This window comes from Chelonoidis abingdonii, chromosome 2 (assembly GCF_003597395.2).
Source record: "Chelonoidis abingdonii isolate Lonesome George chromosome 2, CheloAbing_2.0, whole genome shotgun sequence".
NCBI classification, from domain to species: domain Eukaryota; kingdom Metazoa; phylum Chordata; order Testudines; family Testudinidae; genus Chelonoidis; species Chelonoidis abingdonii.
In genome coordinates, this window is record NC_133770.1 from 80,917,650 (window position 1) to 80,989,738 (window position 72,089).

At 44.1% G+C, this 72,089-nt stretch overlaps 2 protein-coding genes across 4 annotated transcripts in view; one reads left to right on the forward strand and one right to left on the reverse strand.

The window, feature by feature from the left end:
* Nucleotides 1-9,887: 9,887 nt before the first annotated feature.
* ABHD5 (abhydrolase domain containing 5, lysophosphatidic acid acyltransferase) lies at nucleotides 9,888-52,890 on the reverse strand. The gene is made up of 7 exons (XM_032784134.2): nucleotides 52,722-52,890; nucleotides 39,514-39,599; nucleotides 38,887-39,259; nucleotides 29,391-29,545; nucleotides 26,442-26,553; nucleotides 20,336-20,522; nucleotides 9,888-12,054 (listed from the first exon to the last, which is right to left on the reverse strand). The coding sequence occupies exons 1-7, from the start codon at nucleotides 52,859-52,861 to the stop codon at nucleotides 11,965-11,967; spliced, it is 1,143 nt and encodes a 380-aa protein (XP_032640025.2). The 5' UTR covers nucleotides 52,862-52,890; the 3' UTR covers nucleotides 9,888-11,964.
* A 12,473-nt stretch (nucleotides 52,891-65,363) lies between these two features.
* ANO10 (anoctamin 10) overlaps nucleotides 65,364-72,089 on the forward strand; it is a 284,686-nt gene continuing 277,960 nt past the window's right edge. The window contains exon 1 of one of the 3 annotated variants that reach the window (XM_032784131.2): nucleotides 65,364-65,446. The gene's annotated coding sequence lies outside the window, so the exon portion shown is untranslated. Of the gene's footprint in view, nucleotides 65,532-72,089 lie in introns of all 3 variants that reach the window. The other 2 variants (XM_032784130.2, XM_032784132.2) reach the window with 2 other exon arrangements.

Here is a 72,089-nt window from a genome sequence, read left to right on the forward strand (position 1 = left end):
GTTCTTTTGTGGGGTTTGCTTGCTACTCAGCTCAATGGGTTTAGAAGCACACAGAATCCGAGGTTTGGATCCAAACACAGCAGCCGGGTGAGTGTCCAGCAGGGGGAGTTTGAACAGCTCTGTGACAATACTAAAATCCCAAAAGAGATTTTAAGGCAAAAGTGAGAGATACTCTTTTCAGAGTAGGCTTGTCATATCAGGATGTGTGCGCTTTGGGGAGCTGTATATTGTGATCTACTTAATCTCAGTTTTAGTTTTCTAACAGCAGCAACTGATGTACATGCTAAATGAAATCAACATAGCAAAGGAATATTTTAAAGTTGAAAGCACATTGATTTTAGAAAAGCATCTAAATATCATGCCTCTACAAAAAAGTTAGATCCTCACCTTTCTCCATGGGTAACTTTACATACACTAAAGGAGAGGGGTGCAGAAATATAGCCCTTTATTGTAACACTGATTTTAAACATTTATTTGGGGAATATATATCTACCAGGCATTGCAGTTATGGTAACATAGCCCTTACCTCACAGTTCTCACCCTCTCCCCACTTTCAATAAAAGTTAAGTCTGGTTATTCCCTTGTACAGTAACTAGAGTTCTTTGAGATGTGTGATCACTATGTGTATTCCACTCAAGGTGAGCATAAGCTCCATGTGCCTGGGACAGGAAGAGTTTTCACTAGCCATGCCCATTGGTCCATGTATGACCCATTTTCCTTTTCATGCTCCAGACTGGGGCATACAGAGTGACCACCTCTCCAGGTCCTGCTCTATGAATAACCTTAGGATAGAGATCCAAAGCAGACATGAAGGAGGGCGCATAATGGACTACAGATAGGGTGGTGAGTCAAATAAAATGATCTGGTTGGTGGGATGTGGTCCCAGGCTACCAGTTGCCAATTCTTTTTTTTAATCCAGTGGACTGGGTCCCCCAGCTGTTGGGCTCCTGTGCAAGTGCACTAAGTACACATTGGTTAATCCAGGCTCAGCTATCCACGCATAGTTTTCAAAGTAGGCTGTTAAAGTGGAGTTAATTTATGCAAATCCAACCAGAATACTAAGTGTTGCATTAACAGTGGTGAGCCCAAAGTAGGTTGCAGCATGGTAAAGTTTGGGAACCACTGGCCTAAACTGAGGTCCCATAGTGGGGTGGGTTTTAGCACCGGAGGTAAGGTTCTGACAAGTCCCTTCAGAAACCTCATTACAGTTGGATGGGTGAAGACTGAATGGTTGTCCCCTGGAGTATGAAAGGTATTAGTTGCCAAAGGCACTTGCAAACAGCTGAGAGACAACTGTGATATTTTCAGAAAGAGGAGGTAGTCCAGAACTGTAGGGACCTCAGAATCCTCTGGGGAATAGCCAACAATGCTGACACCATAAAGAGAGCATGATTATTTCTAGGTTCCTTGTCCAAATACCAAGCTGCTAGACATATTTGCAGGGTTGGGATGGGGGATTGTGTTTCTGTCCTGATTCAGTACATCTGGTAAGAACTGAAGGTGGATGCACAGACATGAGGCCATCTGGAGAATACTGGTGAACCAGAACTGCCTTTGGTATGTGGGAGCCATAAGGATCACTGACACTTTGACTTGTTCAGTATTCCTCAGGACTTGCAGTAAGAGATCGACAGGTAAGAATGCTACAATAGCATCCCTAGTAATGCATCCCCTCTGGAGTTGTGGCCCCAGTTTACTTGGTGGTAGCAGATCAAATATTTCTTGTTCTCTTGAAGTGCAACGAGGTCCCACAACAGGAACACCTATTGTTGAAATGTACCACAGAATCATGTAGTTCCCAGTCATGGTGTCTAGCAAAGTGTCTTCTGAGTCTGCCTGTTAATGTGTTGTGTACCCTGGAAAGTGCACTGCTGAGAGAGATCTGGTGGAGGATACACCGACTCCAGAGATCGGCAGCTTCTGTGCAAAGAAGGATGGACCTTGCCCTTCCCTGTTTGTTGATATACTAAACTGCAAGAACCATTTGCAGGCTTCATGGACTGCTCACAGTTCAAGAAAGTTTATGTGTAACTTGGATTCCTGCTAGGTAGAGGTACCTGTTCTACATGTTTGACCGGATGGGGTCCCCAACCTAGCAGAGAGGTGTCTGTAATCAATCTTTTCATGGATGGGCGAAGGGATGAAGGGAACCCCTACACACACTGTTTTCATGTTTTCCCACCAGATTAGTGAAGTCAAAACTCTGGGGGAGCGAGACCAGCTTGTACAGACTTCGCTTGCTTGGCACATAGACTGTCCACAACCGCGCATCACATAAATAGATGAGGCCTAGGTGAATGAGACAGGATCACACTGCCATCTGAAGGCTCAGTCAAAGCTGAGTGATTAGATGATTCATAGCTTGGAATCTGTTCCGAAATAAGTATGTTTTGGCAATGATCAAATCCAAGGTCACTCCAATAAAGTCTATAATCTGTGTGCAAGCTAAACTGTGCTTTTCTTAGAGTCCTAATGATTGTAGGAGTTGGAATAAGGATAGGGGAACACTGATGTACCCTGACAGTGAAGGTGCATTGCCACCAGTGTTCCCTCTAATTTTTCCCTCCCATGTGCGGAATGAATTTTGTTAGGTGCATCAATATGGAGGTGATGTGAGACATCTTCATATGGTTCACATAACAAAAATCCACGTGGTGGGGGGTGGGGCTGAGGGGCTCAAAGTGTGTGTGTGGGGGGCTCAGGATTAGGGCAGAGGGTTAGGTGCAGGGGTGTGAGGGCTCCAGCTAGTGATGCGACCTCTGGACTGGGGCCAGGGATGAGGGGCTCAGGGCTAGGGCAGAGGATTGGGTGCAAGGGGGGGGAAGGGCTCTGGGGTGGGGCCAGGGATGAGGGGTTTGGGGTGCAGGAGGGTGCTCTGGGGCTACAGTGGGGAGCGAGGACTCTCCCTAGCGCTCTTTCCCCATAGCAGCACCTCTGCTGGGAAGCAGAGGTGCCTCTCCCCACCACGGGAGCTCTAGGGCTGGGGCTGCAGGATAGGTGCCCTTCCCCCGGGCCCAGCAGGTCTGGGTCCGGGGAAGAGTCATCCTGACTGCACCTGGGCCTGGGATGGGCCTCTCTGGCTGCGCATAGGTCCGGGCCGCTCCAGGGTCAGGCTGGGCCACACCGCACCACCCCACCCACACCTGGAACCAGCCTGTGCCACACTGCCTGAGCTGTGGCTGGGTCCAGGTTGCTCTGGGGTCGGACCGGGCCAGGCCTGGGGCCAGGCTGCTCCAACTAGACCACCCTGGCTGGTCTGGGTGCCCTGGCCATGGCAGGTCCAGGCAGCAGGCTGAGTTGGGGCCGGGGGAGAGGTGCCCTGGCCACGGCAGGTTGGGGGCCAGACTAGGTGGGCGCCTGGGGAGAGGTGCCTCTCCACCAGCCACGGAAGATCCCTGGGTGGGTTACCTGAGAGCCTGTGTAGTGCTAAATAGGCTCCTGCACGGCCATGTGGCTTACAGGGAACTTAGATTGCCACTACTGATAAAACCTTCATGAACCCTTTCAGTGCTGTCAAAAGGCCAAATGGGAGCACTCTGTATTTGTAATCGTCTATGACAGTGGTTTTCAACCTATGGTCCATGGACCCCAAGGGACCACAGACTATGTCTAAGGGGTCTGTGAAAGGTGACTATGAAAATAGAGTTTCAGATCCCAGAAAAGGCATTCAATTTTTCTGATCAATCAAAAGTATGTGAATATCCCCATCTACAGGTCAAACCCCGGAAGTGTTGTCATTACCATAGAAGCCCACAGTATAGTGCTCTTTCTCACACTGCATCAAATGCTGTGCTGAGCACATGCAGCATTTATAGTTGAATTCCCTTCAGTCAGTTTTCAGTCTAAGACTTCTATGGCAGGGGTCTGGATACCACAGCTTGAAATTCCAAAAGGGTCTGCCCCTGCATTCAAAATTATTCAGGGGTCCACAAATGAAAAAAAGGTTGAAAACCACTGGTCCAGGCCTAAAGTAAACTGGAAGAACCTCCTATGTGCAGGGTGGAGATCTATATGGAAATCAGCATTCTTCAAATCTAGACCTGTAAATCTTTGTTAGCAAGGGAATTATAGAAGGCAGTGTGATCTTTCTGAACCTCAGATGGCATATGAGACTGTTCAGCTGTCAGAGATCTAGCATGGGCTCCAACCTTCTTTCTTCTTTGAAATGAGGAAATATCTTGAGTTAAAACCTTTTCCCCTGTGTTGAGGTGGAGTGGGGAGTCTACTTCCTGTCTGGGCATCCTCTTGTGAGAAGGATCCCTGAAAAGGGATGGGGAAAGGGGCTTTGGAGTGGGAGGATGAAGAGAACTCTTGAACAACTAGTGGTGATAATTTCCATAATCCATCTGTCCATTATATGGTGCCATGCTGAGTGAAAGCGAGCTAAGCAGCTATCAAAAGGCTTGGGGAATCCTGTCCAGGTAGATTTGGGAGGACTAGTTTGTAGCTCCAAAAGGTCCCATCAGAAGGATTTCTTGACAAGAGACTGGGTGGCCATTCTGCCTCCTGTGCAGCATTATTTGGTGTTATCAAAGAGGCTCATAAGCCCTCTGATGGTAAAAGCATTGAGGAGCTGACCATTGTCTATACGACTGAAACTTATTTTCTCCATGGTGCTAGGGTATAGACCAGAGGTTGGCAACCTTTCAGAAGTGGTGTGCCGAGTCTTCATTTATTCACTCTAATTTAAGGTTTCACGTGCCAGTAATACATTTTAACGTTTTTAGGTCTCTTTCTATAAGTCTATAATAAATAACTAAATAAGGTTTTTAAAATGTTTAAGAAGCTTCATTTAAAATTAAATTAAAATACAGAGCCCCCCGAAGCAGTGGCCACGACCCAGACAGTGTGAGTGCCACTGAAAATCAGCTCGCGTGCTGCCTTCCGCATATGTACCATAGGTTGCCTACCCCTGGTATAGACACTTGAAAGTGGAGTATTGCTCTTGAGTCTTTGAGAGTATATAATGATTCATCTATTTTTTTAACTGAATAGGTTATTTTCCTCAAAAGGCATATATTCCACAGTTGATTGGACTTCCTTGGGCTATCTGGAGGATTGAAGCCACATCTCATGACTACAGATGTTGCCATCGAGGGGGAAGTTTTCTCTCACAAAGAGCTCTAGACATTTGGCCTCCTTATCCATGGTGTAGATATGGGTTGATGTTGTTTGTTCTTTTGTGATGGCCCTGCACTGCTAATGGGTTGGGAGTAGGGTGTGAGAAGAAGTATTCCACCCTTTTAAACGGTACAAAAGATTTTTTGTTCATTCTTTTCTCAGTGGGAGCTCAGTGGCTGGAGTGTGGCAGACCATCTTGGATGGTTCTAAGATGCTTCATGGATTGGCAACATCACTTTACTATGACACATGCTCTGGAGCATATCCAGTAATTTATCAGGGCCAATGGTATCCTACACTTCTTCCAGGGGGATCTGGAATGTGTCTGCAATGGTTCTTGGAAGACCCTAGAATTGTCTATAGTTATCAGATGGTGATGGTGAGGCTGGCATGACTACCTCATCTGATGAGGCTGCTGATATGCCGGTCTACACCAGTGGTGCTGCCTGGTCAGAGTGTTCCTCTGTGGGTTGAGTTTCTTCCCCACATGGGGGTGCATGCCTTGATACCTATGTGTCTGTCTGTCTGTATTCAGGATGTCTCATGTTTGGATCCCCGAGACCCCAGTAAGGCCATTGAGAGGATCAGAGGGGTGATGGGGTAATGCCCAGAGGGAAGGATACCACTGGTCTTGAGCTGTGCAGTTTCTCCTGTGAGAGTGGGAAGGTGCCCAAGAAATCTCAGAGCTTCTGATGGGAATGATTTCCACCTTGATAAGGTTGGTGAAGTTCTCCCACTGAGCCTGGGTTCATCAGAGTATGAGGCCTCTGGGTTGATGGATGGGCCATTGGCAAAGGAAGTGGTCTTACTCTGCCTCAGTTGGTAGACGGTACTAGTGAATGTCACACCGATGGTGTGGGGACCTCGCTGGCTAGGACCAGATTTTGGTGATTCTGGGCCAGCACAGATAGTAAAATCCTCCAGGATAATGTATTGACCCCTGTTGCTGGTAGAGAAATGGGGCATCTGTCCCTTCCTGGCACTGGCAGTGCCAGCTTTGGATGGACAGTGGTTCTCAGTATTGAGGACTCCTCCATGAGAGACAGTATTGAGTACTTTGGGTGTAGAAGGCATACACTTGCTTCTCTTCCTTGTTGGTGCCGAGGTCAGTCCCACTCCTTTGGTGGTCAATGGTCATGAGGCACTTTTGGATCTCAGAGCTGAGGAACTGGTTCCATGCCCCCAATCAACTCCTGATTCACCTGTACTGGGACATGGAGCCTCACCTGACTTAGAGTGAGTTTGAGAAGAAGTTATCTTCTTAGATGAGGATTTAAGATTTCTTGTGTTTGCTCTTGTGAGAGTGTTTACCCTTACCTTCCTCATGTCTGTTTGCTACAGTCCTTAACTCTGCTACTACAGAGCTGAAGACAACAGTGTTCGAAAGGGCACTGCTTGATGTATGGGGCGTGGGGGTGGGGCCTGAGGGGCTGGGATTGAATGATCCATCAGGAATAATTTAAGGAAAAGACTTGCTGATAATATGCTAGGAGGAGATGTGAGCTTCCCTGAGGCAATACAGATAAGTGTCATGGTTGTCACTGACTGTGAAGGCCAGGGGGAAGACCACACAGGTCTTGAATCCTGGGGCTCAAGCATACTAGAAACCCTGTAAAAGGGGTAGGGGAGTCAGGGGTAACTCCAGATCCCTTGGTTCTAAAATTAACACTAATCTACGGTGGTGTGCACAAGGCGGGTGAGGGAGCAAGCAGAGGCACAGAATTCCTCCAGCTCCATGGCCACAGCAGGGAAAAGCTCCTCTCACCTTGGGGCTGGGGCTGGGGCTGCAGCGGCGGCACAGTACATGCCCCTCCAAAGGTGGTCAAATTTAAATTCCTGCACATGCCCCTGCTAACCTATCAAACTTATCTAAAGACAGGTGAAACTACTTATAACTATTTACATTAGAAAACAAACCTAAAGCCGAAGAGGTTGCATCTCAGACCATGGGCAGTAGAAAGAAACTGCTATTTGAAACCATTCCCACATGTTATGAAGGTTAAAGAAACCAAAAGACTGTGGCTTAGCATGGCTGCCTGCAAGCCAAATTATGTTGCCCGCCAGCTGTGTGTGTGTGTGATCTCTCACACTAAACTGGCAGGCCCTCAATATAAGAGGCAAAATGCGACCTTGTAAAGCAAGCACATGTGCTATGTAACGTTAACAGCTTGGCTCACGGTGAAAGAGTCTACCCATTGTTCTCCTAAATGTCTTTTTAAAGACTACTTTTTTTTTTCCTCCTGCAGCTGCAAATGTTTCAATGCTCCCCGTATCATCTCCATCCCATAGGCTAGTGAAGATTAGAAGGCGAAAAAAACACACTCGCGACGAAATGTTCTCTGAGCTCATGCAGTCCTCTCTCACTGAAAGAGCCCAGCAGAATGTGTGGAGGCAACGTTAGAGTGCAGGAAAGCACAAAACGAATGCAAGGACAGGAGGGACACGCGAGAGGACAGGTGGCGGGAGCAAGAGGAGAGGTGGCAGGATCAAGATGATAGGTGGCGTCAGCATGATGAGAGGAGGCAGGAAGCAATGCTTAAGTTACTGGAAGATCAAACTGATATGCTCCGGCGTATGGTTGAGATGCAGGAAAGGCAGCAGGAGCACAGACTGCCGCTGCAGCCCTTGTGTAACCAACTGCCCTCCTCCCCAAGTTCCATAGCCTCCTCACCCAGATGCCCAAGAACTCAGTGGCGGGGGGATCAAGAACGGGGGGGGGGCTGCCTCCGGGCACCCAACCACTCCACCCCAGGGGACTGCCCAAGCAACAGAAAGCTGGCATTCAATAAATAAGTTTTGAAGGGCAGTGTGGCCTTGTCATTCCCTCCTCCCACCTCTCCCGGGCTACCCCCTCATTTATGTGAGGAATTAATAAAGAATGCATGAATTTGAAACAATGACTTTATTGCCTCTGCAAGCGGTGATCAGAGGGGGGAGGGGAGGGTTGTTGGCTTACAGGGAAGTAGAGTGAACCAAGGGGGCAGGTTTTCATCAAGGAGAAACAAACAGAACTTTCACACTGTAGCGTAGGCAGTCATGAAACTGGTTTTCAAAGCTTTTCTGCTGCACAAGTACTCTGCTGTGCTCTTCTAACCGCCCTGGTGTCTGGCTGCGCATAATCAGCAGCCAGGCAATTTGCCTCAACCCCCTACCCCACCATAAATGTTTCCCCCTTACTCTCACAGATAGGTGAGTCATGCCTCAGGTATTTAGCAGCCGATAGGTTGCTGCTACATACCTGAGGGATGACTCACCGCAGCACCCTAACAAGCAACCCTGGTTTGGCTGCAAGTTTGCCTCACATTATCTGTGGGACTTTTAAAAAAAAAAAAAAAATCAGGGTTATCAATTAGCTCTATTAAGAGTCATCTCATCGCAATATCAGTATTTCATTCTCCACTAGAGGGGTTTTCTATTTTTGCTCACCCTATGTCCTTGAGATTTATTAAGGGTCTGGGTAATCTTTTCCCCCAGGTTAAGGGTGCTACTCTGATTTGATCTCAGCCTGCTACTTGGATACTTTATTGGACATCTATTTGGGACCCTACTTGAAGAATTATTAGTGCCTCTTCAGAACACTGATCCACTCCATCCAGCACCCCATCTCCAATTGTGGCCAATCTCTGACACTTCAGTGGAAGGAGACGAAAAAAAGGCAGGTGTGTGTATAAATTCTTTCCTGACCCCTACTGAAACCCCACAGCACAAGGTTTTAGGAACAAATCTTGAACCAGAAGGGACCCTCAAGGCTATTATGCCTAGCCCCTACATCAGTGCCAGCAATCCTATCATACAATCCCATATATTTATCAAACTTTATCTTAAAACTAATTAGGTTGTTCATCCTTAAGTACTAATCTGATACAAGTCTTTTTAGCTTGTGAAACCTGACATGGATGAGACAAGAGTGGGCATGCCAAATTTTTACACTGCTTTATATAGAGAACTAGTATTGTAACAGGTAGTTTTTATATTGTGTAGGTTTTTCCCTACCCATGTTCCAATGGTTAATTCACCTCACTGTCAAAAATTATACCCTGGCAGCTGTAAGCAGTCTGTGCTAATTTTGATGCTATTACAGGAGAAAAGTCTGCGTTTGTCCCTGTGGCGCTTGTGCTACTTTAAAGCACTTATAAAAATAGCATAATCACTGTACAGTATCCCCACACAGCATACTTAAAGCTACTGCATAACCTCTATTCAAGATATTGAAGCAAAGTCTATTTTTGAAGGAGGTGAGCTTTACACTTTGTAAGGGGACAAGAGAGAAACTCATTACAAGTGTTTTAACTCCTAATCATCCAAAATATGAGCTTTCATAATCTAAAAAGCCTCTCTTTAAGGTTCATATTACAGTACTTTAATAGATTCTGTTGTACTGTCTCAACATGTGGTAAGATATTATCAGAATAGGATTACATTCAAAACTGCAGTAATCACTTTCGTGAGGAGGAGATCAAACATTTCCTTTCATTTAAGAACAAACACACACAAACAAAGGCACAGCCTTTGGCATAGCCAGAGTTCTGGAACCTTTCAGTTACCTGTTAACCTATACTCAAGTGTCCAGTTCAGCACCAAGTAATGCTAAGAAGATTGAGATGTGTAAAAAATTAACACATCCTTTACATTTTCCTTTTTACACATTTTTGGACATTTCAGCTCAATTTCTGTAATTAACCTCTGGAAATCAAAAGTAGTCATACAAGTATCTTTAGAAAAGCAACTGTCAATAGAAATATTCTTAGCAGAAACACACACAAACGTTTAATGCAATTTTTTTAATAGTGCAAAACTTACATAAACAGTGATTTTTACTAGCACAGTGAGTTGGAAAAACAAGGGCTATTTAGGGAAATTTTCATGTTTGGCATAAAACTTCTCCCCTTCCTTACATCCTTAGATGTGACAAACTGAAGCACCCTACATTAATGCTATCTGAAAGTATTAACAATTTGTTCCACCTTTAAATGTTAGAAAAGAGATACGTATATTTTGGTGTCATTTTCTGTACGTAATTGCAAATGTTCAGCTGAGTTCAGTTAATCAATGCAAATCAGACTAATAATTAAGGAAAAAACTATTCACTAACAAGGCATTCATTAACCAATCAGTCATGCTGCCATTTAATTTATGACCTATGTACAAAAATGTATGTGGTGTTCCATATCTCCATTTTGAACACCGAATTTTAGAAAATACTGTTCTGTTTTATATAAATCTGGATATGTTAATTAAAGATGCTATTTCATTTACTTAATTTATTGCAATTAAATAATTTAAATGTATAGTATTAAGTACCACCAGTCAAGGCAATCGCAAGGACTGTTTGATGTTCTCATAGCACCATGTAAGTAAACATCTCCTCGAGGAGAAAGACTGTGCTCTATTGGAATACAATCTATGAGAAGACTTGTTATATGTAATCATAATATGGAATGCAAAGCTATCCAGAAATTCTTTTTAAACCTTTAGAAGGTGATAACATTAAATATTTTATATAAAGAATCAAGATACTTTCAGTAGTTATTCCAACAATCAAATGGAAATCAATAGTTTTACGTAAACTTGCTTTAAAAAAAATAAAGGACCACATAATTTGGCTTTAAAGTGTCAGAGTACTTTGTTCAATGTGTTTTACTAAGCACTTGAAAACTAATGTCAAACTACAGTACACTTTTGTAAAAAACCAGAGAGTAGATTTGCTCCAATTGTGAAATACCGAATTGTTCAAAAACTGTAGAAGGAATTCCTAAAGCAAGCTACTGTTTATTCCAGTAATATCCCTTCCTATAAGGATGCTACTAAGATCCAATATTCTGTTGCATTTCCAATAGACTAGTTTCAATATTCAAAAAATATGTATTTGTGAGAAAATGGTAGGCTTAATATCGAAAGCGAAAGATCAGGATTAATCTTAGTCAGACAGTTATTTCCTGGTATTAATCAAAATGGGCATTTCTAAAACCATTAGATTTGGGCTGGCAACAGGCCTTGTGATAATTGTATCATCATAAAAGTAGGTTGCGCAACTAGCAGGCCACTTCTGTATTTCAAGCCATGGAATTCTACAGATAAAATATGTTCATGGAAGCATGAGTGTCAGCAACACCATTGTCTCTTAAAACTGAAGTCCCCTAGGAGATTAGACACATGAAAGAATGTCTTGTGAAGAATATAATAGAATCTAATAGGCAAAAAAGTACTGTAAGCATCAACGCACCTTATGCCCAATGACAAGCCGTGCTAATTATTTTGGCCCTGCCAACTGCCAAACACCCGCTTCATAACCTGTCACCATGCCAAAATACAATGTTAAAATATTGTACATAAAGTCTTGGGATTGAAAGAGAAGAAATATTTTAATTTCACATTCTTACTATGAATGCATTGGCCTACCAAGTACGAATGTTTATATAGTAACCAAGTCATATCTTTATACAGTATATTATTTATATAATGGCTGAGTATAGACATTCTTATGGTAGATTTAGAATGCAACATAATTTAAAGTGTTTGAAATTTTCCAAATTTCAATCAATTAAATTTTTTTTTTCAGTTTAAAAACTAGTTATTTATATTTTCACTATATCAGACAGGCAAACAACATCTCTAAATATTTAAAGACAAGTCTCAAAGTAAACTGTACAAGGTTTCCATTTAAAATATTCCCCACTCAAAAGGCACTAAGTGGTTTAAGTGTGCAGGTGACTTCTTGGAAGAAACTGTGTGCAAACAGAGCCTGCTTGACTAGCTCTGCAGTCTTCAAATTTTTGTAATGTTCTACAAAATATTGCTAGTAAACTGTACGTATGATCAGACTTTATCAAGAGCTGAATTCAGTCAGTCCACAGAATCACATATCTCTTTTACTTTCTGATTGAAGTCTTCAGGTTGATCAGCATACACATAATGACCAGCCCCAAGTATAGCCTGGGAGGAGGAAGTAGAAAGAGAAGTCAGAACAACAAGAATGACAACAAATCCTGAAACATTAGGACATGGGAAAGACATACATTAGGAAAAATAAAAATAAATATCCAAACCTTCACACATAATCATGAGTCTATTATGACATAGTGAGAAGGCCATACTGTCCCCCATGTCTGGTCATACTGCAAGTTCCTTTGGACACTCTGAACAAAAAACGCCAGGCCAGGATTTTCAAACAGGTTTTTACACCTAAATCAGAGATTTAATTTTCAAAAGGATTGAGATCAATGGGAGCTGGTAGGTGCTCATTACTTTTGAAAATCTCTAACACTTACTTAAGATGTCTAAATGTGGATGTAGAAGCTTATATAACTTTAGGTTCCTTTATTTTAAATCTTGGCACCAGCTCCTGTACATTACATTACTAGTGCTAATATTAAAATCAGACACATCTAACAAGTGTTAGAATGTGCATTAGATGAGCACATTGATTAAAAAACTGACAGCCTTATTGCATTCAGTCCATATTGATTCAGCTGAGACTGGCTTCCAGTATGAGGAGGTAACAAGCAACTGCAAAGGAGGTGTAAACTGAGGCGGGGGGAGATAGGAAGAAAGTTTGTTCTTTCTATTGAGGAACCATCATTACATAGGAATAAACAAAAGAAAAAAAAAAAAGAGTAAAACTACTGTTTATTCAATAACCTGCTTTATTGCCAACAAAGTTTAAGTGGAAGTGCAAAACAAACTTAACATGTAAACAAGCTTTACATGTGAAGCTTTCTACCAAAATGCAGCTCCATCTCTCCCCAAAAAATCTGACAGTGGTTCTTTGGCTCCTTCCCATCTAAACACTTACAGAATGTCTGAATGTTTTTCATCTCGTATGAAAGGCATGCTCCGGGAAAGACTGAAAGAGCACTACAATAGATTATTAAGAACTGACTGAGGGCTTTAATTGCTGAGGATTTTCTAGACTATGGCAACAGCTTGTTTGTCATTTCAACCCTCTAAATTAACTGCTATGATAATCAGGAAAAGTCAAGTCAGATGCTGAAAATCACATCTGCTAGCACTCTCCTGAATAGTTATATTTTTTTTTTTGTAAAATTATCTAAGGACCATTGCAACCACACCTGATACTTCTGTAATGTAGTTCTCTCCATGCCCAGACTGGTAAAGCAGCCTATTTTACAGTACTCTATGGGAAAGGCACCTGAACAATTTCCACTTAATTTTATATTGAAGCCATTATCCTCTTTTGAGCCTCTCTTCCCTGAGATTACAATTCACTTGCACTTCAGAGGGATAATTACTGTTTTGGAATTTCTAACTCTCTAGGAATCAAGACAAGTTATCTTAAGAGAAGAGAAATACTAGAAGCTACAGAAAGTCACAAAACAAAATTTAATTAGAAATAAAGAGATCTAGTTAGATATTAGAATAAGCACTGCTAGGGAGACAAATTTACCAAGAACGGGAATACTACCTACAGGGAGACATTGGAAGAAGCCTCTCTCTCACCCTAAAGGATGCCTTTCAGTGTCCCCATTTTTCTTTCTGTGTTGCATTTGCCTTTTATAACCCACCTCTTGGCTGACAAAATGTTAACCTGAATTAGAATAGGACATTAAATTAGTTTTCCTGTCCCTCAGAAAACCCAAACCAGATTGGTTATATCTGTTTGAATGACTCATGCATGTCCTACCCTTCTACTCCCCACTCCCTAACTGAACTTCTGTTATAGGAAGTCTGCTTGTTAAGCAATAACAGATATGTTTGCGAATAAAAATATATATTTCTCAAAAGTTGTCACCATTTCAGGAAGAGTAGAAATGCTCTATAGAAGGATTTGACTTTCCCTAATCCTTCTATACAGTACTGCGTGCTATTTATGAGTGAATTATAGAACCAGGAAATTAAGAGAAAAATCTCATCTTGTCCACACTCCCTTCTCCCTGTACCTACTTCTGATAAACGTGCATTATCATCTTTTGTTCAACTTAATAACCTACAACATAGTATGTCTGGAGCATGTTTGGGCAAGTTACTGGTCAGTCACATCCGGAAGACTACATAGCAGTAATACAATATCCAGCATATTCCAAGATCTGACCAACTCATAAAAGAAATTCATACATCCATATTCAACCATCACAGCTGTCTAGTATGATTCTGAATATGAATGGTAACAGTAAATTTCATTTAGTTCCTTAGAAAAGTGGCCAGTATGTGTGTAAATATTAATCTAGGATGTAAGCACACACATCTGAAAAGGAGTAGCTCTCCTCACATATATAAATAAAGCCACATTGGCTGGAAAGACAAAATTGAATATTTCTGCAATGATTCAAATGAAGGGACTTCTAAAACTTCAGCAGAAAACAGTTACCACTTATAAAAAATGTACACGCTACATAAAATGATTGGAAAAATTATCACATTGAAGAGTCCTTGATTAAGAGTATGTAAATTTAGACTAAGTATTTTTTCTTTACAAAATACATTTCATTAGAACACTATGGAGTTCATACTTTTTTAGACAGGAAAGATGACCTTATGGTTAAGTTCCTGGACTGGAAATAAGGAAGAAGTGTTGCTCAGTTCTGAATGCCACAACCAAACTTCCTTTTGACTTGAAACAAGTCACTTGCTCTCTGTTGAGCCCCAGTTCCCCGACATGAAAAAAATGGAGATAAAAAAAGAGTTAACCTTTCTGTAACTGTTTGTCTTTGAGATTCAAATGTAGGTCTGTATGTGCCCCAAGCACAGTTACTTGAAATTTTCCCCTTAGTGGTATCTGTTGAGTCGACTCTAACACCCTCTGGTATCAGGTGCTCATAGTGCTGGTATAAGGGGCCCTGCCAACCCTGCCCTCCTTCAGTTTCTTCTTGCCAACTGCCTCTCAAGAGGGGAGTGAGGGTAGGTTTTGGAATTGACATGTGCAACACATCTCGAACAACAACAGTTGCAGAAAAGTTAGTAACAGTTTTTTCTTCGAGTGCTTGCACATGTCCATTCCAATGTAGGTGACTCACAAACAGCTGTCCCATAGGTGGGTTTGGAGATCAAGTGCAGGCTGACTGTAACACAGTCCAGTCGAAACTGGCATCCACTCAAACCTGTTGTGTAATGACATAGTACATTGTGAAGGTATGAACTGATGACCAGGTTGCCATCTTGCAGATGTCCTGAATTGGAACATGTGCTAAAAAAAAAGCAGCAAAAGACGCTTGAGAACTTATAAAGTGAGCCATTCAGTTAGCTGGGGGCGAAATGTTTGTGAGGGTATAACATGCGTTGATACACTAAGTGATCCAGGATAAGATTCGCTGTGCAGAAATGGGGAGACCTTCCATCCTTTCTGCTATTGCTATGAACAGCTGAATGTATCTGCAGAATGGTTTGGTACTTCGTATTGTAGAAGGCCAGGGCACACCCAACATCTAATCAGTGGAGGCGCCGTTCCTCCCTGCTCTCATGTCATTTGGGGTAGAACACTGGCAGGAAAATTGTTTGACTCTCATGGAACTGTGATACAACTTTCAGGACGAATGATGGGTGCAGTGGCAGCTGGGCTGTGTCCTTAAAAAAGAGGGCTCTGAAGTGAGAGCTCATTTCTCTGAAACCCATCTGACTGAAGCAATGGTTAACAGGGAGGCTACTTTCCAAGAGAGGAGTAACGGTGAGAATGTTGCCAGTGGTTCAAATGGGGGTCCTGTGAGTTTTGACAGGACTAGGTTTAGGTCCCATTTGGGGGGGGCGGGATTCCTAACTTGGAGGAATACCATCTCCAGGCCTTTGAGGAACCAGACTACCATGTCATGGGAAAAGATAGAACAGTTGTCAATCGTGGAATGGAAGGCCGAGATGGCCGCTAGATGAACCTTTACTGTGGAAAAGGCTAGCCCTTGCTATCCTAGTGACTGCACGTAGTCTAGAATGAGATGCAGAGAGAACTGCAGAGCCAGGGCCTGTCACTGTGAACACTAGCTAGAGACCTCTTCCATTTTGACAGGTAAGCGGCTCTTGTGGAAGGCTTGCTACTGCTCATTAGGACCTTGCGGACTTGTCCATGGTAACAGGAACGCATCTCCAAGAGACCCCAGGCTGTGGCCCCTCAGGGAACAGAACTGATGGTATTTCCTGTTGGATCGGGTAGCAAATAGGTCTATAAGGGAATCCCCTGCCATCAGAAGATGTCCCTTACAATGTCTGGATGGAGAGACCATTCGTGGTGAGAGAAGAAAGACCAGGTGAGGCAATCTGCTAGCTGGTTCTGAGTCCCGGGAAGGTAGGATGCTTCTAGACTGTGGTGCAGAGTACCCATAGGCAGAATGCTTCCTGGTACGGGGGCAGGGGGAGGGAGAACGTGCACCACCCTACCTGTTTATGTAGAACAAAGCCATCGTATTGTCCGTGAAGACTGAAAGAGATTTGCCTTTCAAGGGAGGTAGAAACACCTGGCATGCTAGACATACTGCCTTGCATTCCCTGACACTGATGTGCAGGGAGAGCTCTTCTTGGGTCCATAGGCCTTGGGTTCTGATGTGTCTTAAGTGGGCTGCTCAACAGAGGGTTGACGTGTCACACTCCAGGGACAGGGATGGGCGAGGTCTTGAGAAGGGTACCCTGTGCATACCATGGGTGTCCAGTCAGCATCTGTCCAGTCATGAGATGAGGCTGGGACCGTGAGAACCGAGTCCAGGTGATGGTGAGAGAAGGAGTAGACCAGGGCTAGCCAGGCTTGCAGGGGTCTGAGTCTTAGCCTTGCGTGCTGCACACATATGTGCACAATGCCATGCGGTCCAGGAGACTCAGGCACTTTCGTACAGCCGTGATTGGATAGCTTTGGAAAGATCGCATCAGGGATGCAATCATGAGGAACCGGTCATTTGGAAGCAGAGCCCTCACTTGCACTGAGTCGACTTTTGCCCCTAGGAACTCTACCCTTTGGACCAGGATCAGGAAAGTTCAATAGAAGGCTCAATACATAGAAAGCTAATTGAAGGAGATGGATGTCGGCCTCTACTTGAGTTCTGGATCAGCCCTTGATCAGCCAGTTGTCCAGGTATGGAAACACGTGGATTTTCTATTGCCAGACATTTTGTGAAAAAACTTGCAAAAAGGAAGCACCATGAACTGGTAGTGACTTTGGTTCACTACAAATCTTAAGAAACGTCTGTGACCAGAGAAGATCGAATGTGGAAGTAAGCGTCCTTTAGATTGAAGGTGAAATACTAATTCCTGGTATCCGGTGAAGAAATGATGGAGGCCAAGGAGACCATGCAGAACTTCAGGTTCTTTAGAAATCGGTTGAGACTGTGCAGGTCTAAAATAGGTTTGAGACACCTCCACATGGCTTTTGGAATTAGGAAACAGTGGGAATAGAACCCTTTTCCTCTCAAGTGAGGGGGAACTTGTTCCACAGCTCCCACCCAAAGGATGGACTGGGCTTCTTGTTCCAACAGGAGCTCATGAGTAGGGTCCCTGAAGAGGGACAGAGAGGAGGGGTAGGAAGGTGGGGTGGACAGGAATTGGATGGTATAACCCAGTCCTATGGTGCTGAGAACCTATCCGATTGAAGTAATCTAGGTCCAGGCATCCAGGAAATAGGAAAGCTGGTTGGAAAACAGAGGAGGGGGTGCGGTGTAAGCTGGATCCAATGCAGAAGAGATTGTGATGTCAACCTCGATTGTCTCATCAAAAGTAATGGTTTGACAACCTGGGGTGCCTGGGGGCTGACTGAGTAGGGCCTGTTGAGGATGACTGGGGATGGGGCCTTCACCCAAACCCTCTGTTCCTTCTCTTCTGGTGGCCTTGACAGGCTGTTTGAGGGAAGTAACGTCTTGGCTGCTGCAGCCTCCTTTGCTTCCTTGCACCTGTTGGTATGCAGAGCCCTTGGGATTTCAAGGTCACATGGGAGTCCTTGAGGCCATGCAGCCTAGCATCCGTCTGCTCCAAGAAGAGCGATGATCCCTCAAATGGGAGGTCCTGGATGCTCTGGATGTACCTCCTGCGAGAGACCCGAGAATTGCAACCAGGAGTTCCTATGCATTGTCACCACAGTCACCCTCGATCTGGCTGTGGAGTCAGCAGCATCCAGGGCTGCTTGCAGGGAGGCCCGAGCTACAGTTTTCCCTTCCTCAATTAGGGAGGAAAACGCCTGTCGGGGGGAGAAGATCCTTAAATTTAATCAAGGATTTCCACATGTTGAAGCTGTAGTGCCCCAGCAGGATGTGCTGGCTTGCAATACAAAGTTGCAAATGGGTAAGCCTTGCACTCAAAGAGGTCTAGCTTTTTAGGTCCTAGCCTTTGGCACAGAGATCTGCTGTCCCTGGTGGTCTTGTTCATTGGGTGCCACAATCACCAATGATCCTGGGAGGGATGGGGGTGGAGAAGAGGAACTCACACCCCTTGGCCAAAACAAAGTATTTATGCTCTGAGCATTTCGCCATCAGTGGAAGGGAGGCAGGGGTTTGCCACAGGGCTTTAATAGAGTCCATGATGGCATAGTGTAGCAGCAGAACCACTCTGGATGGGCCCACTCGCAAAACAATATCCAGGAGGTCGTGTCTCACCTCTTTAACCACCTCTGTTTGGACTTCTAGGCTTGAGACTACCTGTTTGAGCAGGTGCTGATACACTTTATGGTCATCTGGAGGTGGAGAGACCCTGGTGCCACTGTGGCCTCACCCAGAGAAGAGGAGGAGGCTAAAGCCTGATAGGGAGCCTCAACTGGTCTCAGTGTCTGCAGAAGCTTGCAGGGCTTCCTCTTGGGGTTTGGTGCAGTGTTTGGTACCAGAGTATCTCTGCAGTACCAGGGTGCTCTAGCCTCCGAGATGACAGAATAAGAGCGTCTTGAAAGGTACTTTGAGGTGGGTGAAACTCAGAACAGTTCCAATAAGGCCACTGCGTGATAGCTGGGCCCCCTGGGTACGGTGGCCATGCACCCGGAGTCCCCAGTTAACTCAGTGCCATGATGCAGTGGGAATGGCCCAGGGAGCAGCAAGGTTAGCTGCTCTGGCAGGGTGAACACTTCTGCCTCTGAGTCTGCTGAGGACTAAGAGGTGTGCTGGGGAGACCAGGGCGGTGCCAAGCCACTGGGTGCCAGAGAAGGCTGCCTATGGGCCCTTGAGGCTCTCAGCGAGGGTTCCCCCTTGGACATCTGACATGGTTCTGGTTCAGGTGCTGGCGTCAATTCCCTGCTGCTTGGAGGCACTGACGGTTCCAAGTCTTGACCCTCCAGGGAGTCTAGTACTAGCAGAGTTAAAAGATCCCTTGCAGCTGTGAAGGCTTTGGAGGTCGATGGGACAGCAAGATATCCGGTACTGGTGGTACTGAGTGGGTGTCGTAGGACATGCCGATACTGGAACTGTGGGCACCTGGCGATGTGGCACCAGGGATGAAGAGAGACCCAGCACACGTCTCGCCCTTTCCGTCTCCTTTGTCCTTTTGCACCAGAGACCAGCTCTTCTCCTGGCACCAGCAAAGATGATCGGTGTTGAGGGACTTGTGTTGATGGAGAAACACCCTGCACTGAGACAGGTGCTCAGTGCCGAGTCTCAGTGTGGCTCTGAATCTGTTCTTAAGCTGCCTCCATAAGAAAGACCTTCAAAAAAGCAGTCTTTCTGGATCCGGGGCTTGAACTCTTTACAAATTTGGTAATGGTCTTTCCTACGAGCTACCCCTAAGCACGTCAGACAGCTCGAGTGCGGGCCGCTCAAAGGCACAGACTTCCTGCATGATGCACAAGGCTTAAACCCCAGTGACCGAGGCATGCCTCAGCACTGGGACAAATGACAACTCTGCTATCTAAGAGCAGAGATGTTCAATCTATGTAAAACCTAACTACTAAAAACTATGAGCACTAAAAGGTTAAGAAAGAGAGGAGATTGCCTAAGCAATGAGAGGTTTCAGCAACCGTCACGGGCGGTAAGAAGGAACTGAAGCAGGGTAGGGCCCCTTATCCTGGTGCTATGAGTGTGCGACACCAGAGGGTGCTAGAGCTGACCCAACAGATACCACTAAGGTAAAAATTTCCGGTAACTTTGCTTGGGGCGTGTACACACCTACATTGGAATGAACATGTGCAAGCACTTGAAGAATACTTATTTTCTCCTACTCTTTTTCTGGTATAGAAATCAGATCAGATATCCTATCCAGAGTTTTACATTGTAAGACTACCATTCCAGGGCTGGCACCAAATAGGACAAAGAATGGATACAATCTACACAAACCCATAAAAAGGAAAAAACAAGGGCTAGAAAAATTCACTTACTATTGTCTTTACATATGAATCTGGTCGCAGAGACTGGATGGTACTACCAGAATTGCCATCTATACAAGAACGTGCTCCATAAATCACAGTGATAGGAATATCTTGATGCATGTGAGCGATCCGCTGTAACATTGGTCTTTTTGCCCATCCATAAGGAACAGTCATGTTCTTGAAAGCAGTTTCACCACTTAAAATGACAAATGAAATAAGTGCAAAGTAACGCACATTAGAAACAATGAACTCAACTATACATATAAAATTATGGAGTCTAAATTAGCTGTTACCACTCAAGAAAGATCTCGAGTCATTGTGGAGAGTTCTCTGAAAATCATCTGCTCAATGTGAAGGAGCAGTGAAAGGGATAGATAATAAAACAGAAAATATCGTAATGCCACTATATAAATCTATGGCACACCCACACTTGGAATACTGCATGCAGTTCTGGTAGTCTTATCTGAAGACGACAATAGAATTGGAAAAAGTACAAGAGAAGGGCAACAAAATAATTAGGGGCATGGAACAGCTTCCATACGAGAAATTAAAAAAAGACTGGGACTGCTCCACTTTAAAAAGAGATGACTTGGGGAGGGAGGGCGGGAAGGAGGGGGAGATATGATAGAGATCTATAAAATCATGAATGGTGTGGAGAAAATGAACAGAGAAGTGTTATTTACCCCTTTACATAACACAACAACCAGGGATCACCAAATTAAACTAACAGGCAGCAGGTTTAAAACAAACATAAGGAAGTACTTCTTCACTCATGTACACTGAACCCATGGAACTCATTGCTAGGGGATGTTGTGAAGGCCAAAAGTATAACCAGTGTTATTGCCAACCTAGCTACTTTGTCACTAGATTTAGCGATTTTTTGGTTTCCCCAGTGAGAAAATAAGTTTCAAAGTTACCTGTGACAACTCTAGTGACTTTCGCTGCCAATTACAGTGACATTCAGAGAAAGAACAGTCACAAAATCATTCACAAGCAGCTCAATAGTGTTAATATAATCCAATCCATGCTCTTATTTATTTTTATTTTTTACAAGTTTAAAATTTTTACTAAAGCTAACGTTAAAATTATGTAATACATCGGTTATGAAAGTGTGTCCATACATCTGGTATAATGATTAAATTATTAAAAAGTACAAATGTTGGTTTAAAAGTAATACAATATATATATAGTACATAAACAGCAATAACCCAAATAAGATTAATAAGTTTAACTACTACATTCTGTTGCACACCAAGTCAATGTCATTATGTCTCAATTGAGCATGTCCTCAGAGGGAATTGCATTCCAGGGCTTCTTGGGCTGAGATCACTATAATCTGCAAGTGAGGAAACAAAGTTTGTGGAGGCTAATTAAATAATTTGCTAAAGCCAGGCACACTTTGGAGAGAGGAGCCCATTAGCCGGACTTGTTTTTACCCAAATGAGTTCTTTCTTGCTGCTCTGTAGTAGGTAGCACATCCCAGCTGACCTGGGGTTGATTAAGTTCAACTAAGTCTCCCTTTCTTGCCAGCCCGGATTTGAGTTGACAGGTTAGTGAAAGGAAGAGCCCAGAGCCAGAGGGAAGAGGGCATTCACCTGACCTGAGCTTGATGCTGCAGGGAGCCAAGAAAGAAGAATTAAAAACAAAAATCTGCTAGCCAGACCCCTTCCCAATCCCACTGCTTCCAGGGTTTCATTTTTGAAAACAGCTGGGCTGCTAACCCCAGGCCAAGCCAGGGAAGGAATAAAGGGGAGCCGAAATCAAGCAAGCTCCACCTTTGATCCTGTAGTAAGGGCTTCATCCCTGGAGGCACGGTGCCCCCCCCCACCTCATTGGGGAACATGGTCCTGTCTCATCCCACCCCACCTTCCATCTGTGTGGCTTTCCTCACTGGCTAACCTGCCTCCTCCGTCCTGCCCGCTTTATTAGCCATCTTCCTCTGCATCACAGGATGCACTACCTACTACAGAACAGTGAGAAAGAACACATTTGGGTAAAACCAAGCGCTAGCTAATGGGCTGCTCTCTCCGAAATGTGCCTGGCTTTAGCAAAGTATTTAATTAGCTTCCATAAACTTTTCTTTGCCAGCAGATTATAGTGATCTCAGCCCAAGCATCCCTAGAATGCGATTCCTTCCGATGACATACTCAATTGAGACATAATGATATTGACTTGGTGTGCAACACTGCTGAGCTGCTTGTGAATGATTTTGTGACTGTACTTGCACCTGGGCGCATATTTTATCTCTCTCTCTCTCTCTCTCTCCATATCCTTTGGTGATACTTGGATGTTGCTGTCTTCCTGAAGATAGGTCCTGAAGAGCCAGCTCAGTGGGAAGAACAAGATCCATGCCATCAACAGATACGCCCTGCCGGTCATCAGATACCCTGCCGGATAGTGAGCTGGCCAAAGGAGGACATGGAGGCTGCCGATGTGAAGACCAGAAGCTCTTCACAATGCACGGAGGTTTCCACCCAAGTCCACACCACAGAGACTGTACAGCCGGAAAGAGGCGGGCGGGCTGGTGAGCGTGCAAGCCACTGTCATCGTGAAACCGGAACATCCAGGAGTACATCAGTAAGATGGCCCAAAGATGACTGCTGAGAGAATGCCTGAGGCAACAGCAACATGGAGGAAGACCAGCAGAAGAAGTGCCATGGCAAGACAAGACCCTTCATGGATGTACCATCGACAGATAGCTGAGGTGGCTGACATTGGAATCCTACCAGTGCTGAAAGGGCTGGACTAAAAGACAGCACCGAGGCACTGATCATAGCAGCACAGGAACAGCACTGAGCCCAATCCTGAAGGCAGGGTCTAACCGCAGAGAGACCCAAGGTGCAGACTGTGCAGAGAGGCCTCAGAGACAGTCCAACACATAGTGGCAGATTTAAGATGCGGAAGGAACAGCAAATACACTGACGGAACAACCAGTGGCGCATTGTGTACAGGAATATCTGCACAGCGTATGGGCTAGACACTCCAAGACCAGATGGAGATTGCCACAGAAGGTTGTGGAAAGTCAGGGCTAAGATTCTGGGGACTTCCAGATCCAGACGGACAGGCAGTAGGCAATCAACCAGACATCGTGGTAATAGCAAGAGCAGAAGACAGCGGTGGTGATAGATATAGCAGTGCCAAGTGACAGCAAATCAGGAAGAGGAATATGAGAAAGCTGGAGAATACCAGGGCCTGAAGAGAACTAGAGAGGATGTGGAAAGTGAAGGCCAAAGTGGTCCCAGTGGTGTAGGACACTCGGGCTGTGACTCCTAAGCTGGTGAGGGCTCCACAGACAGATAACATCAGAGCTCTTGTCCAGAAGAGTGCAGTGCTGATCAGCTAAATACTGCGCAGAACTCAAACTCCCAGGCCTCTAGAAGGACCCGAGGTTGAGGAAGACACATACCACCCATACGGGTGAGAGGGAATTTATTTTTATTTTTATACCGCAGGGATCTGATGACCGGCAGGGCATCTGGTGATGGCGTGGATCTTCTTCTCCACTGAGTGGCCTTCAGACCTGTTTCCTTTGTGATACTTGGATGTGCTGTCTTCCTTGCCTCCTCATGTGGTTTCCAGTGACTGTGGGATGCCAAGGTACTTGAGCTGCGGTACTTTGCTATGTGGCCCGCTGGTAGTTCACCCATCAGTCTTGACTACCTCTCTCTTCATTACCATGCGGCCACACTTCTCCACCGAATGACATGCGATATCCTCACTGTAGATCGCGTCAGATGATTAGGAGTCGATGTCTTGTCTTCTTAGCATACACTTGATGTCATCCATGTAGAGGAGGTGGTTGATGGTAGTTCCACTCCTGAACTGTACCATATCCAGTCCTTGTGATGACTGGCTGAGGGGGTTTAAGCTATGCAGAACAGCAGCGGGGACAATGCATCACTTGATATATGCCGCACTTGATGGCACTTGTGCAAGCTGCCTGAGTGACTTCCAGTGGTGTCTTCATAGTCCATGAGTTCTTGAGAGGTCCTTAGTGGCTGTTGACTTGATACCGCCAGACATTCACAGATCCACGTGTGCGGCTTGAGTGTAGAGACTTTCCTTGTAGTCAATCCAGGCGTGCTCAGATTGGTCTGTCTAGACCTTGAGTCTGGGCGACTGCTCTATCTATGAGCAACTGGTGTTTGGAGCCTCTTGTGTTTCCCAGTGCCTTCTAGCTGTGCTCATGTACTGGCCATTACGTCCTGTAGTTGGCGGCTATGATGCTGATAGGACTTCCATGTTGTGGAGTGCAGGTATTGGATGTAGTTGACGGTCTGTTCCCTTGCAGGGGTCTTTCATGACAGCACTGTCTTCCTTGTGTTAGCCAGTTCGGTGGGACCTACTCTAGCAGTGGTTCATTGTGCTACGGTGTTCATGCACTGCTGTTAGTTTCTTTAGCCAGTAGGTGGAATCATGTCTGGCCAGGTCTGTCCAGCTCTTCATGTTCTTGACTCGCTGCTGGAAGTCCTACTGTGATGGTGACTGTTTCTGTTCTGGGAGATTGCTGTGCTCTGTTCTCAGGTCCTGCACCACTTTGAAATATGGAGAAGAGAAGACTCATAAACAAGTGCAGTCTGCTGCTGGTGGCTCTGTGCTATTGTGTTGTGCACTCAGTTGGGAGTGCACTTGGATGGTTCTTGGAGAACAGGCATATTACTTTTTTCGCCTGCTTCTCTAGTGTATCTCTTAGCCTGGTAGCCAGTGCTGTGAGCTTTGTGTAGCAGTCTCTCGCGCTTCAGATGACTCAGGCCCTTGCATTTTCAGTAGCCGAGTCTTCGATCCTCTAATCTCTACACCTGTAGTTCCAAGCGACTAACTTCTTCCGAGTCGCCTTGATCTTATCCTCCAACCTCATTTTCCAGGGTGGTACATACTGTTGTTCTTCTTGATCGTGTAGCCAAGCATCTCCAGGATTACACGAGGCTGTAGGTATCATTTCGTGGTTTGAGTTATTGGTGGTAGTAGGGATTGTCATGAGGGCTCTATTGGCATCTTCTACATACTATCGATGGTACTTCCCACTGAACCTTGGTAATCAGTCCGAGGATTGACGTAGCTAGTTTCTCCATGATCTTATTCAGCTATCAGCTGCTGTGCTCTGCAATGAGGGGGGGGTGAATGTTCAGCTTCAGGTGTGGGCTGCACATCACTTTTTCTTCCAGGTCTTCTTGAGTCGGAGTAATGTTGGAGTTGGTCTATCTCAGGCTGTGAGAGCAGCTTCCTTTACTATGTTGAGTGTTGGTAACTAGCTGTTTCTCAGTAAGTGTGGAATGTAGGCTAGTCGCATCCATAGCCCCCATACGTTTCATATATCCCCTCTCATTAGGTCTACTGTTGTAGTAGCATTCCATCAATTCCAGGTTCTCTTGTCTTGTCCATGAATGGTTTGTTCTAGTAGCCCACTTATCGTCAAACACACACACAATCAATTCTCTGGAAATTTTATTTAGTGACATTTTTTACTCCCTTTAAGTGCTTAAACATCTACATCTAGCGACTTTTCAGGGTCTGTCTGGTGAAGTTGGTAACATGAGATTCTGGGTTCAAAATGAATTAGGTAAGTTCATGGAGGATAGGTCCATTAATGGCTATTAGCCAAGATGGTCAGAGATGCAACCCCATCTCTGCATATCCCTAAACCTCTGACTGGGTGGGCCTATACAACATGGGATGGATCATTCAAAACTGCCCTGTTCTGTTCATTCCCTCTGAAGCATCTGATACTGGCCACTGTTGGAAGACAGGATACTAAGCTAGATAGACCACTGGTCTGACCCAGTGGGGGCGTTCTTATGAGAACAGCCTATCGATTGAAACTTAGCTCCCAAGTGTTCAGCCAAAGTTTAAAGGGGGAAAAAAAAAAAAAGAGAGAGACAAAATCAAGCTTGGTGGACCTAAAATTAGGATTGCAAATAGATAAATGAACAAGCAAAGTTCAATATTGTTTTGCTTTTAAAATTAACACATTAAATGCTAGCAGCCTAACAAACAACCCTACAATAAAAAGCCAGGATGCATGCATTAATGGGGGCACTGAGGGAGGAGGAGAAGGGTGGCTGTTGAATTATGAAACAGATTAATTTCAAAAATATTTTGGCAAACTTATGCTCACCTGGGTGACTGTACATTGCAGTGGTAGATATATTCAGTCACAGTGTTATCATCAAACATAGAGGAATATTTTCGCTTGAAGTTTAGCCTTAAACGCTGTACAGGTCTTAGTCCTGTAAAAAAAAAAAAAAAAAAAAAAAAAAAAAAGTTTAAAAAATAATTATGGGGAGCTGGTAGTGACCTCCTTTATTTAGGTTGACCAACACTTTCCCATTATAAAAAGGTCCTGGAGGTAGTGGCTGAGATAACTTTGGACAAGTCACCATCTCCCCTTCCATCATTTGGTGTTCTTTAGGAAAATTCTGGAACCATATCAAAACAAATGGACACAAACATTCTAAAAAGAATGGGCACCACAGTGCATCAGAGCAGCAGCTGCATTCCCCCGACCCACACACACACGCTGTATGGGGAAGGCCCGAGAGCAGCTGCAGCAGAGAGGGAGTAAAGGGGTCAAGATAGAGGAACTGGGCTGAGCCAGACTCCACTAAGCCAACTCTCCAGATCCAGCACATGGCTCCAACAAACCATTCCCCACCCTGAGGACTCTACATGGGGTAGGAGCACCAACTCCTGGCAGAGAGGATGTGCTGGAGGAGATAGCCAGGCCAGGTTCCTTTCTTTAACTCCTGGACCTTGCATATGGCCTGAGTGGCTCATAATCCCCTCTTGGAGGAACAGCCTTTCTCCTGTTGCCAGCTGATTTATTGAGTCCTGTAGCTCAAGAGATAGATGTCTGGGCTGGAGGTTTGCTGGCTGAACCCTACTGATGATGTGGGACCTATAGTAGTTGAATTTAAGGGGTTTTTAAAAACCTTTTTCTTGAAAAAAAAAAAATCTCTAGGAAATTACATACAAAAGCTACATTATAAGAACAACATTATTTTGGTTGCAAAACTAAGCTCTTGAAAATTAGGGAATGTCAATTAAAGTTGTCCATGCAATCCTCATTCTGTCCTTTTGTATACATTAAGATATTGTTCTTAGCTTTCTTTTCATTTTCAAGTGGTTAACTTTGCAACCTTAAAAGAAAGTTATTTTAACATATTTTGTATATGTAATCACATGAGACAGCGTTAACCTAACTCTACTCTCAATGAAGCCAATAACCATTTCACCATTGGCTTCAATGATAGCAGAGTTAGGACACTGTTGAGTTGTTTTGAAAATCCTACCCATAATCCACTATTAAATGCCTTATCCAGTATCTGGGGCACGAATGAGAGATTGCTGGCTGAAGGTTAACCCAGATAAGACAGAATCGGTGCTAGTAAAAGGGGGTAGCAAACTGAAGACAGTCGAAGACTGTATCTCCATCTTTAACGGAAGATGTGACCTCACCATTTATGACTTGGGTTTATAATCTGGAGGTAAGGTTCAATCCTCAAATGCTGGTAAACAGTCACAGCAACAGCAGTGATCATAATGCTGCTTCTCCCGCCTGTTTCTGGCCAAAGGGCTATGAACATTTATGTAGACCTTGTCACCGTGATCCATGTTGTTATAACCTTGAGATCAAACTATTGCAATATACTTTACGTAGGGTTACACTTTAAATCAGTTCAGAAACTGAATCTAATGCAATAGGTTGCAGCTCACTTATTAAGTGAAGGTTTCAGTCACGAGCATGACACCAATGCTTGGTTATTTACACTGGCTGTTCATCGTATTCTACATAGAGTTTAAAGTGCTGTTTTAGATTTACAACCCCAAAACTGGCTTTTGGACCTAGTATTTGAGAGACTGCTTATTTCTGTATGCCATCCTGCTACAAATGAAGTCCCTGCACTTCAGTAAAGTGGAGACTACAAGCAGGGCATTTTCCATGGGTAGCCCAATTCTGGAATATACTTTCCACTCTGTCATAAGTCCAAGTTTATTGATCTTAAGGTGACATTGCGAAATCTTTTTTTCCTAGAATGTAGGATGAGAGAAGGAAGTAAAGAGCTGCGATATACTGATGTGTGCTGAGATGAGTGGTTGGAATGTGAGGGTCATCTCCCTTTTCAGTTTGAAGAAGACTGCTGTATTTGCTTTTGTTGATCAAGTTGGTTTGTATTTTTAATGTTCATCAAAGACAACTTGAACATTTGGATAGGCTTTTTTGTGCATGTTGTCCAGATAATTTAAAAAATGAATACTCCACATTAAATCAAATAATGGACTTTCTACCTTATAAATGGATTTAATTATTCTCATCCCCTCACCAGAAAGAATCTCACCCCCTCATCAGAAAGTCAGAATCTACAGTTAATGTACAATATAATAGGAAGAAAGGAAACCCATTCCTTCTATGAAAAAATTGAACAGATGTTCATGAAGATTTACAACAGAAGCTAGGATTGTTGGGGTTTTTTACATCTATTAAAGACAATGAACAACGGTTGCATTTTAGAGAAAATTTTATTTGGCACAGCAATCTTTTTTTTAAATTAGAATTTCTACATTCCCCAAAAAGAGTGGAATACTGTTAAGAATAACTAAACTGAATTTTTAAGTTAGAGGCATCATGTTAGCTTTATTTCTGTGCAACTAGTTGATAACGGAATAGTCCTATTATGTAAATTATAAAAGCCTCTACTTCAAAGAATAATCTTGTTTGCAAAGTAACAAATTAATATGTCCAAAAGGCTAATCACCTTAGTCAAGCTTTTAAAGCACACAAAAGCCTCTTTCCAGTTTGCATATTAAATTATATTATATATATATTAAAGAATACAGGTAGTTCAAATGTAAACAAAGGCTAGATAGTCCACTTTTTTTTTTAAAACTCATGATAGATGGGTGATGTGGCTCCAGATACTTTATGAAATAAATGAAGGGCCAAAAACTACTTATAAGAAGGCAATTAGCAATTATAAGAAGGCAACATCTTAATGAAGTGTTTGCTCTGTATTCATATTTAAAATAAACAGAAATAGTACTTAAACATATATTAATTAGCACTCACCAAAGGGTCCTGCTAACCTGAGCCCAGCCAATGGATTAAATGGACTCAACATAGCTCCTAGTGCTTTAATCCAGATTGGAATTGGTCTTTCTTGTTCAGCATTGTCAGGCCTCTCTGGGAAACCCCATGGCTCCACTAAGATAAGGTGCTTTACCCTGTTGGCAAGAGAGATTTGGAAGATTTAGTGTATATAAAATGGTTTGAAGTCTCTCACAATTTATTGTGGAATGAGAAATATTAAAGCTAGCTATCTGAAAATTAAATAATCTACATTATTCACCATCACTGTCATATACTATGATCTAATTTCTGATCCCAAATTAGCATAAAGAAGTAAAATCGAAGAGAAGAATCAACACAAAACCAGCTGTTAGGCACTGTATTCTGTGAGAGAAAGATGAGAGATTTGTCCTTGTAAATCAGGTAGAAGGTATAAACACAAGCAGCCAGCATGGATTTACCAAGAACAAATCATGCCAAACCAGCCTGATTTCCTTCTGTGACAGGCTAACTGACTTGGTGGATAGGGGAAATGCAGTTGACATAATGAATCTGGACTTCAGCAAGGCTTTTGACACAGTCCAACATGACATTCTGGTAAGTAAGCTAGAGAAATGCATGCTTAGCATAACTACCATTAAGTAGATACACAATTGGTTAAACAATCACAAAGAGTAACTGTTAATGAAAGGATGTCAGACTGGAGGTCTCAAGTGGGGTTCCAAAGGGATCTGTGCTGGGTCCAGTGTTCTTTAACATCTTTATTAATAACCTGAATGTAGGAATAGAGAGCATATTGATCAAATTTGCAGATGACACAAAACTGGAAGGGGGAGAAGGGGGTTGCCAATACTTTGGAGGGCAGAGCTAAAATTCAGAGGGATCTTGATAAATTGGAGAACTGGGCTATAGACAACAAAATGAAATTCAACAAAGACAAATGTAAGGTGCTACACTTGGCGAAGAAAAACCAAATGCACAAATATAGAATGAGGGATAACTAGCTTGGCAGCAGCACTACTGATAAGGATCTTAAGAGTTGTGGTGGATCACAACCTAAACATGAGTCAGCAGTGCAAAAAAAGCAAATGCAATTTTAGGTTGTATTAACAAAGGCATAGCACGCAAGTCATACAAGGCGACCATACCGCTCTACTCAGCGCTGGTTAGGTCTTAGCTGGAGTATTGTGTCCAATTTTAGTCACCAACGTATAGAAAGAATGTAAAGAAACTGGAAAGGATTCAGACGTGAGCGACAAAGATTATCAAAGTGATGGAATACATATAAACAAAGGCTGAAGGAACTGGGTATGTTTAGTTTGGAAAAGGAGGAGATTAAGGGGGGACATGAAAGCAGTCTTCAAATATTTGAAAGGCTGCCATAAAAAATGATGGAGAAAAGTTTTCTCTTGCCAGAAAGGGCAGGGCAAGAGGCAATGAGTTCAAACTACAGCATAGCAGATTTGGATTAAATCTCAGGAAAAGCTTCCTAACTGTATGAACAGTAGGACAATGAAACAGACTGCCTAAAGAGGCTGTGAAGCTCTTCCACTCAGGCTTTAAAAGGGAGGCTGGACAGCCATGTATCTTGGATGGTTTAGCCACAACAAATCCTGTATTTTGGCAAGGGTTAGACTAGATGACCCCTGTGGTCCCTTCTAACCCTATGATTCTATGATCTGGTGTTTAAGGGGTTTGATAACTTGCCTACTTTTAAATAAAAGCAGCAAAGAATCCTGTGGCACCTTATAGTCCAACAGACGTATTGGAGCATGAGCTTTCATGGGTGAATACCCACTTCGTCGGATGCATGTGGGTATTCACCCACGAAAGCTCATGCTCCAATACGTCTGTTGGTCTATAAGGTGCCACAGGACTCTTTGCTGCTTTTACAGATCCAGACTAACACAGCCACCCCTCTGATACTTTTAAATAAGCCACTTAAACCCAGGAGATACCCAGAGATGCTAGAGAATAACCACAAAAAAACTCCTCTCAAAACATTAATCTAAGGAATATTTCAGAGTCCCCTCACCCAAACGTTAATAACTGCAGCTCCGGAATAATTTCGGTAGCATTTGTTTTTTTAAATTACAGGTTTCTGCAGCACTAGACATGCATTAGAGCAGTGGCTCTCAACCTTTCCAGTCTATTTTACCCCTTTCAAGAGTCTCATTTTTCTTGTGTATCCCCAAGTTTCACTTCACTTAAAAACTACTTGCTTACAAAATCAGAAATAAAATACAAAAAAGTGTCACTGTACACTATTACTGAAAAATTGTTACTTTCTTATTTTTACCATATAATTATAAAATAAATCAAATGGAATATAAATTTCATTGTATAATATATAGAACAATTCATTATCTGTATGAAATTTTAGTTTGCACTGACTTCGCTAGTGATTTTAATGTAGCTGTTGTAACACTAGGCAAATATCTAGATGAGTTGATGTACCCCCTGCAAGACCTCTGCATACCCCCAGGGATATGCATAGCACTGCATTAGAGTGTGGGCTCTGTCTTCCTAGATTCATCCCTACTAAGATCCCCCTTATAAGATATTCACCCATTGGAAGGGGTAAAACAATATTCTGTATTTTCATTTGAATACACAGATTTAACAAGTAAATTACTTTTAGTTTAAACCAAGCAAGTATTTATCTCCTATTGGCTAAGAATCTTTGATTTCTAATAAGTTGGAGAGAAAAACGCAGCCATCCCTATACCTTAATGTTAACCTACCAGAGTGGGGAGAGGGAAAAATACTAAAACAGAAATGTAGGTTACTTTTAAAAGGACACATAATACTCAAATATAACTTATTTGACTAAATGTCACAGTCTGATTAAAAACAGAAAAAGAGACATACGATACCCTTATTTATACAAGGATCGGGAAACAGGAGATGGCAACGGACTCCTAAAAATCGGAAAAATCACCTAGAGGTCATTAATTTGTTGGTTCATCCTACCTACTTTGGGAGGTTATGTTATTAATGTTTTTATTATGCAAACAGATCTGCAGCTTTTGATGTCCGAACAATTTGTAAATATATACTTTAAAAGTTATATTATGGCAGATTATTAATAGTACAATATTTAAGTCTAACTACACATGCTTCAGGATGGCAGTTTCTTCTTCGAGTGCTTGCTCATATCCATTCCAGTTAGGTGTGTGCGCGCTGCGTGCACGTTCGTCGGAAGATTTTTACCCTAGCAACACCTCGGTGGGTCGGCAGGGCCCTCCTGGGAGTGACGCCGCTATGCACCGGATATATCCCCTGCCGACCCAGCGCCGCCCTTAGTGCCTTCTTCCTCCCGTGTCGGTCGTTGGAACAGTGGAGCGCAGCTTAGCTGACCTCCACTTCCCTAGCTACTCGTAGTTCTTGTGATATAGATTATATAGTTATAATCCTTATATATATATATTATATATATATTTATATACTTATACGTTTTTTCTTTACTAGCATAGTTAGTTTAGTAATAGTTAGCGGGGTTCGGGGAGTAGCCCCGTCCCGCAACCGGTGCCGGAGCCCATGCCCGGCTCACCGGTCTCTTAAACCGTGCTTGGCCTGCCACAGGCTGCTGCTGGACAAGGAGATCCACACGACTCCTGTTTGCGGTGCCTCGGGGAATCGCATTTCAACAGCTAAGTGCCCATTTGCAAGGCTTTTAAGCCGAGAACACATGGAGCGGCACTTTCATTTACCCTCCACCTTCGGCACCGAGCGCTGGCCACTCAGCGGACAGAAGCGCCTCCTCGGCACCGGACCCCGCCGGCACTGGCCGTTACTGGCACCGAAGTCGACTCGGCACCGCTCCCTCTCTCTGAAGGTTGAGGAAGCCCACGACTCCTCCTGCCAGTGCCCGACAGCTTCCTGGCACGCGCGTGGTTGAGCCCCGGCTCCTGCTGCTTCTGTGCCAACTGCAACGCAGCCAGAGAGCTCATTTAAGTCGGATCGCCGGCACCGACACCTGCAGAGGCACTGATGATGCCGGCACCATTGATTCCGGTCCTGTGGGGCCGTCGAATCCAGTACCTGGCCGCTCCCCGACACGCACCGTGGTTGAGCTTCCTGCTCCTGCTGCTTCCGTGCCAACTGCACCGCGCCAGAGAGCCTCATTTAAGTCGGATCGCCGGCACCGACACCCTGCCGCGGCACCGACAACGTCGGGCACCGTCGATCCCGGTCCCACAAGGGCCGTCGAATCCAGTGCCTGACTGCTCCCCGGCGCACACTGTGGTCGAGCGGCTCCCCTGCTCCTACTGCTTCCCGTGCAAACTGCACCGCAGACAGAGAGCCTGTCTAAGCCGGATCGCCCAGCACCGACACCTGCTGAGGCACTGGCGACGTCAGCACCGTCGATCCCGGTCCCACAAGGGCGGTCGAATCCGGTGCCTGACAGCTCCCCGGTAGGCACTGTGGTCGAGCTTACTGTTCCCTCCATGCCGGAGACATTTCCAGCGACGAGGGATCTCATTGCCATGACAGAGTAGATGTTACCTGAACCCCCGGCACCGCCGGTGCGGGAAATACAGTCTCTTGGCAAGCCGCCTTGATACGACCATCCTCTGTCGGCGCAGCAGACCGGCACTGTTCATGAGCACAGTCCCGCAGACGCTCCAAGTCCCGTCAGCGCTCCAGTTCCCAACGCCACTTACAGTCCCGATGCTGTTCTCCTCTGCACCGGTCGCACTCGCTGCACAGGTCAGTGTCCCATTCACCGACCCAATAATCTCGGCACTGTTCCAGCTCCCAGCACCGCTACAGGCACTGTAACTCCCGTAGCCGCTCCCAACCTCAAGATCTCGGTCGACCTCCTGGCACCGCTCTGGTCGCAGGTCCAGATCTCGTTCCACGTACCGGTGCACCTTCTGGTACCGGTCCGTGTTGCCGAGTTGGGCAAAGTCTGGTAGAGTCAGAGACTCTGCCCATGATTTTTCAGCACCTCCATGGCCATCTGGACATGCATCAGTGTCTTCCCACGTGGACAGCTCTTATGCTCAGGATCGTGATTCTGGTGTGCCCGCCAATAACCTGAGAGCCCATCAGGACTTCCTATGGAGGGTAGCACTCAGTGCGGACCTGCAGGTGCAGGAGGTCCCGGAGGTAGGGGACCCAGTAGTGCACACTGTATCGGCGATTGCCCCACTAGAGGGGCCCTACCCGTTTATTCGGACCATCCAGGCGAATGCCGATATTCTATGGAGGGTACGACTACTTGTCTGTCCGTCCTCCTCCCTGCTCACTTGTCACTCAGTTGGTTAAGAAAAAGGGAACGGCATGGCCAACAGGCGCCAGCCCGAAATCGAAGGGGGCTAGGCAAATGACCTACTCAGCCGCAAGGTGTATTCTGCAAGGCTCTTATAGCCCTGCGTGGCAAATCAATAAGCCCTGCTTAGCCCCTATAATCATAACACTTGGATAACGGTGAATAAATTTATGGAGCTTCTCCATCAAGACTCCCACCAAGAGTTCACTGCCCTCTTGGAGGAAGGGAAAAAGGCAGCCAGAGCTTTCCTCCAGGCCTCGTTACCATGAGGAGCATCTCGATGGCTTCAGGTTTCAAACCATCCGGCCTTTCACGACTTACATTTGTGGTAAAGGCCTCTTTGCGGTTGAAATCACACCCCAGGCTGCCAAGCCTGCACTCGGCAACAGGTCCTATGCCGATCTCTCTCTCGGCGTGCATGACGCCGACGACCCTACTGCAGGCCTTTCCGTCCCCAGCCACCACCGCCAACTCTGTTGCCTAGGCCACAGATAGGACTTTGGCAGATGCGCGGCTGAGGTGGTCGCAGACGACCTGTCAGGACCCCTAGAGGGCAAGATCATGGTCCTCGCTATCATGCACCGGGACAAAGACGAACTTTTCGAAGGTGCGCCGAGTGGCATGAGGCAGTGTACCAGGTTACAGGGGCGGGATCCCACTCCTACATTCCTCTTGGATGGGTCCCAGTCTAACTTCAGTTCGCTTGTCCCCTACACGATGAGTGGAGATATGGGTACCACTTTCCAATTTGTTCAACCCATGTTTTCCTCTTCAGGGACTCCTCTCCGGGCGCAATTCTCTTACAAGCAGGTGCAGATGCTGATGGAACGAAAGGGGGACAATTACTCCCCTTATTCCCTTAATCCCAACTCCATACGGAGGTCTCAGACCCTATCTAGACTACGAGGACTCAACCAGTCCAGTTTATGATAAGGTTGAAGTTCTGCATGGTATCCCTGGGAACCATTATCCTGTTCTTAGATCCTGGTGACTAGTTTGCCGCCCTCGATATGAAGGATGCGTACTTTCACATTGCCATCTTCCCTCCACACAGGAGATATGTTTGCTTTCTAGACAACCGTCGGTACTTCCAGTTTACGGTCCTGCTGTTTGGCCTTTCTACAGCCCCACAGGCATTAACCAAGTGTGTGGCCGTAGTCGCCACCCACCTCCGCCGACGTCGGATATGCGTTTTTCCGTATCTGGACAATTGGCTTATCTGAGGAAACTCCAAGACACAAGTCACTCAGCGTGTGGGCATCGTCAGAGACCAATTCACATGTCTAGGCCTGATGATCACTATGGAAACATCCACTCTGGCTCCCATGCAGAGGTTAGACTTCCTAGGCCGGATCCTGCTTACCACAGTCACGGTTTCAGGCGATGGCACCAATCACCCAAGGTCTGCAAACTTTCCCAATGACCTCGGCTAGCACTTGTCTCGGTCTCCTGGGTCCCATGGCTGCCTGCTAGTTTGTAACCAAACACGCTAAGCTCTGCCTCTGTCCTCTCCAAGTTTGGCTCAAATCGGCGTACCGCCCGGACAGAGGCCCAATGGTCACGATAGTCACCATTCCCTCAAGCACTCTAGGCTCCCTAGAATGTGGCTAACTCCCTCCCTGGTGTGGGCAGGGATGCCACTCCATCCGTCCCAGCCCTCACTGTCCCTGACGACGGATGCGTCATCTCTCGGCTCAGGTGGTCACCTCAGTAACCTTCGAGCTTAAGGCCTTTGGTCCTCTCAGGAGCATTCCACATCAATGTCCAAAAATGAGAGCAGTCCGCCTGGCATGCCAGGGGTTCCAGCAGCAGCTGCAAGGCCATGGCGTCTCAGTGTTTACAGTCAACGCAACAGCCATGTACTACATAAACAACCTGGGAGGGACACGGTCCTCCTCCTTTTGTCAGGAGGCCATCCATCTCTGGGACTTTTGCATAGCCCACTCGATAAATCTGGTAGCATCCTTTCTCCTTGGCGCTTCAACTCAGCAAGTCTTTCCTGTCTCATCAGTGGTTGCCCTGCCCGATGTGATGCATTCTGTTGCCAGAAGTGGGGATTTTTCCCCACATATGGATCTGTTCACTTACCATGAGAACAGGAAATGTCCGAGGATCTGCTCCTTCCAAGGTCTCTCTCGGAGACCGATCTCGGACACTGTCCTCATGCCGTGGAAGGGCCAACACCTTTATGCCTTCCCACCGTTCCCCTGGCTCATTGGGTCCTGCTCAAACTTCGCAGGGGCAGGGCGCGCATCATCATGATCACTCCAGCATGGTCCAGGCAGCACTGATACGCCACGTTGCTCGGCCTGTCAATAGCCTACTCAATTACTCTGCCACTCCACCCAGACCTCATATCTCGGGACCACGGCAGACTTTGCCACCCAGACCTGCAGTCTCTTCACCTCACGGTGTGGCTGCTATGTGACTATCAGGGTAGCAGGAAGCCTTCCACCTGGTCAACATACTTGGCCAGGTGGAAGCGTTTCTCCTACAGGTGCGAAACGCTTAATCTTACTCCTGCTGAGGTCTCGATCCCCTCTGTTTTGGACTACCCTCTGGCCTACAGCAGCAGGGCCTAGCTGAGTGTCATCGCTGAGGGTACACTTGGCAGCCATCTCTACCTTCCACCCAGGCTAAGGTGGTCGTTCTGTGTTCTCATACTCTATGGTTTCGAGGCTCGCTCAAAGCTTGGAGCGCTCATACACCTAGTCTACGCCACCACAGCCCAACCTGGGAACTCAACTGGTTTTTAACCAGACGTTATGTCTCTCCATTTGACCCAAGGCTAGCGTTGGACCTGCTCGCTGCTGAAAGCCATGGTCTTGGAAGACAGACTTTCCTCGTAGCCATTCACTCGGCCAGACGAGTCTTCGAGACTCAGGGTCTTATGGGTGGTTCCGCATAACATTTATGTTCCACAAAGGACAAGGTGCAGTTACGACCACACCCGACTTTCCTCCCTAAGGTGGTTGCAGGCCTTGTCTGATGTAACACACGCTTCAGACAGCTGATGGGAGACAACAAAATTTGCACTCCCTGGACATCTGTTAATAGAGCGACTCGCATTTAATGATTGAGCGGACAAAACCATATTCATGTAACACGCCACAACTCATTGGTCGCCAGATAGACAGACCGAAGGAAAGGTCTACCTGTTCCTCTCAGAGGACTCTCATCTTGGGTGAATGACGTGCACCCAGCACTTCGCTTATGATTCTGCCTCACATCTTCCCCAGAGCACACACTCACCATGCATCTACGAGGGCTCAGACTTCATCTGACCACCTATGGCTAAGCTCGTGTACCTTACCCACGAGAATCTAGCTGCCGCAGCTTCCATGGTCCTGCGGTCCAATATCCTGCTTGCTTATGCATTTATGCCGCTGGGTTCAACAGTCAAGAGATGCTACAGCCTCTGGCTCAGCAGTTTTACATTACTGCCACAATCTCACTTCCAACCCCACCGCCTACATTTAAAGGCTTAGGGACATCACCTAACTGGAAATGGATATGAGCAAGCAACAATCGAAGAAGAAAAGACGGTATACTTCACCTTTTGTAAACTGAATCTGTTCCTCGGAGATGTGTTGCATCAATATCCATTCCACCTCCCGACCCTACGTTCCCCATCTGTCAGAGTAGCCAGGCAAGAAGGAACTGGAAGGAGCAAGGCTGGGGTTCGGCAGGGGTAATATATCCGGCGCCATAGCAGCCAGCCATCTCAAGGGAAGCGCCACTCCCTGCCGACCCACCGAGTGTTGCTAGGGTAAAAATCTTCCGACGAACGTGCACATGGCGCGCACACACCTAACTGGAATGGATATGAGCAACACATCTCGAAGAACAACAGTTACAAAGGTGAGTAACCGTCTTTTTGCTTTTTTGATTCTCATGCATTAACTGATTCTTCTGTTCGGGTTCAGAGCACTGCAAGAGGATGTTTAACAAAAATGGTTGCGGGTTAGACTGTAAACAAAGAATTTCTACTCATACTGTATTCATATTTTTCTACTCAGAACAAAAAACAATTTGCATTTCGGCTCTAAACTAGATAGTGTCTCTTTAAATCAAGTCTTGAGCCAATTTTTACAACTAAAACTAATTCAGAAAGAACTTGGTTTTACATTCTGCTGTGCTTCAAATGAATACAGATGTGTAGTATTAACATTAGTAAGAGAAAGCAAAGATTTCTTTTATCCCTTTATTTTCACATACCTTGATGGGTACTTCAGTGAGTAAGCAGCAGCCAGGAATCCACCCAGATTGTGGCCAAGTAAAATCATTCTGTCCAGCCCTACCTCCTGTCTCCATTCTTCTACAGCTTCTACAAACTGATTTTCTGCTTCCTCTGCATCAGTGTCAAACTGTGGTCTACTACTACGCCCAAATCCCAAGAGGTCAAATGCATAAACGGTCCTATTTTCGCAAAGCTCTTCAAAATTGAGAGCCCAAAGTCCAACACCTCCTCCAAACCCATGGAGGAGAACAAGTGGAGTTTTATACGAGAGGTCCTGAGAGAATGTTAGCGTCCATATTTTATTTCCACTGGATATGAAGACATATCGTTTACTGTATGTGCTTGTGATACCTGAAGGAAACAAAAAACAGTTCAGATACTTTTTATTTTGTTAGTTATATCTAGCAGTCTGTTCAGTGGAAGCCCAGGGCAGGGATACTAGGTATCTTTCAGATCAGGATCAAAAATCTTAAATAAGGGAACACTGAGAATCTATACTACAGTCACATTTGCTTTATTGCAACGCATTTAAAATAGCAATGCTTGTTTATGTTGAAAAATTACATGAGATCTGGGTATACGCCAGATGTGTAAAAAATACTTACACTTCAGTATTTTCTCTTCAGCTTCTTTAAGATGCGGCAGTGATGTGGGGCACCATGCAGGAAGCCAACTAGATAGCCATCCTGACCTACAGTCACAGTAAACACAAAATAGATTTACAAATACATTGGAATATGTATAAACAAAACTATCTACATTCTGCATTAGCTGAAGCTTTAATGATCTTCAAGTATTGCCTCAAGTAGAGCACACATGTACACCAGACCGTTATGTACAAGGACCATGAGCATGACACGAGTTTCAGCCTTTACCTTCTCCTGACTTATTGGTTTGTGTCATAAGCTTAAGCAGTAACACAACAAGGAAAGTCTGATGAGTGTGCCTGGTGAAGCTGCAGATAGCACAGATCAGATACACACAGAGCAGGCGATTATAGCAGAGAGACAGTCAATCAGAATTCAGATTTGATAATCTGTGTCCATTGCCATTCAATAATATTTAGTTACCTATATAACAGTCACTCTGAATCATGACCTTTCTGTGTAAAAAAGTGATTTGCTTAAACCATCAGAATTTAGGAGTTGTGTTCAATTTCTCAATAAACACATTTAAAAACAAATACTATATTATCCTCTCAGGTGCTCAGCTCTATCAATGAACTGAAGGCACTCCGCATCTTGCAGGAGCAGACTCTTAAGAACATTAAAAAAAAAAAAAATGTTAAATAAAAGTAAAATATGCATCCCACATCCCAAGTTTCATATTGTGGAAGTTCTGAACAGCAGCAGAGGCAATGGCATAAGTCTGTAGATTTAGGAAGACTGCACTACATTTCCAAACAAAAATTGTAGTTAAAGCAGAGTCTCTTTACACCCACAAGGGTTAGAAACTTCCAAGGTTCCAATTAATTAATTAACTGATTTTAAAATAACGTCAAAGTCTGCAGAAAGTGATGGCACCCTCCTGGGAAAATTCCCAAACTCCCTATGCCAAGTGGACTTTTCAAATTCTACCTCTTAAAGTCAGCTCATTAGGCATTGGCATCCCAACACACAGGCACCAACTTTCCAATGTGCTGGGGGGTGCTCAACCCCAGGCCCTGCCCCAGGCCCTGCCCCCACTCCATTCCTTCCCCCCAGGCCCCACCCCCACCCCATTACACACCCTCGCTTCCCCCCCCACACGCCATGAAACAGCTGATCACGGTGGGTGGGAGGCGCTGATCTGCGGGGTCCACTGGCAGGTGAGAGGTGCTGGGTGGGAGGGAGTTGATATAGGGGCTGAGGCTCAGCACCCATCATTTTTGGGTGCTCCAGACCCAGAGCACCCAGGGAGTCGGTGCCTATGTCCAAATATGTCTGCCATACATCCTCATGTTGATTTTTTTAAATACTAACAGTTGAGGAAGAAACAAACACACAACACAGCTAAATTAGAATTTCAAATCAAACTAAAGATTACACATTTTCAAAAACCTTTTTCTCTTAAAATCTCAGTTAAAAATCTTTTTCATGTCAGGGTTTTTTTTACATCGTTTTGCCTCAATTATGCTTTCCCCCCTTTACGTTTCCACCTTTTTGTTTGCCCAGACTCTTGGCATTTGTGAAAGAAAATAAAGCAATTAAATATTTCTTCTACCAATGCTAAAGACTGTAGAACACTGCAGCCAAGGATCACCTTAATGCTATATAAAGGACCAATCCAATTCCCTTTAAAAGAGTCAATGGAAAGATTCTCATTTTAAGTCGCAAAAGTTGCATCTGACCCCAAGGCTCTCTTCCAAATGTCACTGAAGTCAATTTCAGAGTAGCAGCCGTGTTAGTCTGTATCCACAAAAAGAACAGGAGTACTTGTGGCACCTTAGAGACTAACAAATTTATTTCAGCATAAGCTTTCGTGAGCTACAGCTCACTTCTTCGGATGCATAGAATGGAACACACACACAGGAGGTATTTATACACACAGAGAACATGAAAAGGTGGAAGTACGCATACCAACAGGAAGATTCTAATCAAGTATTCTTGTTCTTTTTACTGAAGTCAATGGAAGTCTTTACACTGACTTTTAATGGGATCTGGATCAAGCCCCAAGAGATAAGAGTATTTGAATACTGTTCGTTTCCAAGCTGATCAACAAGTCTAGCTATCTAAAATTTAGATTTTTTTTTGAAAAAGTAAACTGGGCATCAGCACAAAGCAATTTGGCCAACTACGGACCATCAACTTGTACCATGAAATTTAAAACAGTTTAATGAAAATTATCAATTGATATAATCAATTTAGTTTTAATTAATTAATTAATGTCTTAAAAACTGATTATAACACCACCACCTTGGTATCAGCTGGGCCACCGAGTTAAGTCAAATGTCTCTTCTAATGACGTAATATTCTTCAGCTTAGTATCACATGATCCAATCGCTTTTCTTCCCACCCCCTCAAACCAATACTGTGTACATGTCTAAGTCATATCTTGATTAAAGAAAAAAAAACCTCAACATTTTTTTAATGGGAAAAACATTTTTAGCAATAAGGACATTTCTCTACTGTTAAAGACAGCTGTAACAAACATTTCAAAATGGTGGCAGTGCAGGTCTGCTGGTTATCCCCAGAATTGTCCAGATCCCCAGTTCCCAGGGTCTGGAAAGTCACAGTTGCCTCTACAGGAGCCTGCAGCACATGTCCTCCCCACTGCTCAGCCAGCCCAAACTGAGCTGGGCTGCCTCCTTTTATCTGTCCCTTCCACCTGAAGCATGCGCAGCAGGGGTAAAGGGGTGTGGTCTCCTGTCCCAAATGATGGATTTCAGTGTTAGTTCCCTGATTGATCAGGCCCCGGTGGCCTAGTGCTGGGTTGGTACACCCAGCATACTATTACCTGTATCTTTTCTTTGGGATGGGCAAACTTCAGTCTTCTGAAAACAAGTATTTAGTTTCCTCTATCTGTAGTAAACCTGTCATATTTAAATGACTAAAAGTAGCCTTATTTTTAATTGCCTATTTTAATTTCTGATAAATAAATTTGCACCCTACAACGGGTGGATTAATTATTCAAGGAAATTCATTGTTTAGCGTTCTCAGAACTAAGCAAGTATATCTCTGTATTTATCTGAACTAAAGGTTTTTCATATTTTTCATTCCAGATTCTTAGTTCCAAGCCTTTAAAAAAAATTTTTTTGAAGAGTGAATAAGTTTTTGATATAACAAGCAGCTAACTGCAGAGCAGTAAAAGGTGACCCAGATCAGGCAGGCAAATGGCCAGGGTAGCTTTATCATCTACATATCAAGCTTAAACACTCCTGGGGTTGAGAAGCGATGAACACAAGGCATTTGACACGTAGAGTATGTAATCCTGACTCCAACAGGCAGAGGGCAACAGAGAGCATGTATTAAAAGGACACAATCAATCTGAAATCTAGTCAAAGTTTAAAGTGATTTCAGGTCCTACACTTTCCCCAGAATCTTCCTGTCAATTTATATGGCTTTACAATCATTTTTTTTAAAAGTGTTTTCATTCCTCAGTTGCTGTGTGAAGCTACTAAACAAACAAAAACCAACCGATATTGACTATATAAGGAGAAACACTCACTATACAAAGTGCTATCAAATACACTAAGTAAACAAAAGGAAGAAAGAGAGAAAATAACCTCTCTAATCTTTCAGTTGTACTCATTTTTGATGACCCTTGTAACACCAATAGGCAAAAAGAATTTCAGTGAAGTATTTTTTTTTAAGTAGACAATGTCCTTATAATGACATCTTTGACTTGATAGAACACTGATATGATTCCATGCAGGACAGAACCTAGAGTTCACACAATCTCCAAGCAAGTGAAGGTTTACCAGCAACCACCTTAAAATAACATGAGGAATTCTCTAAGGGTTTGAAAGGCGTGAGAGCTTTCAAAACTATGTTCAGTGCATGAGTTAGAGGAAGTGTAACTAGGTTGCCATAAAGAAGCAAATTAAGTGTATGGGGACTCCATTAACCACAGCACAAGTAGGCCTCATTCAAGAGAGTACAAATTTGAACCCAGAGAAAGCTCAAACAGCTCCTTTATCTAGCTCATCTCTAAGAAAAGTTAATTGCCAATCCAATCCCTGGTTTAACATCTTTCCTGGCATCAAAGTCAAAAAGTTCTTCATATCATCTAACAAACAACCTAATGAACCACCTAAGCATGGAGCAGTGTGGAAACAATCACTGTCTGAGGCACCCTCCCAAATTAGGTGCACCTGTCAGTATTCATGCTGTAAAATACAGGTGAGGTTGGTAGTTTGAACCACTTGAAACGGGAGATACCATCTTCAGGTTAGGGAAAAGAGGATTTTACAACAGCCACAAGTTTGGAATATCCAGGGTGACTGGATAATCTGGCACTGCAAAGGTTCCTTTAGCTATTTCTCTGGGGATTTCTTGCTTTTATTATCAAGAGTGGATGCATATGGAGAGGTGAGTTGGGACATATAGTCTTGTCAAAGTCACATGTTTGAGAATATTTGTACTCCCAATGCAAAGGGTCTCAGAACTAGCTATGTTAACAGCAGTCCCACTTTGCATTCTGTACATGCACTGATGCTTGTTGGCAGTGAATCTGAAACAGTGAGCTCCAACACACCTTTCTGGAGTACACTGTGGTTGAGGTGGCCATGGAGGTCAACATAGCAACAATATGAACCATTCGTATAGCAATTAGATTTGATGCTTTCCAGTGAAGTATCATCCCTACCTCTTCTGTCATCCCTCAACAGCCTAGGTGACTGACTGTTTATATACACAGAATCATAGAAATGTAGAACTGGAAGGGACCTCAACAGGCCATCACGTCCAGTCTCCTGTGCTGAGGCAGGACCAAGTAACCTAGACCTCGCCTGATAGCAGTCTGTCCAACCTATTCTTAAAAACTGCAAAAGGATTTCACAATCTCCCTTGGAATCTTATTTCAGAGCTTAATTACCCTTATTGGGGATTGGTCCTGCTTTGAGCAGGGGGTTGCACTTGATGACCTCCTGAGGTCCCTTCCAACCTTGATATTCTATGATTATTAGAAAGCTTTTCCTAATATTTAATGTAAGTCTCCCTTGCTGCAGATAAAGTCCGTTACTTCTTGTCCTACTTTCAGTGGACATGGAGAACAACCGATCCTCATCTTCTTCATAACAGTCCTTAACATATATGGACACTTACTAAGTTGCCCCCCCACATAGTCTTCTTTTCCGAAGCATGCCCAGTTTTTTTAACCCATGTGAACTGGAAGTTAGATGTAGTGACCACAGATGCAATTTGGATGAGAGATTCCAAGGACAGGAGATACACTCCAGAAGTGGCACATGAATGTTGATAGAATGGATTACAGCTCATGTTCTACCCCACTATCACTACCCTCAGAGACTACAAATCTTGAAGAGTGTGAAGCCTTGGAGAACACACTAGAAAGCTTAAAAACACAAAAAGTGAGAACCCTGGTGGATGGTATCCTTTGCAAATACCAGTTCGGCATTTTCCACAAGATCCAACAGTTTTATGGAGCTGCTTCATGGTTAACTTGGAAGCCAATTTTTTCCCCTTCCAATTGGAATATCACCCTATTTATAAAGCTGTTTAGAAGAATTTCAAGCCAAAACGTTCTGTGATTACTTTAGCGTTACTGAATTATCCAACTGTTTTGCAACATTTAAAGTCCTGCATAATATTTTGAAAACTACTGCACAATATTTCCAGGAAGTGTCCTGTACATCATACCTCCTGATTTCAACAAGAGGTTCTTGGTAGCTTATTACAGAATATTGCTACATTAGGTCAGAGGTAAAAACGCCTTCCTTGTATATTTACTGTATCTTGAACTTTGTATTTAGAACACTCAGCACCTACTTTATCAATGTTAAATTATTTAGAAACATTGCATTTTGCCACTTGAAGTTCCCTGTATATATAAACAGCATGTTACATTGGCCCCTGACTTCCCAGATACTAAGAAGAGATTGTAAACAAGATAAGTCACACACAATGAATCTTTTCTGATTAGTATAGTGATATTCTAGTACACCATGACATTAGGAATAGTTGGAACAAGCTGCAAATTCAGGCAGGAGAGAAGATCAACATTATACTGGTACTCAATTTTGGTGCAACTCCCTTACCTGAAATGGAGCAGCAGATGGGTACTAGCTCACACCTCCTACCATGTTCCTAGCCCTCTTCTCTTCTGTCTCCCAGCAATTCCTCACATCCTTTTCTGCCCCTTTGTATTTTTTGTTTTCTAATTTTTGTTTAATTTTGATGCCTCCTTTTGCCGCTTCCCCCTCCCTCCATTCCAGGGTGTGTGAGGGGGCATTCACTGATGCACATAGGGTCAACCATTATGTGCTCTTCCAGCTGAGTTGAGTACAAGCGCAAAGTTTAAATGATTAGACTGCTGCCTGAGCCTGCATCCCAGTACACTCAGGCTGCTTACACAACTGGTCATCCAGTACTACAGGCTGATATAAGAGAACAGGAGATCACTAAGCACATCTGCAGTCATGAGAGAGGCATATCTGTAGGGCCTTACCAAATTCAGGGTCCATTTTGGTATATTTCATGGTCATAGGATGTAAAAAATCATAAATTTCATGATTTCAGCTATTTTAAATGTGAAAATTCACAGTGTTGTAATTGTAGGGGTCCTGAGCCAAAAATGAGCCGGTGGCGGGTGTCACCAGGTTATTGTTGGGAGGGGTTGTGGTACTGCTACCCTTACTTCTGCTCTGCTCCTGGTGGCGGCGCTGCCTTCAGAACTGGGCAGCTGGAACGTGGTGGCTGCTAGCCAGAAGCCCAGCTCTGAAGGCAGAGCCACCTGCCAGTAGTGGGGCAGAAGTAAGAGTGGCATGGTATGGTATTGCCACCCTTACTTCTGCACTAGTGCTGGCGGGGCACCCGGCTAACAGCTGCCTCCATGCAGCTGCCCAGCTCTGAAGGCAGTGCAAAAGGGTGGTAATACTGCAACCCCCCCAATAACCTTGCGACCCCCCTACAACTCTCTTTTGGGTCAGGACCCCCAATTTCAGAAACGCTGGTCTACCCCATGAAATCCATACAGTATAGGGTAAAAGTACACAAAAGACCAGATTTCACGGTCCGTGACACGTTTTTCATGGCTGTGAATTTGGTAGGGCCCCACATATCTGGGATCATTGAGCTTTTCCTGACCACACCCACTCTCCTTTGCCTGTGCTCCAAATCCCCAGACAAGCTTGGTATCCCCTTTTCTCCCCACTCCCACAGCTTGTGAAACACTGCCCTATTGCCTCACATTTCATCTAAAAGACATGTCAAAGTACTACAGAGACATGGAGGATAATTAATACTAACAGGTTAGGAAACCAGTCCTTTCCCGCTCTGATTTTATCAACTCTGGAGGAGCAGAAACATACAAGGTTCAAGATCAGACACTTCCCCTTTAAAAAAAAAAACACACCTTTACCCCGATATAACGCAACCCGATATAACATGAATTCGGATATAACACAGTAAAAGCAGCGCTCCGGAGGGGCGGGGCTGCGCATTGTGGTGGATCAAAGCAAGGTCGATATAACATGGTTTCACCTATAACGCAGTAAGATTTTTTGGCTCCTGAGAACAGTGTTATATCGGGATAGAGGTGTAATTTACAAAGCAGTCACAGCACCAGCAATAAAGAAATAAAGACTGTGTTTTCTGCCCATCTTGTCTAATAAAACATTATTTTACACTTGTATTTCAACACTGAAATCCAAACAAATCTAACTGAGAACGTTAACGAAAAAGTTATACTAGTATAAGTAAGAGAAAGTACTTATTATACAGGACTGAACTATAGCCTTCCTTCACTTCTGAAGCCTCATGCTATCCAGATTTTCTTATCACTAACCACCGTGGGTTCCTGCTTCTCCTCCTCCCACGCTGTCAGTCACTCAGGACTTTGTCTTTAAATCCCTCCTCTTTTCCCTTTAACTTTAGCCCACTGTGACCTCTTCCCCTTACACAGCTTCAATGACTCACAAATCTACCTCTCTTCCCCTGACTTCTCTCCTGTTATCAAAATCTCTCATCTGGAGCTCCTACTTCCTGCTCAACCTCAGCAAGGCAAAAACTGAGCTATCCATCCATCTTTCCTTCCCCTCTTCTCCCTTGCTGTCAATACCAATGACACCCTGAAAAGCTATGCTAAAGGAATGTCAAATTTGCAAAGTCAAGCGCTCAAAAATTAAGAATGCCAGAAAATAAGGGAATAATCAGGAGAGACTACAGATTTTTTTTTTTTAATGGGAAGGTTGTTCATTTGTGTTTTCAGTTTTCCACCCTTTAGTTCCCCCACCAAAGGCCCTGCATTGTGGTGACCCTCTTGGGCTCACAGTGCCTAAATGCTGTTCCTCCCAGTGCAACAGGGAGTTGGACCAGTCTGCAAGAGTGAATATACTGCATCACAAAAAAGACCTAAGGCACAATTCCTCCTAGTGCAGCTCCTTGCTGCATAAATGGCCCTACTGAGCACAGAATGAATTGTGAATGTAGTACTAATGAAAAGTTTGTGCTAAGCTGCTAGCCCTGTGAACAGAAGTCTTAATTTTATCTACAGTATGGGTGGCAGTAGCAGACTTCCCAACACTACCTCCCAAATATCTATTACCCCTGTTATTCAAGATTTTAAACATGATTCAAAAGTTAACAGATGACTATCATCTTCCTCTCCCCACCTGGACACTTTATTGAGAAGGGAGGGACTAAAGCCCAGATGACTGACTGGCCAAGCAAGCTGGTGGAGGATTTCTGCCACAACTCAGCAGGGACTCAGCCAACTAGTCATGGAGAACAGGATCCTCCACCTGACGTAATGGGTAGGTCTTTAAAAGTATGCAATCCCTGTAATTTCACCCTGACTTTATACCTCTGTGCACAAACGTACCATGCTGGCACGGAGTACTGAGTGTGGTATGTTTGATTATTAAAGACATACTCAACTTGAATTTTTTTTTAATTGACGAATTTTTGAAAGTATGTGAATATTTTCTTTTTACTACTGCACTCACTAGAGAATTACTGAAGCGTGGGGGAAGAAGGGCAGTCTACTCTTTATGCCTTCTGCAACTCTGTGGGGGAGCCTGGGGGATGCCCTTCCGTCCACTAAGCCCACAATTGGGCTTGAGAAGGGAGGGAGGAGAAAACCTCTAGCCCAGCAGTGTCTACCTTGCAGTACTTGAGGGAGACTTAAGAATAGAATATTTGATTACAAATTCCAAGTGTAACATGCCCTGCAGTTTTTAAACTGGGACAGGGAGGAGGTATTAAGTACTGCCTTCCACTGCTTCACCTACAGCTCAAGGAGGAACTGTGATGTGAGCCCAGAACGCTCTTAGCAGCTGCTGTCCCTTTCCTCCTGTAACTGTTGAGCAATTCAGCTGCTCTGTTGACTGCTTCTCTGCAAGCCTGAAGGACAACAGGATAGAAGCAGTTTGATTGGCTCTGCCTGAGCCTGGAGTAGGGATGGCCAGCCTGTGGCTCCGGAGCCACATACAGCTCTTCAGAAGTTAATATGTGGCTCCTTGTATAGGCACCGACTCCAGGGCTGGAGCTACAGGTGCCAACTTTCCAATGTGCCAGGCGGGGGAGCTCACTGCTCAACCCCCTGGCTCTGCCACAGGCCCTACCCCCACTCCACCCCTTCCCGCCCCATCCCCTGAGCCTGCCATGTCCTCACTTCTCCCCCTCCCCCACCAGAGCCTCCTCCACACCACGAAACAGCTGATCAGGAGGTGCAGGGAGGGAGGGCTGCCGGTGGATGGCAGGCGCTGGGAGCGGGGTGGGGGAGCTGCTGCCATATTACTGTAGCTCTTTGGCAATGTACATTAGTAAATTCTGGCTCCTTCTCAGGTTCAGGCTGGCCACCCCTGGCCTAGAGGAACATCTAAGCAAGGACGGCTCAGTTCCCCTCCACCACATGGCCATTAAAGGCAGCTCAGAAAAGGGGAAAAAGAGAAACCAAGAATCAACTACTCCTTATGGATCCCTGGTCTCTGCCTCAACCCCTGCATAGGCTAAAGGAGCCTAGGAAGTTTCCCCCAAAAAAGGAGAATCTCTAGCACTGGCTTAAGTGGTACAAGGAGAGCAGTACAGAGAGAATCCATCTCCAGCACTGACTGAAGCAAATAATCTGTTCACCCCTCAGACTGAAAAGGCTGGATATCACTGTTCTAGTGCCTATTTTTGTTAATCATTCCTCCCAGGGAAGTTTCCAGATGGGAGGCCTCCATCTGCAGGGATGCGGAATACACTATCATGATCAACTCTCCTCCCCTCTCAGCTGCAGGGAAGGGGTGAGGAGACAGCCTCTTAACAGTGTCTCCACTGTGGCTCCACCCCATTGTGGCAGAGAAAAGACACCTTCTCAGTGAAAGCCGCAGTGCTCCCCTTCCTAAATCTATGCAGAGGAAGGGAAACTTCATAAAAACATGCTTCTAGAGTGGCTGAAATAAAACTTATTTGTGAGTTTTGAGGACAATACATTGGTGTCATGCACTTGCATCACATTCGAGAGTGAAAGCGATGATCGACATAGAAAGGCAATTGCCTATACACAAACCCCTATCAATGTAAAAGGCCAAACTGGAAAAGGTGAGAAATTTCCTTTAGTTTGTGTGTAACAGCACACTGGGCACTGAGGTAAAAGTGTACCTCCCAGTGCACCTGTTTTTGCCCTTGTTCCCTTTAAAACTGGAAGCCTCTGCTAATCCTATGACTTACAAGAAGCTACATAAAAGTCTTATAGACTTTTAGGGAAGGAGCAGACAGGAGAGATGCTGGGTCATGGAGGAACATAGATGCATAGAGCTCTTTACTATCAGGTACAAAGCTTGAGAGCAAGACATTTTAAGGGAGAGAGGGAGGGAGCAAGCCTCAACTGATGGTGAGTGACACGGGAGACAAGAGCTAAGACAAGACCCTGCAGGGCAGTGACACCATTTTGAGGTGATTTATTTTGAATCTTCATTTCTAAGTTAAAGAAAAACTGAGCAAAGGAACTGTAACTGTGCGGATATTTGGAGTATGATTTCATTACCCTACCTGCTTATGCTTCTTTTAAATTTTAAGGTGTGAGTCAGCCACACACTCAGACAAATCTGCAGTTGACAGTGTCTGTTTAAAGAGCAAGTCAATTATTATGAATGTTATGCAGTATAGTACCCCGAGTGTCTTACTGGAAGTGCTTCATGAGTTCAAATCTACTGAATTCATCAATCTAGATTTTAAAACTACATTCACTCTGAGACTCTAAAAAGTCTATCATCTCCATCAACATCTCTCACGAGTGAAAACCCAAACTCAGAAAATTCTCAAAGGATAATGGAAAAACACTTATGAATCCTGAAGCTGCAATGTTTCCTACAAAATAGTTCTATATATTATTCCAAGGCACTCTTAGTTTTAATTAGTTGCTGCAAGTCATTCCATCTAATTTCACCAAAAACACCACCCAAAGTTATTTTAGAGAAAGTTACCACCTATCTTAAAGACAAAATAGTTTTCAATCCTTGAAACTTTCCCCCACATTTATGCAAACTGAGCAGTACTTAGTGATTTTATATGGAACGTTGACAAACTTTCTAGACACTTTGTTCCACATTGACAATCCAAATATATTTAGTTTTTATCTTCAGATTAGACTATGGATTACAGCTGTATGATTTAGCATGTTTTGATTAATAGATTTTGTAGTGATCACTACACTCTCCAGAATGCTCATGTTGCCAGATTTCAACTAGTTGAACTTGTTGTGTAACTAGGTGGATTACTATATATTTGTTTTTAAAAAGATTAAACTTTAGATTTTTTTCCTTTATATACACCTAAATATGTCACCTGTCATTTAGAACTGCATCCAATCTGCTATTTTAACAGCATGTAGGTATTTCTCTACCAAGCCAATTTTAAATCTGAAAGTAATTAGTGTATTTCACTAGTTTACACAACTTAAACGTTCTTTAGCTCTAATCAGGCTTGTTCACCTTGAAAGGATGACCAAGCTTTAAGACTGGCCAATATTAAGAATGCAGTAATGCAAATACTCTGTGATAACTGTTCAAAGCACTAGCATTTCACCACTGTCCATGCACTTTTTGATGTACAAAAAGGAGACTTAAGCTTTTGTTTTCAAAAGTGACTAGTGATTTTGGATGCCCAATCTGAAAGGCCTTAAAAGGGCTTGGTTTTCAGAGGGTGGATGCTGACCACTTTCTGAAAATCACATCCCCTTTAAAAGATGTCATGTTGGGCACCCATAATCAATAATCCCTTATGAAAATTTAGACCATTTTTTCCTACCCCAAGGACTTTATATTAAGAACACAATCCTGAAACGTGCTGTGTGATGACAAAAGTTGAGGGTATTCAACACTATCAAAGAAGCACTTAACATGCCAAGTTAAGCAACTAATACAGTTCAGAGTCAATGCACTGAATAAGTTTGAGACGAAGAACCATGGATATTTTAAGACTCACTTGGTAAATCATCAACTGGAGGCTTCATAGATTGTGTATTTTAAGAAGAATGTTATAGGGTGTTATAGCTGTATTAATCCCAGGGCATCAGGGAGACAGGGTGGGTGAGATGATATCTTTCAATCACTCGAAATCTCTCCAACAGAAGTTAGTCCACTAAAAGATTACCTTACCCTCCTTGTCTCTCTCTAATGGAGAGGGAGGTTTGTTTGGCACACAAACTACAATGGAGGGGAAGATAGTTTCAAACACAAGGTGCAGCATTGTAAAAAGTGTGAAGACAATGATTAAGTCATTCTGAAGGGCTGCCTGGGAAGAGAAGGAAAAGTAGCAGAAATATGGGTCAGGCCAATTTGCACAATGGTTTAAAGGGGATGTGTTCCAAGCTGATGCTGAAGGGAAGTGGAAGTCAGTGGAGAGATGGAGCGCCAGAGACAGAAGAGGAAAATGATTGTTTAGCAGCAGCCGTTTGTATAGGCGGGAGGAGACGAGAGATGTGAGTAGACCGGGAGGGAGGAAGTTGCTGTAGCTGAAGCAAAAGACATCAGTGGCTTTGCAGTACGAACATGGAGGAAGTGACACACAAAAAATCTACAGCAGCTGTGATGTGAGGATCCGCTCTAGGGCGGTGCGGGGGGGGGGGGACCATTAGTTGGCAGGTGTACATAGGCCGGGGGGGGGTCCCCCAACTGCTGCCCTGCCTGTAGCACCGTCTCCCCGCTCCCTCCCTCCCCCGCGCTCACCCTTCGCTCGAGGCCTCCAGGTGCCCATCCTCGGCCATGGCGGGGGCTCGGCGGCCGCGAGCTGGTGCCGGGGAGGCGGCAGCGAGTGACAGCGCGAGGGCGACACGACCAGCCATCACGGGACCCGCCCGCCGCGTCATCCCGGCCGGGCCGCCCCACCACAGAGCGCGCGGCTAGAGCGGCCCAGGGACTCGAGCCTCCCTGGGCGGGCCAGGGCAATGAGCTGCGCGCGGCGGAGCTGGAGCTCGCGCACTCTGGGCGGAGGGCCCAGCGAGCGCCCTCTAGTGCTCGTTTGTTTCCCGGGGAGCTTTATCTGGGGGCTGGAAGGGGCAGGTTCACAGAGGGGCGAGTGGAAGGGACGGTTCTATGTATTCTTGTTTGTGTTATGGTGTCATGCACGAACACGGCTCTGGATGTTATAGCATTTTCTGGTTTCATTTTGTTAAGAACCACTATCTCTATTCTGCTTCCGTTTGGGACCATTAGAAGAAAACGGATGAGGATTAGTGCCTCATTAAGTCAAGGAGAAAATGTCTAAAAAGATATTCAGGAAAAAGTATTTAAAAGTATTGGTTGCACAAAATACTGTGGCCATAGTGATGCATAATACATACTGCACAATGTATATGTATAAATATGACACATTCACGTGCACTATAGATGTGCAAATATAAATATGCATATTTATTTAGATTTAAATAGTAAGATGTCTATTACAAGGCTCTAGGCAGCCTTACATAACTGATTAGTACTACAGCAACCCTCCAGCAGCATTAAAATCATTTAAATTGGAATTATGCTAACCAAGCACCTACAGGAATACTCCCTTCCACCACCTTCATCTCTCTGGGAAGCATACTCTCAGCCTTCTCCAAAAACCCTACCAAACAGATGTCTTTTGCAGCATGCCTAGATGATCTCCAAATCTGGCCTATTTTTGACCAAAATGAGGGACCAAGAGCCCTGTGCAGAAAATGGAGCAGGCTACACGGAACAAAGGGTTAAAAGCTGACCTGGTGCCTATAAACCAGCCAATAGTTTCTAGTACAGAGGTAGGCAACCTATGGCACACATGCTGAAGGCGGCACGCAAGCTGATTTTCAGCAGCTCTCACACTGCCAAGGTCCTGCCCACTGGTCTGGGGGGCTCTGCAGTTTAATTTAATTTTAAATGAAGCTTCTTTAACATTTTAAAAACCTTATTTACTTGACATACAACAATAGTTTAGTTATATATTATAGACTTATAGAAAGAGACCTTCTAAAAATGTTAAAATATATTACTGACACGCGAAACCTTAAACTAGAGTGAATAAATTAAGACTCAGCACACCACTTCTGAAATGTTGCCAGCCCCTGTTCTAGTACTTAGAAAGTGAGTAGGAAGGGAGCAGGTAGAAGGATGGGAATATACAGGACCCAGGAATTGTGGGATGGCATCAGAGGTCTAGCTAGGACAATCTAAACAAAGGTCAGCTACACATAGTTAAGTTGCATCTTTATTGCAAAGAAGGCAGGTAGGAAAACACCTTAAAGTGAACATACTTTAGCCCATACTTCCAGTCATGCATGCAACCACAGAATTGAGGCTTTTATAAGCATCTGTTTAAGGGTTTTGTGCGTAGATGGTAGCAGTTTGGGGTTAAAACAAGCACAGAGTAAGCCTGCAGAAAACACCCTTTAAGCACCAACCTCTATTATAATGAGTGGGATCCAGCTCAAATACCTCTGCTTACCACAGGTGTGGTAGCATAGCACAAGAGTGAGGGAATCTCTCAGGAGGATGGGTCATGAGCCATTTAGGGATTTATAGGTCAGAGCACACACCCTTAAGTGCTTACCCAGATCAGTAAGAAAGCTGCTGCTTTTTGCACCAGCTTGTTTCCAAATGGTTTTCAGATGTAGCCACATGTAGAGCATATTGCAGCACTAGCAGCAATCTAATTTTGAGACAACAAAGGCATGGGTAACAGTGAAAATGTCTATATCTAAAAAGAAGGGTTATGGCACCCTAGCTAGACACAGATGGTAAAAAGCACCAACAGGGGGTCTAGAATTACCATTAAACAGTGGGCGGATGTACCCTATCACTATGCATACACACACGCACACACATATATATATATATAAATATTTGCACTTGGCTATTATTTATGTTAATCAAATAAATAGGCAAAAGCTTATAAATCAGGAAATATCAGTGAAAAGCTATTAGAGCCCCTTGCACGCGCACAGTCTGAAGCTGATTCCTGGGGAGGCAGCAGCACCAGACTGAAGTATTAATTCCCTCACAAGAAAAAGCATTCTCCAGCAGGTTTACTAGAGGCCAGGAGAGGCAACAGCAACCTGGCAGCTTAGAGTTAGATTTTTGGGCTAGTTTTGTTTTTTAAAGTAAACTCTGACAATTATTACATGTGTAATTGGAAAAGTATTGAACTCTGACCATAATAATGATTAACTAGCCTTTATATTGTGCTTTGCATTTTCAGAGTGCCACACAAGCATTTATTTAATCCAACACATGTACATTAAGTTTCACCTCCCTCATGTGGAGGTGAGTAATTAGGGGGAGGAAGAGGCTTATGTTAGGCATTACACAACCAGGGCCAGCTCTAGCCATTTCGCCGCCCCAAGCACGGGGGCACGCCGCGGGGGGCGCTCTGCTGCTCGCTGGTCCCGTGGTTCTCCTGCAAACGTGGATCTCCTGCAGACGTGGCTGCAGAGGGTCTGCTGGTCCCGCAGCGCCGGTGGACCTCCCGCAGGAGCCGCCTGCCGCCCTCCCGGCAACCGGCAGAGTGCCCCCCGCGGCATGCCATCCCAAGCACGCGCTTGGCGCGCTGGGGCCTGGAGCCGGCCCTGTACACAACCATAAAAGCAAAACAACAGTCTTAATATTAAACCTAATTATTATTAAACTTACATAAACATTGTACCTGAAGTCAGGCAGCATGATTCAGTGAGTGGGAAGCAGGGTTCAGAAGTCTTCGCTTCTATTTTCAACTAGTATGGTATGGGGCAAATCTTTGTACTTTACTTGGTATTGGTGACAACAGATAATATCTGACCAGGTTATAATCAAAATTAATGTTTGTATAGCACTCTGAAATCATTGGATGAAAGCAGCTATACAGCACAAGTGTATAGTATGTACTTGGTAGCAAATGTAGTAGTCAAGGTCACAGAATAGTTTTAGTCAAGGTTTTATTTGGAGTACCTTAAAATGGCATAGCAAACTAGTACTTTTCTTTGGAGGATACCTGCTTATGCTGTGGAAACTTTTATTTAAATAAAAAAATTAAGTATCTAGACTTTACAATTATGAAGATATGTGAACAGAGTATAAATGGACATAAGTGATGTCTGCCTGCATCTACAGACAACCAGAAATGAACTCTGCCTGCTGCGAGTTGTTTCTCATCATTTAAATGGTAAATTAAGTCTAAAGCCTAATTATGATAATTTAGGTCCTGATCTTGCAACACATGTGTAATCTCATTGACTTCAATAATTTCTACACACATGCACACAAAGGAACTTCAGTGGAATGATTCATGCTTAAAGTCAAGCATGTATGGAAGTGTTTGCTAGTTTGGAGCCTTAATTGTTAACATTAACTATTTCATTTATCTGTAGATAGCCCCCCGTGCTGTAGTGTCTGAATGCCTTCCATGTGTTAGTCTTTCCCAGGATCTAGGAGAAATAGCTTGATTAGTTTATTAGGTAGGCTTGGCAGAATTCAGTTTTTATTTTTTATAATTTTGACTGATATGTGTTTATTTTGGGGCGTTTTTATTTTAATTTAAATTTCCATAGTTGCAGGAAATTGGGGGGGGGGGGGAGTTGAGACAATGGGGGGGGGAAATCAGGCAATAATTGTTCAATGACAGTATATGTTGAGATTCAAAATGTTGAAGCTTTAAAAACATTAACATGCAAATTTTCAACATCACATGTCAAAATACACAAAGTAAATATTCTTAAATCAAGCTCTAAAGTTCTCAAGTAGCATTTATTACTTTGCCTATCTGTAAATTTTGATTATCAATGGAAATATTTTTGTCAGTTTGCATGGGTGAAATGAAATCCATGTTGATTGACTTTTACTGATAAAAATCTAATCCTTACAAGCCTACTTATAGTTTTGGTTGTTTATCTGCTTGTTTGTATTTTTATGGATTGGTGAGTGGATGTGACCCTAACAGCATCTGAATGCAAGAGGGCAAAGGGCTCACTGGCATCTGGTAGTGACTTTCCACTGATCTGACCAGTTTAGCATGCCCAGATCATTGATGTCATAAATTGTACATGATGTGTCATGAAAGGTATCACTGGAAAACTAATAACACACTGATGATTAATATTCTTGTGTGGTTTATGTGAAGTAAACGCCCAAGCAAACATAAAAATAGGAAAGAAATGTGGAACTAAAATATGTTTACCAGACAAGTCTGGGGAGCAGGTAAACAGGTTTTTCTCAGACAAAGGACAAGCCCATGCCTCCAGCCAGGTGTCATCAGAATCAATTAGCAACCGAATGTAAAGTGGCCATTCATTTGCATTGGAGGGGCAGGAACAAACCAACTGGCAATTTAGCAAACACCAGTGGGGAAGAAATCAGCAAGGAACTTCCTTCGTCACCAGACTCCATGTCTGCTTTCTCACAACTTGAATGAACTTTATTTTGTGGGGGTAACTTCAGAAGAATCCATTTCAAAGGTTCGCTGGACTATAAATGAGAGGGCCAAAAACCCCCAAGTTAACTTTCTCCTAGAAAGACAAGAGGAATCAACATCATGTGCTTCTGTGGAAGGTCCTGACTGAGAGACAGTCAGCCATGACCATTTTAAACAAAGATTGTACATTTTATTGTTTCATCTATCACTTCAAAAGAGGAATTTTAACTGCTGCTTCAGTTAGCCTGAATGGAAGGTGCTATCATGTCCACCAGTTTCACTGAGATCTGTGATGACCCATAGATCAAATATACACCCTCATGGAGGTGCCCACCCTCTAGCATAACATTGTGTATATAGTATTTTAATACTTTGTTTAAAATACACATTTAGGGACTCCTATCTGATCTCTTGTCTTTCTTTTCTGATTATGCTGTGAATGGGGAAAGCTGCTCCACCTAAAGAGATGGCAGTAGCTCTAAGAAATTCTATAACTAAAATGAATATGTAGACATATGTGAGCAAGATTCAACAAGTAAGAATTAGTTGACATATGTACTTCCTCAGTAGGGGGATCAGATATCTCCTAGTTCCTGCACTCCAGGCAGAAACATTACTCAGTCTTAACAAAGTTGGGGCTCAGCCAGCTAGCCCTCATCAACTCCTCCTTCTCTTCCACACAGTGAATAAGCCACTGAACAGCACCAGCTTGATCCAATGAATCAAATATAGAACTGGGTGGCATGTATGTCCTGTTACATGTGATAGTCCAGTCTCCTGAGCATTCTAATACTTTGGTCTCATTTCAGTTGTTGGGTTTAATATGCAGGTGCTGGTTTGGTGTTGGTGGCCTATGACTACGGGAGGGCAGACTCGATGCTTTAGTGGTCCCTTCTGGCCTTAATCTATGATTTCAACACAATCCACACTTCACTAAGAGCACGATACCTCATCATTGATGTGGATGGGAGATTTGACACTGATGGTAGTGAAAGCAGGAGTAGGTGTAGGCTCAAATTCTCCAAGGGTATTTAGGTGCCTCATTACCACTGATTTTAGTTAGAAGCCTAAAAGCTTCTGAAGATCTGGGCCTAAACCAAGGATCAGGGAAGTCAGAAGGAGTCTTTCATTGGTTTTGGATCAAGCCCTTACCATCTCACAGCCTCATTCATATTGGGTAAAATTCACTCCACTCACATGAAATTCAAGTTCTCAGTGTAACTATATATATTAACCCCTCTCTATAAGAATGACCATACAGTACTCTTGGGGGAATTGTGTGCCACTGGATGCGCACAGAATTCATGTCTGCTGCAGATTTTTTTGCTTCCCTGCAGAAAAATGAATTCTGACAGGGAAGCAAAAGGAAGCTGCAAGAGCGGTCACATGCCCCTCCTAGGCAGGGTGGGCACATCTGTTTGGGCATCTGGAGCAGATGGGGGAGACATAAATCATCACCGGAGGAGTGGGGTTGGGTGGGGTGGAGCTTGTGAGCGAGTGAGAGACCCTGGCTCTCTCGCTTGCTATCACAGTGCACCCCGCATGGAGAGGCAGGGCTTTGGAGTGTTTCTGAGGAGGTAGATGTGGGGCAAGCTCTGTCCCCTCAGCCAGAGCAGAATGTATCAGGCTGCCTATTTAGTGAATTGTTCACATTATTCTTAACGAATTCCCCCATGAGTATAAAACAGGTGTAAAAGTTTTAAGGCTCCTTTAGATTGCCAGAGTGGTGTAAAGGAGTCTTATTGTAAATGACAGTATGGCCTTATAAATGCTTATGGTGTTTTAGTGATTAAAACTGGTCTAAATTTTTGGACTGGAAAATTTTCCTATCAAAATGTGCTCCATGTACTGTTTGTTACTGACATTTCTTGAGATGTTCAGTAACCAATATAAATTGTGAGTTTGATTCCCCAGCCCTCACTTGCTCTTCAGTTGTTTATGATGTAATACTGAGCATATGACTATATTTGTTGACTAATAACTAGAAATAAAGGATCAAATTTAGCTACATTACTGTTAGACAAAGGGGATTTGTTGATTTCCTCCAGTGCTCCCACTCTTCCATTCTCCATGCAGCTCAGCAGTCCACCTGAATCCCTGCTGGTGTTATTTCTTCCTCCAAAAGAGTGTCAGTCATCTGCGGCATTTTTTTTAAACACACTTACACTGTTGGCCTTCACAGTATCCCTGGCAATGAGTTCCACAGGTTTACTGTGCACTATGTGTTTGGTTTAAACCTGCTGCCTATTAACTTCATTGGGTGACCCCTGGTTCTTGTGTTAGGCAAGCATTCTTTACCCCTTCACATATTCACATTCTCCACATTGTTCATAATTTTATAGACCTCTATCATATTTCCCCTCCCCTTAGTCATCTCTTTTCTAAGATGAACAGGCCCAGTCTTTTTAATCTCTCCTTGTATGGAAGCTGTTCCATACTCCTAATCATTTTTGTTGCCCTTCAAGACAGGGGTGTCATATGAATTTATATAGTGGCATTATGACATTTTCTGTCTTATTATCTCTCTCTTTCCTAATGGTTCCTAATTTTCTTAGCTTTTTTGACTGAATTTCATCAGTCATTTTGTTGCCCAGTCATCCAGTTTAGTGAGATCTCTTTGTAACTCTTCACAGTCTGCTTTGGACTTGGCAAAGATTACTGATGATAAAATATTATTTATCTTACTGTTTGCCCTCTTTTCCAGATCATTTATGAAAATGTTGAACAACACAGGTCCCAGTATAGATTCTTGGGAGACCCCACAGGTGTTGGAACTAGGGATGCTGAGGGTGCTACCATACCCCCTGGCTTGAAGTGGTTTCCATCATATACAGGGTTTACAGTTTGGAATAAAAGCTCTTCAAACTAAGTTTGAAACATTTGTGTATAAATTATGCACTGTTTCAAATAAGATTTTAGAATAACACACTCCAGATGTAGAAGACAAAGTCAATTAACTTAATGACAAGATTAAAGATTTTGCTGTACAGAAAGATAGTACTAATGTTCTAAGTGGACCACTTAGCAGTATGAAAGATAAATTAGAATTTATGGAAAATGTAATTAAATTTACAGATATGTGGTCTTTAGTATTTCTGAATTGATGGCTATTGAAGATCTATCAGTAAAAGTTTCAATTTTTATTTTATTGATTGCAGCTGATCTTCCTTTGGTCACATACAGTATATAACAGACCCTTGAAAAAAATTCTTATTTTTGCAAAATACTTTTACACTAACTAGAACTAGTATAGTCATTCTTTGCAATAGTAACAAAAATAAGATAGAAAGTCTGGAAAGCAAAATGTTCATGTGCTGTTTGGCAGAAAATAAAATTTCTGTTTTTAACTTGATAACTCTAAAATAAAATTGGTACAGAAAGTTTTAAAACTTTGGATACAAATACTAGCTAAAAGTTGCCCATTATTTCATGTCCACTTAACCAATTTGATGTGCTCATTTCTGTGAGATTTTCTTGCAAGATTTGATATAGTTTTTTAAAAAGTCTCCTCTAGAAGAATAAAATAAAGCAACCTTTACCAAACCATCTCCTTTCATCAGTAAGATTTATTACAACCAGTGAGAACTACAATTTGGAGAATTCTGGATGTAAGTCAGTATGAATAGCCAGACTATAATATACTTGCTTTTTGGGTCCAATCCTATGAGATAGAGTCCCACCTAAGAGGTGCAGAGTATCCTCTTCTCCATTGAACTCAGTGAGAAAACACAGAACCTTCTAGGAGGTACTCACCTTTTTGCAGGATTAGGCACTTCTTGCTTTGTTGCCCATTAAAGGCCATTAGATGTTGCCCATTAGAGGCCAATTTACAGAGTGGATAAGGAATCTATTAGGATTTAAATGGTAAAGCTTTCATTTTTTTTTAAATAGCTGAAAAATGAGAGATCTAGTCACAGCTCACCACTGGGGATTATTTATATAATAATAATCTTTTGATTGCAGTATATGGGTTTGTTACAATATTTCAGCTCCTGGTGTAGCCCTCTTCTAGTGCACCCCTTGTCCTTAAGAGTAAAAGGGTACGTTATGTCTACACTGCAATTAGACACCTGTGATTGGCTCATGCCAGCTGATTCAGGCTCGTGGGGCTCAGGCTAAGAGTCTGTTTGATAGTGGTGTAGATGTTTGACTCAGGCTATAGCCCACACTTTGGGACTCTCGCATCTTGCAGAGTCCTAGAGCCCCGGCTCCGGTCTGAGTCTGAACATCTACACCACAGTTAAACAGCTCCTTAGCCTGAGCCAGGGGCTTTTAATTGCAGTATAGACATGCCCAAAGAGGCCACTTGCTTTTCCCTTCTAAGCAACTCTCTGCCCCACCACAGGACCATTGGGTTAACGGCACACCTCAGGTTGTTGATCTATAGAATGCATAGTGCCTCCAACTAGCGGTCAGGTGAATATATGCTTATATACAATCTGATACGTAGGACATTAACAATATATTTTAATAGGAATCAAGAACCAAAAAGTTGTAAGAAAATCCCTCCCAACATTTAAGAAAAGGTTACATAAAAAGAAGGAGGGATAAGTAGGAACCATGGATAAAAGGAAAGGTCAGGGAAATCAAGGGGAACAGAGATACCAAAGTGCTAACTCCAGAACAATAATCAAATACCCCTTCCCTCAAATAATCACATATTTTCCAGTAATTAAATACAGTCTGAATTCTACAAACAGAATGTAAAAGAAAAGAGGGTCCAACCCTAAAGTCTACCCACAGATCTCAGTTGGTCAGTATGTACACACTGTCAGTTGTGTTAGAACTCTTTAAACTGATTAAAGAAAAGTAAATGTGCAGTTGTTTTTATGTCAGAGCCCTGACCATCATTTGGGTGCTGACGCTATCCTTCACCTCTCTGTAATTCCTTTGCCTGTCTTTACACCGTACTTAATTCAGTCTCTTAGACAAGGTCTCGAATGACCTCTGCATATTTCCCTAAGAGTAGAGTGAAAATACTCACTGGGTATATCTATACTGGAGCTGGAGGTATAAATTCCAGCTTGAGTAGATGTACCTGTCTGATCCAGTTACCATGCTAAAAATAGAATGTAGCTGCAGCTGCATGACGGGCTAGCCATTCCAAGTATGTACCCATCTAGGTATATGTCCTCAAAGTCAGAATGGAATTTACACCTCCAGCCAAAGTATAGACACACCCAGTATTGGTACAGTAACATACTGTGAGGCAGATTATTCCCTGAACTGGAGAGCAGGTCTCTGTGTTGCTCAAATACTGATCCTCCCTTGACTTCCTGTGCTAGGGAGGTCTAGTAAGTGAGGCTGGCATTCTATCTGTTCCTTCTGGATAGTAATCTGAGAACTGCTTCCCTCCTCTCCCCTTTGTCCACAGGTGGGCAGGTTGGCCTCCTCTCTTTCTGCTGGTTCTATGTTGTGGCTGGTGACTGCTTGAGTGGAGGAACAGACTTTTCTCTGCCCAATGCCTGCTATAGCCAAGCTGTTTTGGGAATAGCTGACTGAGGAGTTAAAAGGGATTTACCTCTTTTCTACCATGTAGAGAGCAACTGAACAACTTCACCTGTCTCTACTTCTGAAAGTAAACTCCCCTACTTTCCCCCCAAACAATGTTTGGGCTGGATGCGCATAACTGGGAGTCTCAGCCATGTGCAGACATTTTTGGATGCAGTTGGTTGACCAGGAATATCAGTCACTCTCCTGTCCCAGCAACTTCCCCTCTTCTCTGGCCAAACACCCACTGGTCTCATGCACACAGAATAAGTAGCCACTTTCCATTTCCCAGCTTCTGTTTCTGCACTGCTGTCTGTCTATGGGAGCTGCTTCTTGTAAACTCCTATAATATCAAGGAAAATACAACTGCTAGCATGTGAAAATTGGGCTACATATCACTGGAAAATTTCCTCTACAGCTATAATAAGATTCATATTTGACCTAATGGTCTCTATGCTGTGATAATGAATGTAGATTCTGTCCCTTCCTCTTCTACTGGCTTGCTGTATGACTTTGGCAAGTCACTGTACCTATTTGTGCCTCAGTTTCCTCATCAGTAGAATGAAGATAGTAATAAGTGTTTACCTTCCTTTGTAATGTACAGATGAAAAGTACTTATATAAGGCTCAACACATTGGTGTCCACTTAGAGACTGGGACCAGAACAAGTTTTGATAAGCTAAACCTTCCCTCCCAGAGCAGGACCTAGGGTCAATGGCTCTTATAATGTTTACCACATTGTAGCAACAGAGGAGAACCAAATCCTCTTTGTAACTATTTAAACTGTGTCTCTCATGTGTGAGATGGCTTAAACATGACTGTTGTTATCCTTAGCTACTGGCAACAATTCCTGCTTGTATGGAGTGACTCTTGCCAGTTCAGGCTTTATATTACATTTTCTTTTAATTAAGCCTTGACATATTGACAGAATCCACTTTTACTAGGACTCAAGGAAAAAATTAGTAATTTTGATGTGTCAGCAGAATTACATGCTTAATGACTGATTCTTTCTCATATGCCCAGAGTTAAACTGAATGCCAAATTTGGGGTCAGGAAATAGTTTTCTCTGGGCAAGGACCTTGAAATTTTTTTCTTTCTGTAACATTGGTACTCATCTGTTATGATCAAGTGTGTGTGTGGTGTGTGTGTATAATATATATATATATATATAATCTTAATTTCCTGAGGATTTGGGGGAGAGAAGAGTGACAATTCTTTTTTATTTTTTTTGAAGTCTGATACTGGAAATATTAGAAAATTAACTGTATTCTGTACTGTTCTCTTCAGATGCCTGTACAAACAGAAAGTGCTCTCCAGATTGCAGGAAATTATACAATAGGTAAATAAAATGGATTTAACATTTACTATTGTGAATAATCCCACTGAAATCAATGGGTTGTAAGTACTTACTACACCCTGTAATACAGGTTTGCAGGGGTAGTCCTTAAATTAAGACTAGAACAAACAGGAGGCAACAAAGCAAGGAGAGGTAGGATAAGGGTGGGGAAAATAAGATTTTGTGGGCCAGTGGGAGATTCATGTATGTATTAGGAAGTAGTTTGTTTTCTTTAACTTCTTATTGCATAATGGAGACTATTGAAGTACAGGAGCCCAGAATAGCTACTGCTGTTGGAAGCCATGATATCTGAGGAGTTACAGGGTGAAACGCAGGATACCGGATGGCAGGGAGCAGCATGACAGAAGGGCAAAGCAGATGGGCACAAATGACATGTAGATCTCTGATGCCTGCATGGGGAGCGGGAGCGTTGGAACAATTTGTATAGTGGGGATACTGAAAGCCATTAAACAAAACTGTAACCTGTCCATCTGAACGAAAACCACTTCAAGCCCGGGGTGCTGCCACACTCCCAGAACCCTGGTGCTTTCCCCACACTCGGAGGCTAAAGAGCAACATGCAGCAGGTCTATGCTGGCAGCCTCATGTGGCAGATGGACACTGCACTCCCCACCCCAGTACGGGTACAACTAGCAGCGTGGGCTAGCGAGGCACTGCTTGGGCGTGTACAGATACACAGCAGCCTAGGGGCGTATGCACCATACATGGTTCTGTACACTCCCAAGCAAAGCCTTTGCCTTCCCCGCAGCACTGCCATTTTTAGCAGCAGCAGCTGCCTTACACGGTTGCCAGATAGGCCAAGCCATGGCGTGACTGGTAATTGGGGGGGGCGCAGGACCACTGGTCATGGATGTGTGAGGCCTGTAAGGCCCCTGTGTGAAACAGGCCCTCGAAGCGGCTATAAACCAGCTCCGCGGGGGCCAACCGCTCTTGCGAAAGGAGAGGGGAAGCTCTCAGACAACATTATAGTCCCGCCCTTTGGCTCGCGCGGTCCTTTCTCTCCCCCTACTCCGCCTCCTCCGTCTTTGTCTCCGAGCGCGCGCAAGCGCTTTCCTCCGGCCTAGTCCCGCCTCCCGGCGCGTGCTCCCCCAGCGGCTTCCCCGGAGCGCTTCTCTTACCCTCAGCCCCGCCTCGCGCCCCTTTTGGGCCCGCCCTTTTGGCGCGAGCAGCCGCCCCCCTATCACCGGCGCACACTCCCTGTTGTTACGGTGGGTCTAACGCCCCCTCCCATCACCCACAGCCGCTCTGCTTCCTCCCTCCCTTCCCTGCGGACGTGGAATAAAGAGGCAGCGGGTGAGTGCGAGCCCCCTGCTCTCCGCTAGTCCTGCCACCCTGGCGTGTCTGCGCCGCCAGAAGAGGCGGTGCCTCCCTCGCCCATCCTTGAATGGCCCGGGGTCCGCTCACGGCTGGGACCCGAGAGACGCTGGGGAGGGGGCTCGGGGGAGGGGGCTGAGGCGTCAGGGGTGCAGGAGTCCTGGGGCGTTGGTGAGGGTTCTGCGCATACGCTTATTCTTGTCTAGGACCCTGCGGAGTTGCTCCGACTTTGCCTTCTCCTCTGTCCCTCTCAGAGCTGTGGTCGGGGTGCGGCAGGGCTGAGTGCCCAGATTTGCAAAGGAAGTAGCTAATCAGTTGCTACCGAGATTTAATAACTATCAAATGTCTTCCTTTCGAAATAGGTCCCGTGGGTTTTTTCACATCATAGAATTGGTTTGTGCTAATTGGAATTTGAACGTGAGCAAGTGAATTAGACCGACTCTAGGATTTGCTAGTTTTTGTGATAACCAGAGCACTTCCCCGCCCCCGTCCATGCCTGAATCACTCACAGGTGTGTTGAACTGTGAAAGATATACTTTGATGCCCTTCACAGCCGCCTTTTATCTGTACAATGCTATCTTCTGAATTACAGTATGATAATATTTAGATCATCATTTCTCCTTGGAGCAAAAGTTATGTCTCCTTGTTTGGAAACTAAGCATACTGATGGCACTTTATAAACAAAATCATGAAGTAGATAATGTGAACACAGTCCTTTCACTAGAGAACAAATACATTTAATATAAAAGTTTTCAAGCCAAAAAAAAAAGTAACAGCTAAAAAGTAATTGCATTTCTACTTCTGTTACCTGTAGATAGGGTGACCAGATCACAAGAGTGAAATATCAGGACACATTGGGAGAGTGTGGGGGAGAGAGGACAACAACAACAGACACAGGCACACAGAGCCATGAGAGGGGCCCTTAGAAAGCTGCAAGAGGGGTTGTATGGCCCCTGCTGCAGCCCGCACCACAAGCCACAGGGCAAGGACACCTATTGAATTCAATGAGAATTTTGCATGTGAATTGATGTACCTAGTTTTGAGATTATAAAGCCAGAAGGGATCCGGTGATCACCTGGTCTCACTGCCTGTATAGCACAGACATAGAACTTTCCCAAAATAATTCCTAGAGGATAACTTTTAGGAAAAGCTTTTAGAAAAACACCATGACCCTTAGTATATTGTTAATCGTTAATTACTCTCACCATTGAAAAGGTATGCCTTATATCCAGTCTGAATTTGTCTAGCTGCAACTTCCAACTGTTGGCTCATGCTCTACCTTTCCATGCTAGACTGAAGTGCCCATTATTAACTATTTGTTCCCCATGTAAATACTTACATTCTATAACCAAGTCACTTCTTAACCTTCTTTTTGTTAAGCTAAATAGATTGAGGTCCTTGAGGCGATCACTATAAGGCATGTTTTATAATCCTTTAATCAGTCTTGTGACTCTTCTCTGAACACTCTCCAGTTTATCAATATCCTTCTTAAATTGTGCACACCGGAACTAGACACAGTATTCCAGCAGTGGTTACACCCAGTGCCAAATACAGAGATAAAATAACCTCTCTACTCCTGCTTGAGATTCCCCTTTTTAGGCATCTGGTCACCCTATTTCTGTATGCATTTCCCCAGGTTTTTTTGTAAAAATCAAAACTGAACTGCCCCAGAAATTCTGTCATGTGGAATCATCGTGAAACTCACATGGCTCCAACCCTGCCAATGAACCTTTAGATCCCCTGCACAGACTTCTGCCTCTTGAGCTAATGGAGTAAGTGATGGCAGAGACAGTAGGTTGTCATCCTATATGTGATAGATCAGCTCTATAGGGGGATGAGACACTTTTTTTGCCACTGGGTTTCACAGATATCTGCTGCTGACAGAAGAGGAACTGTGAAACTCAGGAATCCTGGGTCTATTCCAGGCTCCTGAACGAAGTGGTCTCTAGTAGTCAAAGACCCTTCTTCCCCCTCCCCTCCAGTCTATGTCTATCCTATTGCTGTCTAACCCCCTCAGCTCCTCATCTGATTTCAACTGCCCCCCCCACCCCATCACTCTGGATTCCTTGTCCGAGTTTCCTGGTCCTGTCTCACTCTCCTCTCTCTCTGCCCCCATCCCTCAGATGGGATGTTTGTTCCAGACTGGGAAAATTATAAGGCTTCTCAACATTTCAACACTTCCCATTCTAAATTTTTGGTTGCTTAACTATAGGCTTGTTTTGCCTACAACAAATCATATTCAGAACCTCTGATTAAAGGGTTTATAAGTGTTGCAACCTCCATCATAGCTAGTCACCAAAGATTGAACCCGAGCCATCCAGACTTAAAAGCATGAGCTTCTACTACTTGAGTTCAAGATATAACTCCCTTAGCTGGTAGCTATACAGTTATCCTCTAAAAATCCACCAGAGAAAGGCACAAAACTCATGTTGGACAGTGAATTACAAAAGTGCCAAATATTATTATTAGACCTGCAATACTTTTCACAATGAACATCAGCGGGGGATAAACTGGGAGTTTAAGAATATTTGGAAAACAATTTTAGAATAACATTCAGTGCTGTGGTTTAAAAGAAAAAAAAACTGTTAAAACTCATAACTTAGCAGCATTCAGTGTTTGAAAAAAAACAGCTTATAGAAGCTATGGGATACAAGTTAAGAATGTTGAAACTGGAAGATGTTATGCTTAGTTACCACTTGTGCAAGGGGGCATTCTATGTAATACTTGCAAGATTTCGCTGTAATGTTTTACAATATATAGCAGCGCAATGCTGATTCCGTTGATATTGTTGAGCAATTCATGCTGATTTTATTTCAACCCACATCTTAATAGTTTTGAATACTGTATATCACAATTTTCAGCTCAGTTGGTCTGAACATGCACAGTTTTAAAATTGCTATGCTCTAAACTGTATATTAACTGCAGTTTAATAAACCTACATGTTAGAGAACTGTGTGCCACTACTACTAGACAGTGGCACAAGGCAATTCAGTGTGAATCACAGAAATGTAGGACTGGAAGGGACATCAACAGGTCATCTAGTCAAACCCCTGCACTGAGCAGGACTGAGTAATAACAAGTAGACCATCCGTGACAGATGTTTGTCTAACCTCGTAAAAAACTCCGATGACTGCTATTCCATAATCTCTCTAGGTAATTTGTCCAGTGCTTAACTACCTTTACAGTTAGGAAGTTTTTCCTAATGTCTAACCTAAATCTCCCTTGCTACAATTTAAGCCCATTGCTTCTTTTCCTGCATGTCCTGAGTGGGACGGGGGTGGGTCCAGGCAGTGAGATTGGGGGGAGGGAGGTCAGGAAAATCGGTGGGTGTGTGGGGATGGACTAGGGGAAGCACGGTGGAGGAGCTGAGGAGGACAGGACTTGGACTGGGGGAGTCGGGGGGGCTGAGGGGGATGGGACAGGACTGGGATGGGGGAGTAGGGTAGGGGCTGAGGGGAGCATGAATGGGACAGGGTAGAGAGAGCTGTGTAGCATGAGGTGGGGCGGGGGAGACAATGGGGCTGGGCTGGGGAGGTTGGGGAGAGGGACAGGATCTGGAGGAGATGAGCCAATGGGGAAAAATTGAGGGGGTGGGACAGCAGGGGGAGCAATGGGGGTGGGATGACGGGGGAGGCTGAAGAAGAGATTTGGGATAGGGCAAGGCTGAGGGCAGTGGGTTGGGGGGAGCAGGGGAACTGTGGGGGAGGCTGATGGAATGGGGGCAGGGACTGAGGGCAGTGGGTTCAGGGTGGGAGGTACGGGGGGACTGCGGGGGAGGCTGAGGGAACAGGGTCAGGGTGGGTGCTGAGGCAATGGGCACTGGCACCTCTCAGCATTGCTGTGCTGGGCGGCAGACCTGCACCAGCGCTATGCTGGCAATGGAAGAGTCCTCAGTGGAAATGCAGACTTCATGACACAGACCCTCCTCATCACTTCAAACCTGGCACTGCTCTGGTCAGTCACTACGCTCTTGTCACTTTCAAACCCATGCAGGATGTCTGGCTCTTTTTCAGTTCTCAGGTTAAGAAAAGCCTCTGGATTTTGTGAGGGCTTCAGCATTCACTTTCCTACTTGACAAACTGTCTGCTTGATATATTGCTCCCGGGGCATTCATCTTTATTCATTATCGGCAGGTCCATCACATTAACAAGCAATGCAGGGGGAAGCAACACAATGGTGTCATGGATTTTTAATTTTTCAAACCACTTTGGCCTCAACAGGGATAACAGCAAATCTGGACAGAGCAGATGGGTGTCAGGATGGGTTTGGGTATTTATTTACCAATTTTTTTTTTAAGTGAAAATGTTTGGGTCTGAGCAAAGGCTGCAAACTTCTCTTTGGAAACCTCTGCTGATCTTTTGCCCCAGGGACTAATGACAGCCTGGAATCTGGGACAGATTTCCATGTCCATGGAGTGAGATGATCAGGGGGAGAGAAGGGACTGTGAGGGAGGCAGAGGGAACAGGATTGAGGGGCTGAGGGCAGTGGATTGAGGGTGGGGGGAAAGGGGAGACTGCGGGGGAGGCTAAGGGAACAAGGTCAGGGTGGGGGCTGAGGGCAGTGGGTCTAAGGGGAGCTCCCTCCTCGAGGGACCTGCCACGAGGCCAGGTGAGCCCAGCAGTGCTTACCTGGAGCGGCTCCCAGGAAGCATCCAGCAGGCAAGTCCCTCCCAGTCCCTCTGGCTTCTTCCCAGGGTCGAGTTGGGTCGAGGGGAGGGGGCCGAGGGGGGCTCTCTGCCTGGCACCCGCTGCCCATGTCTACAAGCCTCGCCTTGCTGCAGCATGCAGTGGAGCGAGACCTCCTTGTTGCCTCTCTGTGTGCCTGGGACAGGAGCAGGGCTGTGCTCTGCAGGCTCCTGCTGGCCAGGCGGCAGGCCCTGTGGGGTGGTGCCACCACACCGGGAGCTCAGCTGTGCGTTGCCCCAGGGCCCAGGGAGGAAAGGTGAGTGGTGCTGGCAGCACCGGCTTGCCGCGGTCCCCCTCATATAGGGTGACCAGATGTCCCGACCAGTGTAAGGTCGGGACATGGGACAAGTCTCTTGAAATCTGGACTGTCCCGATAATATCGTGACGTCTGGTCAACCTACCCGTAGAGTGCTGCCATTTGTGACATGTCTAAGTGGATGTGGCATGCCTTTCTGGAGCATGTCAGCTGTAATCCATATTACCTTCTGGATGTACCCCTTGGACCATCAAGCAGTTGATGTAGGAAGGATGTTTATTATTTGTGTTGAGACTAGCATGCCAGTTGCTGTACACATGCCTATTGCACACAAACTGAGTGCAATTTTGCTTGGAAGGATGGCTGTAAAATAGCGTAAGGGAGTTCCATATTTGTATGTCCCTATTTCTTGATCAAATATGTTTTTTCCACCCCTATGTTGTGCATCATCACAAATAGTAAAGCTTCTGCAGGCCAGGTTATGCTCTGTGACATCTGTGTAACCCTGTTGCCTCTAGATAACCTCCTTGGTGATACTTGTGCAATCTCAGACAGGAGCAACTGACTGAAATTTATTCAATGGTGTTGTTAAAACACAGTATGGAATAGAATCTTCCTAATTACTCAGTTCTGTAATGCAAGAAATCCTTTTTGTGACTAAAATGAGAAAATACGACTCCGAATACATAAAAGGAGCAGATCTTTTTGAATAAGAAGCTGCCATTTTTATGCAGGACACTTTTGGAGCAGAACTATGTACTTCAATAAAATATACTGTCAGCTAATAAAGCTTACCATTTATCCAGTGCTAATCATATTGAAAGCTTTTTACAAACATTAACTAATTTTTACAACATCCCTTGGGGACAGACAAGTATTACCCCCATTTTAAAAATAGGAAAACTGAGGCAGAGAGTTGAAGTAACTTGTCTAAAACAACACTGAGTTAGTCACAGAACCAAGATTAAAATTCCTGACTTCCAGTCCTATTCTCATTCTTCTAGATCAATGGTTCTCAAACTTTTGTACTGGTGACCCCTTTCACATAGCAAGCCCCTGGGTGAGATTCCCTTATAAATAAAAATCACTTTTTTATATATTTAACACCATTATAAATGCTGGATTCAAAGCAGGGTTTGGGGTAGAGGCTGATGACTCATGACCCCCCCATGTAATACCCTTGTGACGCCTGAGGGGTCCTGACCTCCAGTTTGAGAACCCCTGTTCTAGATCATGCTGTTTGTACAGATTTACATCTAAAATGTAGATTTACATTTTTATGAATCTAGTATTCATAATATATTAACTTAAAATGTACACATTTTATTTCAACATTGTGAACACCAAATGCAGCAGGATTATGCCATGTATGCGAACTAGCAAGTGAAACTGACTTCAAACACAAGTGAAACTGACCAGGCTAATAAATGATAAATTAGATTTTTAAACATGATTTCAGTTTTAATATTTTGAAAAGATAGGGAACAAATTATTGTTTAAATTGAGCTATGTTGACTGCATCTCTATAATTTGTAGCTGTACCTATACTGGAAATACCCTTTTCTGTATGCTTCATGGAGAAATCCAGAGAAGCTA

What these genes read in the sequence shown, in the direction of transcription:
- ABHD5 (XM_032784134.2), bottom strand. Translation starts at nt 52,861, where the DNA reads ATGACGCGGCGGGCGGGTCCCGTGATGGCTGGTCGTGTCGCCCTCGCG. An exon ending in TGCAATGTACAGTCACCCAG is followed by an intron (nt 20,523 to 26,441) that starts GTGAGCATAAGT and finishes TGTCATTTTAAG; the next exon opens with TGGTGAAACTGCTTTCAAGA. An exon ending in ATTCATATGTAAAGACAATA is followed by an intron (nt 12,055 to 20,335) that starts GTAAGTGAATTT and finishes TCCTCCTCCCAG; the next exon opens with GCTATACTTGGGGCTGGTCA.